General features: G+C 40.7%; 1 long non-coding RNA gene across 1 annotated transcript; it reads left to right on the top strand.

Moving 5' to 3' along the window:
- The first annotated feature begins 14923 nt into the window (after positions 1-14923).
- Positions 14924-36828, top strand: LOC115426662 (uncharacterized). Its single transcript, XR_003936382.1, has 3 exons — positions 14924-14937; positions 27156-27160; positions 36721-36828. It is a non-coding gene; the product is annotated as an uncharacterized LOC115426662 (long non-coding RNA).
- Positions 36829-72089: the final 35261 nt, after the last annotated feature.

Here is a 72089-nt window from a genome sequence, read left to right as displayed (position 1 = left end):
TATGACATCAGCATCCTTCAGTTTCTCCAGGTGTGTTTTCTGTTACAATATGAACTGTGACATTTTGGTTCAGTTGGTACCAGTCCACACTACTGTTTAAATCCCAGCCCTATGTTGTAAACTCCTCCCTGTAACTTACTCACTCATTCCGTTCTCTGCTCAGACTGTGAATGTACAGGCTGTAGCCGACAATATTTAGTGTATTCTATTACTTATGAGATAAATTTCAATTTGAAAGAGTAACAGACTATGAACTGACCTCCCAGTAACATAAACACAACGGAGAAGTGGGTTTAACACAGAAGCTGGAGCCGGCGCTGGAGCCAGGTCAAACCCACCTATAGAAACTCTTCTGTCATCCATCAACGTAGGCCCCGCCCATTAAGTGCAGTTACATTCGCAAGAAAAACTTTTGAAGTATCAAGCAAAAGTTTTTAACTCACAAGCAAAGAAGACTGATTTATGAACAAAATGATCTTTTTTATTGTCACTTACTGTCTTTTGTTCTCAAATCTCTTTTTTAGTTACAAATCTATTCTTTTTAATTAATGAATAAAGAAACAAATGTCTCTCCATAATGAAAGGATTAACTGCTGTTTGACAGGTTCATCTCCATGGTTACAGACACGTCATGTGTGCATTTGATATAAATCCTAGCGTTTGCTGATGGTCATGTGACTCATGATGCTAAATGACAATGTCAAACTCAGATCAGTGTAAATCCAGTCAAATATTTGTGGTTTAATGAATCCTGTCTGTTCCAACAGCGACAGTGTCAGACCTGATTTAGAAGGAGGAGCTGCTGACTGTGTCCATTATTGACTTCCGTCATAGATACCATGGGATAAACCAGTGGAAATGTGTGTTGTGCTTTCATCAGCCTCAGGTTCCGTCTTTAACTGGTCTGTGTTGGATTTATGGATCAGGATCAAACACATACATGTTGTGTTTCCTCTCAACACACACCAGTACATGAAGAGTCTGAAGCACCTTTACTGATCCACTTCCTGTTTGTCACAGCAGCTGCTGATTCCAGCTCTGTGATTGGTTCCATAGTCTGTCCATCAACTGCTGTTACACAATCCACTGACAGAACCTGTTCAACTCAAAATCTGGGTTCAAATGATTCAAATGATCCAAGTACGTCTGTTCAGGCTAAGAAGACAGGCACAGGAAGGGATTACCCAGCATGCCTAGTGCCTACAGTCTAGTCCTGTGGGGTCAGTGCTCTGAGCTGGGGTGGGTCCAGTTGGTTCAGGTCTAGGTTAGTCCAGTTGGTTCAGGTCTAGGTTGGTCCAGTTGGTTCAGGTCTAGGTTGGTCCAGTTGGTTCAGGTCTAGGTTCAACATTATGTGTCATAGAATGAGTTCAGTTGAACCTGAATAAACTGAAGGACCAGGTTCTTCCATCAGTGGGTTTGTCCTTCCATGAAGACACAGGCATGTTCCAAGAGTCCAGACCTGGACCACAGAGTCCAGACCTGGACTACAGAGTCCAGATCTGAACCACAGAGCCCAGACCTGAACCCCAGATTCCAGACCTCAACCCCAGAGACCAGACCTGAACCACAGAGTCCAGACCTGAACCCCAGTGTCCAGACCTGAACCCCAGAGTCCAGAAATGAACCACATAGTCCAGACCTGAACCAAAGAGTCCAGACCTGGACCACAGAGTCCAGACCTGAACCCCAGAGTCCAGACCTGAACCCCAGAGTCCAGACCTGGACCCCAGAGTCCAGACCTGAACCCCACTGAAGGCTTTGCCCAGTGCTCAGACTCCCTCTTCATGGATCCCAGATGTGGGTGAAACCTGAATGTAACAGTGGATGAACATGAACCTGGTGACTTTACAGAAGTTCATGGAAACAAAGACACAGTGAATGTGGGACGTAATCAAAGCTAAAGGCGGTCCAACCAAATACTAGAGTGGGTCAGCCTTTTATTCTGCTCAGTCAGTGGATGAGTTTAAAAACTACAGATCGGTTCTGGTTTAATGTTTTTTTTTTAATTCAACCATCAAACATAAACTGAACAATAATCAGTTTAATTCAGTCTGGGTTGATTTCAGTTCATTCATTAATGATTACTCCAGTTTAACTGATACTGGACCTAAATGTGTCAGTTTCATCTTGTCATTGTTCATCTCCTGCTGTTCAGTCATGTCATGTATTTGTATTTGAACCTTCATCTGTGTCACATGTGCTGGTTTGGTATTTAGACCACGTTTATAAAAGTCAAAGCACAAACACAGTTCAGACAGATTTAGAGCCAACCTGATCAGCCTCAGTTTCCTGTTTCTTCACTAATGTGGACATGTTTTACTTCTAATCACAATATTGTTCTATTTTCATGGCTGTCCTTTGTGTTTTTCCTGCAGGACTCCTGTCTGAAAACAACAACACTTCAACAGGTAAGAAATGCATAAAGGAGGGATGTGAAATGGGTTCAAGCTGAACATCCTGGTTCAGGTGGTTTTCATCTGAACAAACTGGAGCCAATGCAGAGGATTCAGGAATGATGGGTTTACAGAAGCTCCACTGAGCACACTCAGCTCCTGTTCCTGACATTTGAACAAATGTGGCTTTAAAGATCCACAACTGAAGGAAACACTGACAAACAGGACCAGACTGAACCATTCAGTTCACTGACTGAATGAATGATGGATGAACTGAGTCCGTTTAGACACAGAAAATATGTCAGTGGGTAGGGATGGGAATCGAGAACCAGTTCTTTTTAAGAACTGGATCCCAGTATCTCGATTACTTGGAATCGTTTGCCTGCCTGCTTAACGATTCTGCTTATCGATTCCGCCTTCGTTGCGCATGTGCAATGACGTCACGCGTACGCTGCATTGTTTTGGTCAGAACGTAGCCAACATGGAGTTGACGCAGAAATGGTCTAAACTGATGACACCAGGTCCACTGGAACACTGTCAAAGCTTCCATTTCTTCAAAAGGGTGGAATCCCTCCAATATGTTCAAACATTTGTCCACAGCATGTGATTCATTTACAGGAATGTTACGTATTTGATTTGCCAATTAGCAACACTTGTGAATGTAGCGGCAGAGTGAACGCCGGGCACAGTTCTGGTTCTGGTGCACACAGCAAACGTCGTATCCCCTCAAATACAAGTTTCCGAAGGTAGGAGAAAGGAAATGAGGTGCACAACGGGAGGCAGGCAGAGTCAAACAGGTTCCACGTAGTGAAAATGTGGCAATAGAGGAATTAGTAAAGCATCTTTAGTTTCACTTTCACTGCACACCGCCCCCAGTGCCTCTGCCCCCCCCCCCCCCAAACCAGGCCCAGCGTCATCTGTTATTATTATTATTTGTACATACTGTATATGTTATATTTTCTGTTCAGATGAAAATATAAAAGCCCGTTAATGCAAACACACCCGTTTGTACTCTTTTATTCCCTCACCCAATGAGAATCGATAAGAGAATTAATGAGGAATAGGATCGATAAGCAAAATCGATAATGGAATCGGAATCATTAAATTCTTATTGATTCCTATCCCTATCAGTGGGACTGAAAACACTGTTCATACATGGAAACCATATGTGGTCAATAATCCAGTCCATGTGGTCCAGATGGTGTGTTGTGGTTCTGGACTGGACTCTGACTGGTCTGTCTTATTTCTACAGAGTCTGTCCACTTCAGGTTGGTGGGAAGAGCCAGTCGTTGTCATGGTGACCTGGAGATGAAATGGCAGGATGAAAACTGGAAACCAGTGGCAGGGTATTACTGGTACAGGAAGTTAGGAAACAGAGTTTGTGCAGAACTGGACTGTGGATCTGCTGTTTCACTGAGACACAGAAACACTGGTTCACATAAAGATAGTTGGTGGATCCGATCAGAATGGGATGAATCTGCACTGAGTGATGGTTTTGTATCTGAAACACATCTCTCTTCATCCCTGGAGCTCAGTTGTTCAGGTAAGAGCATTAACACTGAACCCTTACCCTTCCACTATCACTATGGGCTCCAGACTCTGTGGACTTTCAGATCCTGGTCGGTCCAAGATTTCAACTCAGATTTAATGTGAACTCACACAAACTGACCAATACAACCAATCAATCAATCAATCAATCAATCAATCAATCAATCAATCAATCAATCAATCAATCAATCAATCAATCAATCAATCAATCAATCAGTCAATCAATCAATCAATCAATAATATCCATGTCCACAAACAAACAGCTGATGAACATCATGTCACACACAGAAGAAACAAACACAAATGCATATGAATGTGAGTCCACTGCAGTCCAGTAAAATCCACTATATAGTCCAAACCCCAGACTCCGGTCTACTCCAGTCCCTTAGAGTCCACTTCAGACTCTAGTTTTATTCCAGTCTTCTTCCATCTGTGTCCACAGACTCTGTCAGACTGGTCCGTGGGTCCAATGTGTGTTCAGGCAGACTGGAGGTCTGGTCTAACCAGTCCAGGTCCTGGTCCTCAGTGTGTGAAGGACACTTGGACCTTCATGGTGCCCAGGTGGTCTGTAGGGAGCTGGGCTGTGGGGCTCCTGGGCTCCTCCAGGGGGCGCTCTATGGAGAAGCGGAGGCTCCTGTGGTGCAGACGTTCCAGTGTGAAGGCCATGAGTCTGCTCTGCTGGACTGTGGAAGCTCAGAGTCACAGACCTGCTCATCTGGAACAGCTGTGGACCTTACCTGCACAGGTGGAGCTTTGACTGACACCAACTTCTATCAGTTCACTCACTTTGATCTCATTTATCTGTCACTTGTATTTGATCAGATCCTGATGATGTCAGACTGGTGGGAGGAGCCAGTCGCTGTAATGGTACAGTGCAGGTGAAATATCATGGAGAATGGAGAGACATGGGATATGATTCTTATTATTATGACCTCTGGACCCTGAAGGTAGCAGATGTCATATGTCGTCGACTGGACTGTGGATCGGCTATTTCTGGGAGAACATCTGGTCCATCTGGTCCTCTGTGGGTCATCAGCCCCATCTGTCTTCTCTCTACATCTACACTGATGGACTGTATCAGACGACATCCTGACTCCAGTGGCTCCGCCCTGTTCCTCACCTGTTCAGGTAAGTCTACTGATGATGGTCCTGATTCTGTCAGAGTTCTTCCATGAGTCCATTCAGGTGTGTTCTATCTGAGCTGTGTCAAACCAAAGCCAGTCAGACCAGGTCCACACATTGGACAGTTGGACTGAAATATCAAAGACATGGAGCTGAATTCAGTTCCAGTCCATGACTCTGCTTTCCAACAGGCTGTTGAACAGCTCAGAAGGACTGAGTCCATTTGTTTGAGCTGGACTTTGTGTTGGTCCATGTGCTCTTTTTCCAGCTCTATGTGGGTCTGCTGGACTCTGAGGATACCATGGAAACATCACAGACACTAAACCATCTCCTTAAATGCAGATGTTTGACATGAGCCACATGTTTCCAGTTGTCCGAGATGAACCAGTGCACAGGTCACTGATCAAACACACAGCATTATGACCACTGACCACTGGGATTCTATGTGTGCATCAAACCACCTGCCTTTGAACAGACCCCACTCACACATACTGAATGTTCAGTCTGACTTCAGAATGACTGTGTCTCCACCAGTGCTGACATTAAACTAACTCTAACCTGTGACTGAGATCCACAGAGTGGACCTGAGGCCTGTTTGAGTCCAGTCTGAATGTAGACAGCGCCCTCTGTTGGAATCCAGTTCAATAACAGCACACACTCACTGTGTCCTTCACCTCCACATTTATGGAGGTAGATTTGTTTCTTTATTATTTAATCAAAAGAAAAGTTGCCTTTACCCAAAAAAAACATTTTCAATCAAAAAAAACATCACTTCAATAAAAAAAACTACAACATTTTAATCAAAGAAAAAAGTCTTTCAATGCAGAATTTGAGACCCAAAAAATTGCATTTGAACACTTTTTTCTTTGATTAAAAAGGTTTTTTTTTTTTTTTTTTTATATATAAGTGCAGTTTTTTTTTTTTTTTGGATTGAAAATAATGTTTTTGGTTAAGGCAACTTTTCTTTTGATGAAATAAAGAAAAACAAATCTACCTCCATAAATGTGGAGGTGAAGGACACAGGTATGAGTGAATGGATGAGGAACGGAGCAGAGTTCAGTTTGTCTGTGCAATCACTTTGTCCTGTTGTTGCCGTGGTTATGTCCAACAGTAACTATTTACAGTTCTGTTCATAAAGTCACTAGTGTGGAATAACTCCAATCATCCTTCGACGTCCAGCGAGACGTATGATATATGTGTGTAAATAAATCCATTCAGTTGAATTTATTGAGCCCAATATCACAACGTAGTTCCAGTCTGTAAGGATGCAGTAGGGTGGGGGCACATCCAGACAGCTGAGGGGGTCCATCCAGTCACAATAGGCTGACCAGGTGTCCCGCTTTGTGGTGGACTGCACAGCATTATGACCATTTTTTCCACATCCCGCAAACTGAGACGATGTCCCTCATTTGATTGGCTCTGTCTGTCCAAAGTGCAGGACAGTCGTCTTCCTCCAAACATGACTTTCATTTGATAGCGGTGACAGCGCGATCACCATTGGCTGTGTCCGCTGTCAATCAACCAACATACACGTGGGGTCAGGAGTCCATCAACCTGTGAGCTCCACCCACTGACACATAAAAAACAAAGGCAAAAGCCCCAGACACCAGCATGCAAATATTGGCAGAAATCATGGAAACTCCGCGCAAAAAAAGAAGATGCAGCTACAGAAAAGAATGGGAAAATATTTATATATGGGTGAAAGAGGTGGGGGATGATTGACAAAGGGTTCTCTGAAAACTGGAGGCGAGTATGACTTGAAACCACACACTGTCTGTATGTGATGTCTGGGTAGATTTGATCCATATTCCCTTTAACTATTTTTAAATTTGCATTTTGAACTGAGAGACTTGAGGAGACAAAATATGCTTTTGTTAAGTATGTGGATATTTATTTATTTATTTATTTTTAAATTCCACAGGATATTTACTTTGTCTTATTCTATTTTTATAACTGTATTAGAATGCAACATGTTTGACTGTTCTGTGTTTGGATGCACAAAGGTTTTTGGTCCAAGTAATGTTAGGTTGTCTGGAAGTGGAAACAGCTGTTCTAATGTTGGCAATTATGCCTTTTTGTTTTATTGCACATTGATGAATTTACCTGTGAGGGTTGAGAATATGTACTCAAAAAAAAAAAAGACGCTGATTTTCTTAAAGTATTTAATTACATTATTTGAAACTTGATGTTTCTTTTATTTAGTATTTACAAGTAGATTTTTTGTTTTGTTTTTACAAGCAAAAAAAGTTGTTGAAACCTGTGCAAAAAAAGCAAAAAATAAATGCCCAGTGCAAAAATAAACATAGTGTGTGCAACCAAATCAAATTGTTGTTAATATTTTTAAGTTCGACAATAAGACGCACATTGTTTAAAAATCTAGACTTTGTTCCAGCATTATGATTGCCTGTCCCACATTGTCCCACACAAACACACTCCTTGTCCCACATGTGGCTTGTAAGCACCTGGTCACCCTAAGTCAGATGAGGGTGAGGAGGTCCATCCAGACGGGTGAGGTTAAGGGAGGTGGTCTGGGCTCACAGATAGTCTATAATAACTCTTCCTTCTAACTGTAATGCTGACAGATGAATGGAAATAGCGGAGGTGGAAGTGTTGTTCTGGGTTAAATAGTGAATGCACCGTTCAACGCAAATATTGAGTTAACAATGGTTTTGCGAACGCAACGAGCCCAGAAATGGACTTCATGTTAAGCCTCTGCGTTCGCTGACCCATCGTTAGCTCACTATTTGCGTTGAATGGTGCAATCACTATTTAACCCAGAAACAAAACCCTGGAGTCCAAAGCGCAGAGCCATACAAGGCGCTTCCTGGAAACACATGGATCTGACACTGTTTATGTTACTTGCATCCCACAAAACTGCATTTTTCCCCTTGGTGTACATTTGAAAAAGCATCTAATGTTGTCTGTGGAATAGAAATGCTGTCATTTGAAGGGTCTGTGTGTATCAATAGGATGGAGATGGGAGATGGATTTTCACTTCATACCTGCACTTTGCCAAATGGGGACTTCCTCGTTCTAAGCAGACATTCCTATGTTAAACATCATTGGTGTAGACAGTTGTCTCCGCTTGGCGGAGGTTTGCGTTCTCTGAACATTTGTTTCTATTGTGTTTCAGACTCGGTGACACATCTGATCATCAGGGTGGTGCTCATCGTCCCGGCTCTGCTCATATTTGATATTTCCCTCTTCTTCTACTATAAGGTACGTTCACATCTTTCCTCAGTGGATCCATTGGACTTCAGACTGAGTCACACACACAGGAGTCTGAACTGGACATGTCTGCTGCAAGGTTGTAATAGTTTTGGATTTTTCATTATAGTTTAGTTTTATTTAGTTTTGACTTTTTTTGTCTCTAATTCAGTTAGTTTTAATTCATTTTTAGAGCAGGTTTGATAGTTTTTATTAGTTTTAATTTTTTTCTAAATGCTTAGTTTTAGATTTTTCATATCTTTTATCTTCTTTGCCGTCGTATTCAAATAAATCCCAGACAGGACTCTGCTGCTTTCTCCCAACTTTAGTCTCCATGTTTCCAGGAAGAGTGGGGACCAGAAGACGACTGTAAACCACAAGTGACGAGAAATGACGGACCGTGAAGTGTCGTATGGTGCAGCTAGCTAAAATTGCTAGAGCGAAATAAATCGATTTCATATCAATCCAACAATGACAAAGACAAAAACGAAGGGAATTTTTCATAATTTTTATATGTTTTAGTTAGTTTTGTAAGCACACAATACACTTTCAGTTAATTAGTTAAACGTTTTTTTCAATTCTAGTTTTCGTCATTTCGTTAGTTTTCATTAATGATAATAACCTTGGTTTGCTGCCATGTTTTTTCCAGGTCTCCGTGAGGCGGATCCGATTGAAGGTGGAGACAAACACAATGAGAGTTCACGAAGAAACATCCCATTTCTAGAGTCCCAGTTGTTCAGTGTGAGTCCAGCTGATATTTGGATCGGATCAAGAGTTTTCACAGCTGAACCAATAAACGCCTTCATTCTGTTCTGATGCTTCATGATCGATCAGCATCTCAGCTTCTGTTCACAGAGTTTATACACATGTAAATACGACTTCATTCTTATAATATTCTGATTTGTTTTTGAAAATACTTTTTACTCAGAGTAGTCCAGAGTTCTTCACTCTATGTATTGATGCTTTTATTAAAACAGTAGAACAACATTTATACTGAAATATGACTTTTTATGTGTAAAAATGAGACTTTGATTCCCTGGGTGTGATCCTAAACCTCCACCAATGGTTCATTGGAGAGTTGAATTGTGGGTAAATCTGGAAGATCTCTAAAGTCACATCCAGATGAGGTTCCATCTCATCAGGTCCAGCATGAACCAGAGTTTTTGATGCTTTGAGTGGACCACAGTTTTCTGTCCTACATTCTTTGTTCAGTCATAGGGCCTGATTTACAAAGATCGCAAATAACAGGCGCTAATGTGCTAGCTCGTGCTAAAAATACACGTGCTATTGACTTGCGTGTCACGGGTGATCAACTAAGATTTCCTGCGCAAATGACAACAGGTGCAAAGTCTTGTAGACCTCCCTAATTAAATGAAGATTTTGCGTGTGCTCCTGGTTGTCGTCATGGAGACAGTCGGCTGTAAAAACTGCTGTGGGATACGTCAGCACTAATGAATATGAGGTTGTTTTTCCACACAGAGGGTGAACAGGTGTTTGTCTGCTGTTGTTTATCAAAACAAATAAACAGCTTCTGTCTGTTTGTCGCTCTGTATGGAGAAGGACAACTTTTAAGTCTGTGGGCAAAAAAACCCCATTTGCTTATATAGAAGGTTCAGGAGTGTGTGTGTGTGTGTGTGTGTGTGCGTGCGTGCGTGCGCAGCACTAGAACCCATACTGTTTGGAGAGAGAGAGAGAGGGAAAGGAGAAAAAGAGAGAGAAAGAAAGAGAGGGAAAGAGAGAGAGAGAAAGACAGAGAGAGAAAGAGAGAGAGGGAAAGAGAGAAAAAGAGAGAGAGAAAGAGAGAGAGAGGGAAAGAGAAAGAGAGAGAAAGAAAAAGAGAGAGAGAAAGAGAGAGAGAGAGAAAGAGAGGGAAAGAGAGAGAGAAAGAGAGAGGGAAAGAGAGGGGGGAAAGAGAGGGAGAGAGAGAAAAATAGAGATAGAAAGAGAGAGAGGGAAAGAGAGAGAGAAAGAGAGAGAGAGGGAACAAGAGAGCGAAAGAGAGAGAGGAAAATAGAGAGAGAGGGAAAGAGAGAAAAAGAGAGAGAAAGAGAAAGAGAGGGAAAGAGAGAGGGGGGAAGAGAGGGAGAGAGAGATAGAAAGAGAGAGAGGGAAAGAGAAAGAGAGAGAAAGAGAGAGAGAGGGAACAAGAGAGTGAAAGAGAGAGAGGAAAATAGAGAGAGAGAGAAAGAGAGAGGGAAAGAGAGAGAGACAGAGAGAGAAAGAGAAAGACGTTCCTCTCAGAAGCTGGGTCCTGGCCTAAAATGGGAGGGGCATATGTCTCTAATTTTTATTTCTTTTTTTCTTCCGCCTTTCCATAAATGTTGATGTGATCAGATCACATTGGTTCTGTGTGTTGCCTTTGGTTGGGCCTATGCCCCGCCTCCTTGCCACAACAAACCTGCCTTTCAGACGCGCTAAATATAGATGCAAAACCAGCCACCGCAACCAGTTTCAGGTTTGGTCAATCACATTGCACGTGCTAAATAAATATTGTCATCTACTCCCCCCAATAATTTTGCGTGTTCTGGCAGAAATGCCCATATTTCATATTCATCATGGCAAACACGCTAAATGGGTTGCATGAGCTATTTTGACCATTTGAGAGACGCAACCCTCGGTGCGTTGAGTTAGTAGATCAGCTTTAACGGGCTTTTGCGTCAACAGTCAAGTTTTGCATGTTTTTACACATGCAGACCTTTAGTAAATCAGGCCCTTAATGTTTATTGTGTTTTGTTTGTGCGGTTCATATTAACTCTGCTGTCTTTGAAGAAACTCCTGATTTGTACTATAGATTGATGCTTCCTGTGTAAATTCCACCATTTGTCCAATTGTGGACTGAATGGAACGCCACAATTTGTCCAACGATGGACCGACCTGCTGAGATTAGATCTGATCAATCTATCACCACTTGGAAATGGAAAAGCTTCTGTTTGTGTTTTATTGGAGTTTTATTTGATCTGTGAGTCAAAAGAAGTCTGTAATAAATTAACCTTATTTCAATAAAAACAGAAGTTGATTGGACGGTTGGTGTTTATTTGACACAGTTTTGACACTGATTTGATCAATGGTCTTGATAACAGACATGTAAGTGTAAATAATACAGAGACTGAAAGGGTCAATGAAATCAAATTCCTTGGAGTAACTTTACACCAGAAGTGAAGTTGGAAGACACATATAAAGCCCATTAAAGACACACCTGTTCAGACTGGTTTTGAAGCCTTAGCACTGACACACTATTAGCTTTGAATCTGTGCTTTTTGTCAGCACTGTGGATTGGGTCCTATTGTTTGATGCATATTTATGATACTTGATGAATCTGTTTCTATCTTATAATTTAATCATGCTTTTAGATGGAAAACACTTTGGGCTTCTGTATGTTGTTGTAAAGTGCAACATAAATAAACTTTGATTTGATTTAAGTTCAAATACCCAAATTAATAGGAATTATTTGTAAAGTCAACTCTTGAACCCATGTCCCTTTTATGTGCTGTATTTCTATCTGTTGTATTTCTATCTGTTGTATTTCTATCTGCTGTATTTCCATCTGTTGTATTTCTATCTGCTGTATGTCTATCTGTTGTATTTCTGCCTGTTGTATTTGTTGTTCTATCTGCTGTATTTCTAGTTGTTGTATATCTATCTGCTGTATTTCTATCTGCTGTATATCTATCTGCTGTATTTCCATCTGCTGTATTTCTGTCTGCTGTATTTCTATCTGTTGTATTTCTATCTGTTGTATATCTATCTGCTGTATTTCCATCTGTTGTATTTCTATCTGATTTATTTCTATCTGCTGTATTTCTATCTGCTGTATTTCATTCTGTTGTATTTCTATCTGTTTAATTTCTATCTGCTGTATTTCTATCTGTTGTATTTCTACCTTTTGTATCTGTTGTTCTATCTGCTGTATTTCTATTTGTTGTATATCTATCTGCTGTATTTCTATCTGTTGTATATCTATCTGCTGTATTTCCATCTGCTGTTTTTCTATCTGTTGTATTTCTATCTGCTGTATTTCTATCTGTTGAATATCTATCTGCTGTATTTCCATCTGATTTATTTCTGTCTGCTGTATTTCTATCTGCTGTATTTCTATCTGTTGTATTTCTCTCTGCTGTATCTGTTGTAGTTCTATCTGCTGTATTTCTGTCTGCTGTATTTCCATCTGTTGTATTTCTATCTGTTTTATTTCTATCTGCTGTATTTCTATCTGTTTTATTTCTATCAGCTCTATTTCTGTTGTATTTCTATCTGCTGTATTTCTATATGTTTTATTTCTATCAGCTGTATTTCTGTTGTATTGCTATCTGTTGTATTTCTATCTGCTGTATTTTTATCTGGTGTATTCCCATCTGTTGTATTTCTTTCTGTTGCATTTCTACCTGTTGTATTTCTATCTGCTGTTTCTGTTGTAGTTCTATCTGCTGTATTTCTATCTGTTGTCTTTCTATCTGCTGTATTTCTATCTATTGTATTTCTATCTGTTTTATTTCTATCTGCTGTATTTCTATCTGCTCTATTTCCATCTGTTGTATTTCTCTCTGCTGTATCTGTTGTAGTTCTATCTGCTGTATTTCTGTCTGCTGTATTTCCATCTGTTGTATTTCTATCTGTTTTATTTCTATCTGCTGTATTTCTATCTGTTTTATTTCTATCAGCTCTATTTCTGTTGTATTTCTATCTGCTGTATTTCTATATGTTTTATTTCTATCAGCTGTATTTCTGTTGTATTGCTATCTGTTGTATTTCTATCTGCTGTATTTTTATCTGGTGTATTCCCATCTGTTGTATTTCTTTCTGTTGCATTTCTACCTGTTGTATTTCTATCTGCTGTTTCTGTTGTAGTTCTATCTGCTGTATTTCTATCTGTTGTCTTTCTATCTGCTGTATTTCTATCTATTGTATTTCTATCTGTTTTATTTCTATCTGCTGTATTTCTATCTGCTCTATTTCCATCTGTTGTATTTCCTTCTGTTGTATTTCTATTTGCTGTATTTCTTTCTGTTGTAGTTCTATCTGTTGTATTTCCATCTGTTGTATTTCTTTCTGTTGTATTTCTATTTGCTGTATTTCTTTCTGTTGTAGTTCTATCTGTTGTATTTCTATGTGCTGTATAACTCTAGTTCTAACCAATTAACCTATTAGTGCATGTCTTTGGAGGAAGCTGGAGTACCCAGAAAGAACCCATGCAAAAATGTGGGAGAACATACAAACTCCACACAGAAAGGACACTGGTTGAAATCAACTGTTCAGACCTATATGACCTGAAACTGAAATTTAAAATTTCATGTAGGATCAGAAGTTCATAGGACTTGCGTGGTCACCTGTTTGGTCTGTCTCAAATGGCTTTTAGCAGGGACTCAACTTGTTGGATTTTGACCAGAGAAACTTCGGACTTGTTTGAGACATAAAGGTCAAGACTTGAGACTGGACATGTGAGTTACACCCACTGTTGCATTTTAACACAAAGATTATTACGAGGAACTACAATTGGCAATATATGAAATGGAACAAGTGTTATAGTTTAACCTGAAATCAAGTGCCAGGCACAACAAAGCCCACCCCTCGCACATATTGTTGCTTATTTTGGCATCGATCCAGCTGATGTCTTCATGTCTATGCCTATGCTGATGCGAGCATAGACATAGACAGCATAGACATATTTGGGCTATTATAAGGATAAAAAATAAAAATGAATAAGTAAATGGGAAAAAAAAGAAAAATCATAAAACATTTGAACTATTTTTCCCAAAATGTAATCACATCTACTCTGGGACAGTGGAAATCTATAAACCCAATTTAGTCTGATTTCAACCAATAGTTTTGCTGGTAAAGTGTTAACAAAGAAACAAACAGAACCAAAAACAGTACCCTGTGCCTCCGCTTTGGGGGGGCAGGGACATGTCTACTGTCTCCATCTGCTGGTGTAGCCTGATAACAGAAGGTGTTGGAGTCCTGGGGCCTCATGTATAAAGCGTGCGTACGAACAAAAACCTGGCGTACGCCCTTTTCCACGCTCACGTTCAGATGTATAAAGAGTGAAATGACCGTGGAAATGTGCGCTTCTTCACGCCAACTCCATAGCTGGCGTACACATGTTTCTAGTGCTTTGGAACCATTGGCGACACTTAGCGGTGACACTGGGAAACTGTTAATAATGTGACAAAGGTCATTCCTCTGATTGATGTGCACATCAGAGATACACAGATGAACAATGAACACACCGACACGTCATCCTACTGCCAGAGCAGCACATCCACCACCAGAACCAGAACCAATTAGACCCTGTATCCATCAATGCCAATCCTGCCCAGGAGGACATTCAGCAACGACTATAAAAAGAGACAAGGACACAGAATTCATTGGTTGATAAATGCATTGAATGTACTGTTCATGTCTGTGAGAACATTTATTAGTCGGTCCAGTCGCTCATTGACTCCGCCGATTGTCCTCATGATGTCCTAATATGACTCGGGTCAGCATGGACCAATGCCGGTGTTCTGGACACCGGTTGGATGGGCATCAGCAGCTGGCTGTTGGACCAGAGGACCGGCTAACACTGGGGAGTCAACAGGAAGCCTCTGTGACAGGAGGATGATACTGGGTCTGACCGTCTTCTGTCTCATTGTTGGAAAATAATAATTTGAATGATTAAACATGAGTCAAAGTCTTTGATTTCGTCTTAGATTTCCTGACATGATCACGCATGAACCATTATCTTGTTTGGCTGTGATCAGACTGTTGTCTGACCCGTAGAATAAACTAATGTGTGACTTACACAAATACTAAATATATATTTACCTTGGGAGTGATCCACGTTAGCCCTGTGAGAACAGTGTCATCCACAATATCGTGGACTTTCTGCTCTAACAGGTTAAGTTCGTCTCTTTTCTTCTTCCACCTGTTTCGTCCTCCGCTTTGTGTCCACCTTGACGTCATCGTCTGATCATGCAGACAGGGGAATACCAGAGGGAATCCCACCTGCAGACCCTGTTTATGCTGATTTGCATATTTAAATGTGGGCGTGGAGAGGGAGGGGTCAGGTACTCCAACATATGCGGTCAATTCCACGCTGATTGAGATGTATAAAGGAAATGTACGTGGATTTGGGCGTACGCTCAGTTTTATTCATCTGGATTTTTTTGTGCGTTCGGACTTCTCTGGATTTGGGCGTACGCCAGGTTTCAGTATGAAATCCACGTAAGTCTTTATACATGAGGCCCCAGGTCTGTTCTGCCAGGGGGCAGAGGCCTGAGGGCATTAGAGTGAATTCACTGGACATAACATGATCAGACTGGTTGGGAACTGCTTTTGCTTTCTGAACCACCTGTTTTTCCTAAAGGAGAGTTCTGTTATCTTTGCTCAACTCCAGGTTTCTTTGAGCAGACTTTGACAATAGTGTTGAGGCAGTTTTTGTCCTTCTGACAAACATAAGTAATGAAGTCTTTACATTTAAATAATAAAATATACTATTCAGAGTGAGTCACAGTGCAATGGACATGAAACGTCACTTCAATTATTATACATTTACTTTCTTCAAATATAAATATTATACAACTGCTTTGTAAAAACATGACTGTTAAGTCCTCCAGTATACAAGCTTTATAACAGCTTGGTAACACCAGTGAAGTAAAAAATGTTAAATAAATGTTGATGTGAAACTGTGCTCTGCTTTTCTTAGAGGGATATCACAATTTGAACCCCTCATGACACGTCAAAATGAAACAAGCAGGTGGTTGTTTTTTTTTTGCCTTTCACAAAGAATGGTTAGTCCAATTTCAGTGGCTCAGATTTGATAAAACAGGTATTTGCTCTAAATGTTAAGCAGTGCAGCCAAAACATGTCCTGGAACAGTAACTGTACTGTGGAGGCACTGATGTTCAAAGTTGAAATGTTAACACACACATGTTCATGAAACACACCCTGTGCCATGACAGGTATGAGCCCTCCACACAGTATTTGAACACCATGCAGCATAGGGGTGGGAATCGAGAACTGGTTCTTTTTGAGAACCGGTTCCCAGTAGCTTGATTCCTTGGAATCGTTTGCCTGCCTGCTTAACGATTCTGCTTATCGATTCCACCTTCGTTGTGCATGCGCGATGACGTCACACGTAGGCTGCATTGTTTTGGTCAGAACGTAGCCAACATGGTGTTGAGGCAGAAACTGATGACACCAGGTCCACTTACTTGGAACACTTGCAAAGCTTCCGTGTCTTCAAAAGGATGGAATCCCTCCAATATCCTCAAACATTTGTCCACAGCATGTGATTCATTTACAGCATGTGATTCATTTTTTGATACACTACTTAGCGGCGCTTGTGAATGTAGTGGAAGAGTGAACGCCGGACCGGTTCCGGTGTGGGCAACAAACATTGTAACTCCTCAAATACAAGTTTCCGAAGGTATGAAGGGAAAGGAAATGAGGTGCACAACAACGGGAGCTGAACCGAGCCGAACCGGTTCCATGTAGTAGAAATGTGGCAATAGAGGAATTAGTAAAGCGTCTTTCGTTTCACTTTCACCGCATGCCCCCCCCCCGAACCAGGCCCAGTGTCGTCTGTTATTATCATTTGTACATACTGTATATGTTATATTTTCTGTGCAGAGATGGAAATATAAAAGACAGTTAATGCAAACACACTCGTTTGTACTGTTTTATTCCCTCACCCAATGAGAATCAATAAGAGAATCAATAAGGAATCGGATAGATAAGCAATATCGATAATGGAATCGGAATCGTTAAATTCTTAACGATTCCCATCCCTAATGCAGCAGCAAACTGAAGAAAAGAACAGTCAGGAAAATGCTCTGATACTATAGTTATACTCCTAATGCAGTAACATACTATAGTACCATAGGTCTGGAGAAATATTGTGATATTTCTGAAATTTTGCCTCATTCTTCCTTCACAGACGTCTTAATGTGTGCATCAGTATGGACTCCATCAGGCCAGTCCACAACCACACCCTGTTCTTCCTCCGCCGGGCCTTTGGAATGTGTGCAGAATGTGGCTTTGGATTGTCCTAAGCTTTAGCTTTTGTTTCCATTGTCATTGATAAAATTGAGTTTTTGTTGTCATTATGCTTCATGCAGATTATTTGCTTATTATATGTATCACTTTATGTGTCTTCTGTCATATATCGGTCTCATACTGTATTAGAATATCCTGTTGCTTTACAAATCACATGTACAACAAAAACCCACTTTGGCACAGTGGTCCAATAATTATTCACAGTTGTGTGTGTGTTGAGTAGATGTATCTGCTTGTAACTGGTCTCCTTTAAATGATAACTGATATGCAGGTCAGGCTGACCGGTCTCACCAGGTGAAGACATCCTGCTGGGTTTGCTTTTCAGTAAATGATGAATCCAACTGAACCTTTTTTGGGTGTTCACGCCTGGTGCACATCCAGTCACACTAACAGTACATTTATATTAATTTGTTGTGTAACTTACTGCCGACCTATGTGTTGTGATGCTACTTTCATTCACACAGAAGAACTAATTTCATATGTTTGATGAGTGATGTCTTTGCTGTGAGTCAGATCAGTGTTCCATGGTCTTAAAATTTTTATTACAGTGAACAGTCTCATTTAAACCTGTCACTAACAATGTAAGTTAATTTTAGGATGAACTTGGAGAACGCTGTAAATGTTAGACTGAACAACAATGAAAACAAGAAAAGCACTCAGAGAGCGCAGACCTACGCCAAGACAGATCTGTGTCCCCCCTATTTGTTCCTTGTGCCATTATCAACATTTCCTGAAAATTTCATCCAAATCCGTCCATAACTTTTTGAGTTATCTTGCTAACAAACAAACAAACAAACAAACACGTACACACACAAACACAAACACACAAAGCAAAGCGATCACAATACCGGAGGTAACAAAAGGCTGTGTCTGTCTGCTACTGTGTCTGTGCAAAATTACAAATACCTCAATGGTGAAATATAATAATGAACATTTTTGCTAAAATCATCGAGGTTAATCGTCATTTCAGATCACTATACATTTCAAACTATGACATATGTTGTACTATATCATGCAGATCAGTAACTTTCAGTGAATTTAGAAAGAGACACAGCTCAGGATTTGCATAATGTTGCATTTCTTAGTTTGCTTAACGCATTTGATTAATGCACACAGCTTTGGTCAGTTATCTACTTATTATTTGGTGTTAATATCAGTGAATTTGTCTATAAAGGTTTTCCAAAATTACAGGCTGACATCGTTAACATGTTACCATTTAAGTGAGTGGAAGTCACCTATGATGGAATGTTCTACTATGTAACTAGTATAATGCTAAACTGTGTGTAAACATGTAGATATTCACTAACCCAGCTCTGGACCACCTTAATTAAAGTTTACCAGAGGCAGCACTGAGCTGAGGACTTAAATAGAGAGGAAGAGCCACCTGACATTCAGACCGAGGAGAAACAACGACACCAGAACTCATCTTCGGTGAGTTTCATTGTCTTCTTTCTGTTTGAGGAAAACAAGGACATGTTTGTACCTTTGTTACATGTTGACTTTTGCAGCTGTGGCTCAGGAGGTAGAGCAGGTCGTCCAATGGCAGTTGGCGGTTGGAATCTTGCTCTGTCCTTGTCATGTGCCGTTGTGTCCTTGGGCAAGACACTTCGCCCACCTTTCCTCCAGGGCTACTCACACTGATGTTTGAATGTGTATAAATGTTTGGTGGTAGGTGGGGAGGCCATTGGCTACACATGTAGTTTACCACCACCAGTGTGTGAATGTGACAGTGACTGAAGAATGGATCCGATGTAAACACTTTGAATATGTCCAATAGAGAAACTCTATACAAATCTGATCCAACATTGTTATTTTAAAAACATGTGTTTCCTGACATGTACAGATTTTCAGATACTTTCCAGCTGAGCCATGCGAGCTTTTCTGATCTTCGCTGTCCTGCTCTTGGCTGTGGCGTGCATTCATGTCACTGAGGCTCGAACAAGTGAGTAACATTTCCATAACTTTGACCTGGTCAGTCACGTACATAGTAAAATACATCAGTGTTCTGGAAAAAAAAAACATCTCTGAATTGAATTGTCATTTAATCACACACACACACACACACACACACACACACACACACACACACACACACTTACATTGGACCTGTTAGTCCAACTCAACACTAAATATAAATATAGATGAACCTAATGCCTTTTCATTCTGCTGTGAAACAGAGGACAAACTTCAATATTCAGTCATGGAATTGAGTTACATCTGAATGAATCTGATCAGTGATTGGTACTGACAGCTGTCAATCATGAATTTAAGCTAGCTGATGACGTCAGTGGGTTGATTTCTGCTGTTGGCTTTTTCACCAGTAGGAGTTTCTGAAGTAAATCCATGATTACTGCGATAGCTGTAGGTCATAAACTCTCATATGTCATGAAAAAGAAGCAGAAAGGACCCTTCATCAACTGGAGGGACGTTCTGATAAGTTAGGTAACTGTGGGTATTCGTTTGCCTGTAGCAGGTAACTGTTAACCCTGTTTATCTGGTTAATACCTTAGACACCTCTATGCTGGTGGTGACTGTACAGCCAGTGTGTCTGTTTGACTCATAAAAATGACGTTTGTAATCGATTATAATTTTTTAATTGAAGTAACATCTATTACCTAAGGTAAAAAGAAAGTAAATAACAGTTATAGTATTTATTGTTTTGAGGTCGTTATTAAAATGATTTTCTGATTTGATGTGACTTTCATTTTAAGTGATAATGCATGTAATTAATAATTATTTATTCAAAATAAACACTGAGGAAATAACAAGGAATGACTCTAATGCAACATTTGTGTCACAGTAATACCCAAACCATGGTGGTGGGGTCGCTTTCAAGATGCCGATGCCCTCCAGATGGACAGGTAATGAATTCACACATACACCTTTTGTTTCCATGAATTTATGAAACTTTACATTGACATTCAATAATTTCCTGGAAACTACATACACCATTAAAACTATACTGTATGATGTGGCATTTTTACATTTTTCGTTTGTCATCTTCAAATGCTCCTAATAAGCGTGGGTCAAACTAAAATGTAAAAGAAATCCACCAGGTATTGAAACTCAAAGATGTTTAATACTCATATATTGCTCATATTTCTGATAAAATTCTGACCAATTCTTTCATGGGAGCGTGAAGTTAGTTCTGTAAACGGAACCAGTTCTGAGTTCCAAAAATGGAACTGGTTATGTTTACGGAGCCAGTTCCGTTTAAGGCTCCAGTTCCGTTTAAGGGTCAAGTTCAGTTTAAGGGTCATGGAACTAAACCGTGCTCCGACCTCCAAGCACCGCTTAGCGCCCTCCAAACCCGGCTCCCGCAGTGAATCGCGAGACCAAGCTGGTCCTCCACGGACCTCGGATCTAGTTCTGAATAATGCTCTCCTTCAGGTCTGAGCCAAAAAGTAATACACATTTGCACTCTTCTGCTGTTTATATTTTCTTTAATGCTGGAGGTCGGAGCACGGTTTAGTTCCATGACCCTTAAACTGAACTGGAGCCTTAAACGGAACTGGAGCCTTAACTTAACTCGGAACCTACTGGTTCCGAGTTCCGAAAACGGAACTGTTTCCGTTTACGGAACCAACTTCACGCTCCCTCCTTTTATTTGGTCTGAATGACATAATTGGCTGAGCCTGGCTGAGCCTTCTGTCAATCATCCATTACTCCCATCCTGCATCTGATCCATTATCGCTGTCCCACATCCAATATGGAAACCTCTGAAACTGACGCTTCACTTGCGCTGCTCCTCCTTTCACTGACCACAGTCTGCTGTCTAGGATGTATAGGGATAGAACTGAAATGCACATGAAGGGAAAAAATGGATTTATTAACAGAAAAAACAACTAAGGGGAACACACAGGAGTCTGATGAATGAAGGATGGAGATGAAGTCCAGTAGTCTGGTGTACTGGACTAAACACACAGCAAATTTGTGGAGTAAAATAATCTGGAATGAGATAAAAAAAGAGTGAAAGAGTTAAATATCTGGAGTTCATTCTGTAAGTTTAACTCCAGCTTGTGTCTTTGATGGTGTCATTTTTCGGGGTACATTTACCAGGTGAGGAAAAGCATGATTGAACACCATACTGGGTGTTAATTTCTGGACAGAGCAAGAGAGAAGACCAGTGTGCTCATGGACGTCATATGAGACGTCGTATAAGTGCCATTTTACTTCTGAAATAAGGCTATTAGGCTGGAAGTAACTTTTTTGTCAGCTTTGTCAGTATCATAATGTGTATACTTCTGTTCGTACCAACTTCCTAACCAGCTGCTAAAATTAGCTCTTACTGCAAACTTAGAATGTTGAACATGCTAATTTTAGCTCCACAGCTTCTTGCATTGTAGTCTGAGGTAATTCATACAATTCATACACGAGTTGAGAGCAAAGCTATTGAACAAATAGTAAGTGTCATGTTGCACTCCTGCGTTGCCATAGACCCCTCCCTCAGACTCATTATCAACTTCACCTGCTGGCACCTGTAGCACATCTGCAGGAGGAGCCCATAGAAGCGGCTCCTCTGCTCTGGTACGGTGCCAGATCATTGCTGCTGCTGTCACTGCTTCATATCTCCATAGACGTTCATCCCATTTCACTTCAGAGCCATAACCTGGACAGCCGGAAAGCACTTCATGCAAGAGCGCTTTATAAGTATCTGTATAGCATGTGTTTGAGCACACTTTTAAAAAAAAGACAAAAAACAAAAACTAGAAGCACTCGGAGAGCGCAGACCTCCGCCAAGGCTGATCAGTGGCCCCCCCACCCCCGATCACCACCAAAATTGAATAATTTCTTCCTTATCCCATTTCCAACAAACCCTGAAAATTTCATCCAAATCTGTCCATAACTTTTTGAGTTATGTTGCACACTAACGGACAGACAGACAAACAAACAAACCCTGGCAAAAACATAACCTCCTTGGCGGAGGTAATTAGTCATTATATGGTGTTTTTTGAGTTTCAGAGTTCACATAAAATGAAATCAAGGTGAGTGTTGTGTTTTAGTCTACATGAGATTAGTTTTTTAACTCCCAGAAGAGTTAAATTTTAACTCCTGAAAAGAGTTAAAAGATCAACTCTCTGAAAAGAGTTACTTTAACCCTGCTCTAGAGTGTATTCCATGGTCTCACATGTACACTTAAATTGAGTTGATTTTAACTTACATGGAGTTTATTCCAAAGACCAGAATTTGCTGTGCAGATAGGTCTGCACAAAGCTCAGCTTTTAGGACGGTGGGACTCATACACGTACATGTACTTGGTGTCACACAGTGTAGGATGATAAATGTATGGACTATGAAACCTCAAATGTCCATGGAAAATTTGCAGAGTCAGCGCGTTCACAGTGCATGCACCATCGCCTGGGCGATGAGGTGCAGTGGAGACAGCGCTGCACAGACCAGACCCTTAAATACAGGGTCTACTGATGAAACAGGAGCCGCAGCAGGTGGATGATGTATCTGATTACTGAGGGAGGGGTCCGTGGACACGCCGAAAGCGGATCGGACCTCTGCCTCCACTTCTACTGCACGCATCAGGTGAGAGGAGGAGAGCGTCAGAGGTCAAGTGGGGGGTAAGCGGGCGGGGCTTTGGAGGGAGGAGGGTTGTTCATGTTGAAATTTTTACTAAGTGCTGTGAGAAATGCCACATCAGTGGGTATAGCATTAAACATCTGTTAACCCTTCAATGTAGTGGCTTGATTTAATAACAGAGCTGAGCTCACACAGGTGACTGAACACATTTTTATAATCTAATTATTAAATCATCTCATACACACACACACACAGGCAGGACAAAAACAATAAATGTACATTCACCTCTCAAAGTGGACACACAGACTCATATTCACTCCTGTTTCTGTTGATTTCAGAGCCTTTGAAGAGCGTTAAATGGAGACTGGATGTTCTCCTTGAAGATGTGATTATCATCAGCTGATTTGTATTGATCATCAACTCTGGATCAGCTGATCAGCTGCAGCTTCATGAAAACAACTGCAATTATCACCCAAATCTGAAATCACACCAATAAACACTTTAGCATGCATCATAACACCTCTGTGTTTTATTTACAAGCAGATGACAAACAAATGTACGACAATATACACTGACTGACCAAAAGAAATGTCTAACACAAAATATTTTGTTGGACGACTTTTACCTCTGATTATAAACACATCCAGTTTGGCATCTTTTGACAATCAATGCTTATGTAGTGTTGTAGTTTACTAGGTAATGATGATGAGAGGTTGATGAAGAAACCTCTGCTGACACCATCTTGATTATATAAAAAGATTTGATTAAACAAAAAACTCCAGCATCACAGGCACCATGGTCTGCCTGGGGAACTATCCAGGCAATATGAGTCCCTGATTCATATGTGATATGCCCTTATATAGGTCTTTTATTTACATCTCTGAACATCTGGTATCACTTATATTGAGTCTAGGAGACCCCCAACATTCCTAAAATGAACTCTTTGATTCAGGACAGATATACATGGCAGCAGGGGCGTAGAATTGCATAGGGACGCTAGGGACACGTCCCTACCAATATCCAGCCACTACTGTGTTGTCCCTACCAATACAACCACTGTCCATAGTGTTTAGTCAATGATTTTGGCACACAAAGGGTTAATAGTCGGTCTTTGCTAGAAGTCCCACCTCTAACATAATAATCACTCTCCGATTGGCTCTGCCGTTTTGCTGTCGTACATGTGATTGGTCATCCCTGCTGTTACTCCATCTACTTGTAAAAGCTACAGTTACCTGCTAGTTGGACAGGAAAAAAAAAAGTTGGCCCTGACAGGAGTCAGTTCGTATCTCCAACTGCTTAACGTAAGTTGTCAACATGGCTGCTGCTGTCACTGCTTCATACCTCCAAAGACGTTCACCCCATTTCACTTCAGAACCATAACCCGGACACCTGGAAAGCACTTCATGCAAGAGCACTTTATAAGCATCTATACAGCATGTGTTTGAGCACACTTTTCAAAAAAACAAAAAAACAACTAGTATAAGTATTACATGGTGTTTTTTGAGAGTTGCAGAGTTCACATAAAATGAATTCCCAGTGAGAGTTGTATTTTAGTCTACATGAGATTAGTTTTTGTAACTCCCAGAAGAGATAAATTTTAATTCCTGAAAAGAGTTAAAAAAATCAACTCTCTGAAAAGAGTTACTTTAACCCTGCTCTAGAGTGTATTCCATGGTCTCACATGTACACTTTGTTAGGACTGATGGTACGAGAACCGGACCCAGATGCAAGACCCTCAGACGGAAATACAATTAAAGGGGATTTATTGAATACAGTCAGAGTTAATAATTCACACAGGAAAGTAATGGATCTTTCTTCAGTGTGGCTGTGGTGGGGAACCGTCTTGGTTTCGGATTCCAGGAGAACCACTTTACAGCCCTGGTCGGGAGCACACGAGGGGAACCCGACTAGGAAGAAACACAGAAGAGTCAGGGGACAGACCAGTCATACACGGGAGGACAATCACTCAGAGCAAACGTACATGGGGATAGGCAGGCTCACGTACCGATAGTCCAGGCAGGGTCGAAACCAGGATAGGGCACCGAGGCGGATGAACAGACAGGGGTCAGGCGAATTCTCGGGTGTGATAGACGAACCAGGTCGAAGACAGACGAGCAGGCAGACGAGGGACAGGCAGAGACGGTGGTCAAAGGGCAAAACGGGTCACAACAGGATGGCGAACAAACAGGATCCAAAAAACGCTGGTAAGTTAACACACCAAAAGGAGGAAAACGAACTGGCAATGAACAGGGGAGAACACAGGGTTTAAATACACAAGAGGGCGGGAAGACAATTGGAAACAGGTGGAGACAATCAGGGAGGAGTCAGGTAATCAGGGAAAAGGTGAACACAAAAAGGAAGTAAAGACACCAGACAAGACACATGAGGGAAACTTAACAAAATAAAACAGGAAACGACACACAAGACAGACAAAACAAGTAGAAGTCCGGGGACTGATATGACAGTACCCCCCCCTCAAGGGACGGCTCCAGACGGACCAGGAACCTCAGGATGGCGGTGATGAAAATCCCTGATGAGGTCCGGGTCCAGGATGAAGGACGCAGGGACCCAGGATCGCTCTTCTGGTACGTATCCCTCCCAATCCACCAGGTACTGGAATCCACGTCCACGGCGACGGGCCGCCAGGAGCCAGCGCACGGAGTAAACTGGTTCACCATCAATGATCCGGGGCGGTTTTGGGGCTGGGTGGGGGGTACCAGCTGGCTTTCCTTCGCAGGTTTGACTTGACTGACATGAAAAGTGGGGTGGATCTTCATGGGTTTTTGGCAGCTTTAGCGGACGAAACAGGGTTAATAACTTTTGAGATGGGAAATGGGCCAACAAACCTGGGAGTCAGCTTACGGCTTTCCACCTCAATGGCAGATGACGCGTGGACAGCCACACCCGCTGATCCTGGCTGATAAGCCGGTGCAGGGTCCTGCGGCGGTCCGCCATAGTCTTATAATAGCCGGCGGACTTCAACAGGGCCTGCCTGGCCCGCATCCAAGTCCTCCTGCAGCGCCTAATGAGGACCTGGGCCGACGGAACGCTGACCTCCTTCTCGGAAGAAGAAAACAGGGGCGGCTGATATCCGTGGACCACATGGAACGGGGACAGTCCAGAGGAGGCGCAGGGAAGGGTATTGTGGGCGACCTCCACCCACATCAGCTGGCGGCTCCACGAGGCCGGGTTCTGAGACGCCAACACCCGCAGGCCGGCTTCCAACACCTGGTTGACCCGTTCCGTTTGCCCATTAGTCTGAGGATGATATCCAGATGACAGACTGACAGATGCCCCAGTGAGGGCACAAAAAGCCCGCCAGAAGCGGGCGACAAACTGCGGTCCCCTATCGGAGACCACGTCTTTAGGAAAACCATGAATTCTGCACACATTGTACAAAACGGCCTCCGCCGTCGCCTTAGCGGTAGGGAGTTTAGGCATGGGCTACAAAATGGACCATTTTAGAAAATCTGTCCACAATAGTGAGTACGGTGGTATTACCGCCGAGAGGGGCAGTCCAGTCACGAAGTCCAGGGAGATGTCAGACCATGTCCTCTTGGAACTGGTAGAGGACGCAACTGACCGGCTGGAGCTGAGTGGGATGATTTACATGAGGCACAGACGGGACACGCAGCCACATACTCCGCCACCTCCTTTACCATGCTAGGCCACCAGAACCGCTGTTTTATGAAAAACATGGTGCGCTGAACCCCTGGGTGGCATGTCATCCTGGAGGTGTGAGCCCAGTGAATCACCTGTGGGCGGAGAGAAACAGGGACAAAGAGCCGGTCCGGCGGAACCCCCTCCGGGACGTCACAGTCTTTAAGGGCCTCCATCACAGACCTCTCAATATCCCACAGAAAAGCCCCCACCCACACAGGAATCTGGCAGAATAGTTTCAGGTTCAAGGACAGAATCAGTAGGAGAAAAACATTCTGGACAGGGCGTCAGGTTGCCATTCTTAGAGCCTGGGCCGATAGACAGAAAAAATTAAACGGGTGAAAAAAAGAGCCACCTGGCCTGTCTGGAGTTTAGACGCTTGGCGGAGCGCAGATATTCCAGTTCTTATGGTCAGTCCAAACCAAGAACGGGACCTCCGTTCCCTCCAACCAGTGCCTCCATTCCTCTAGCGCCACCTTGATGGCTAACAGCTCCCGATTCCCGATGTCGTAGTTCCTTCAGCCTTAGACAGCCTCCGTGACAGGAAAGCACATGGGTGGAGCTTATTGTCATTTGGAGATCTTTGTGAGATGACAGCCCCCACCCCACATCAGAAGCATCCACCTCCACCACAAACTGCAGGGCCGGATCAGGGACGGACAGGATTGGTGCTGACGTGAAAGCCGTTTTAAGGCGACCAAACGCCTCCTCGGCTTCGGGGCTCCAACTGAAAACAGTCTTAGGGGAGGTGAGACAGTGCAAGGGGGCAGCCGCATTGCTGAAACCCCAAATGAACTTCCGATAAAAATTAGCAAACCCCAAAAATCTCTGTACCTCTTTGCGAGATGTGGGTGTGGGCCAGTCCCTGACGGCGCTGACCTTCTCCGGGTCCATCTGGACACTCCCCTCGCCGATGATGAAACCAAGAAAGGAGACGGAGGACCGGTGGAATTCACACTTCTCAGCTTTAACGTACAGCTGGTTTTCGAGCAGTTTCTGCAGGACCTGACGGACATGCTGGATATGTGACTTCTCATCGGGGGAGAAAATCAAAATGTCATCCAGATAGACAAACACGAACAGGTTAAGCATTTCACGGAGGACGTCATTTACTAGGGCCTGAAAGACAGCAGGAGCATTAGTCAAACCAAAAGGCATCACTAAATATTCATAATGCCCACTAGGGGTGTTAAATGCCGTCTTCCATTCATCTCCCTCTCTGATTCTCACCAGATGATATGCATTTCTGAGGTCCAGTTTAGTAAAAATCCGGGCTCCATGCAGGAGCTCGAAGGCAGATGACATCAGGGGTAACGGGTATCGATTACGGACAGTAATCTCATTGAGACCTCTGTAATCAATACAGGGTCTCAGAGTCTTGTCTTTCTTATCTACAAAGAAAAAACCTGCTCCTGCAGGTGACGAGGACGGTCTAATCAACCCTGCGGCCAGTGACTCATCTATATACTTCTGCATGGCGGCCGTCTCAGGGCCCGACAGGGAGTATAACCTCCCTCTCGGGGGACAGGTTCCAGGACGGAGGTCTATGGCGCAGTCGTAGGGTCTGTGTGGGGGTAGAGATGTAGCCCGGGTCTTACTAAATACCTGTTTCAGGTCATGATACTGTTCTGGTACTTTACTGAGAGCCGGGAAATCCGCCTCATCCACCTTAAAGGACTGAACTGAGGCCACCGTGGTGAATGGAAACTGGGATTGGGGCTCAGACTGAATAACCCCTACTAAACAAGAGGCGCACCCCTCCCCCCATGCCTGGACCTTCCCTGTGCTCCAGTCCATACAGGGATTGTGACGCTGGAGCCAGGGGAAACCTAAAATAAGGGGATGAGCCTCAGACTGATATACATGAAGGACAGAGATTCTGAGTGACCATCAGAGAACCGGACAGTCACAGGTTGAGTGCGCTGGGTAATACGACAAATTAACCTGTCATCTAGGGCCTTAGCCTCCAGTGGTCTTTCAAGGGGCTTCAGACCGAGTCCCAGCTTCAGGGCGAGGTTGATGTCCATTAGATTGGCGTCCGGAAACCTGAGTCTATTAACACGGGGTGCTGAAATGACAAGGGAGGCAGAACTGAGAAGGATCATAGGTTGCAGGCGAGAAGAATCGGATACACATACAGTTCGGCTGACTAATCTGTCCTCACCTGAGGCTGACTTGTTTTTGCTGGGACAGTTAGCCACCCGATGCCCATCCTGACCACAGTAGAGACAGAGCCCTGCCACCAGACGGCGCCGATGTTCCTCCGCCGAGAGACGAGTGCGACCCAGCTGCATGACCTCCTCCTTAGGCCCGTCACCTGCCTCAGTTACTGGGAACGGGAGTCCTGACGCCGGATAGCCTTCAGCCGCCTGGGATAACGGACGGGTCCGTGACGGTTCTGCGTTCCAGAAGGTCATCTGGTCGGAGATCTGGATGGCCGCCTCGATGACCTCCTCCAGGGTTCTTAATTCCTGGCAGAGCGCCATCTCACGTCCGATGGCTCGAGTGAGACCCGACCGAAAAGCAGTTATAAGAGCTTTCTCGTTCCACTCGGACTCAACCGCCAGAGAACGGAACTCACACACATATTGTCTGATGGGTCGCTCCCCCTGCCTAAGCCTCATAAGCAGTAGAGCAGCCTGCTCACCCCGAACGGGTGATCATACACACGTTTTAGTTCAGCACATAATCTAGAATAGGAGCGGGCCACTGGGGATTCCTGTTCCAATAAGGCATTGAAATAACTTAGGGGGGGACCCTCCAATAAACTAGCCACGTACGCTATCTTAGCAGAGTCATTAGAAAAGCGCTTTGGCTGAGCCTCAATAATTAACTGAATCTGAGTAAAGAAATTTCTGCAAGTTTCTGGGTTACCTGAGTACTTATTTGGCGGAGGGATATTAGGTTCGTCCGGAGACTCGTGCGGATGAAACAGAAGGTACAGGGCTCAGCCGGCGGGGCAGGCACCTGAACCTGAGTGAGGGAGGACTGGGCGATCTGGACAGAGAGCTGGTTCATCTTGTCGAGGATAGATTGTAACACCTGCTCGTGCCCCCCTAGACGGTGCTCCTGCGCCCGAATTGCCTCCCGGACCTGGTCAAGGTCTGCTGGGTCCATATCTGGCCAGTTCGTACTGTTAGGACTGATGGTACGAGAACCGGACCCAGATGCAAGACCCTCAGACGGAAATACAATTAAAGGGGATTTATTGAATACAGTCAGAGTTAATAATTCACACAGGAAAGTAATGGATCTTTCTTCTAGTGTGGCTGTGGTGGGGAACCGTCTTGGTTTCGGATTCCAGGAGAACCACTTTACAGCCCTGGTCGGGAGCACACGAGGGGAACCCGACTAGGAAGAAACACAGAAGAGTCAGGGACAGACCAGGTCATACACGGGAGGACAATCACTCAGGCAAACGTACATGGGGATAGGCAGGCTCACGTACCGATAGTCCAGGCAGGGGTCGAACCAGGATAGGGCACCGAGGCGGATGAACAGACAGGGGTCAGGCGAATTCTCAGGTGTTGATAGACGAACCAGGTCGAAGACAGACGAGCAGGCAGACGAGGGACAGGCAGAGACGGTGGTCAAAGGGCAAAACGGGTCACAACAGGATGGAGAACAAACAGGATCCAAAAAACGCTGGTAAGTTAACACACCAAAAGGAGGAAAACGAACTGGCAATGAACAGGGGAGAACACAGGGTTTAAATACACAACGAGGGCGGGAAGGACATTGGACACAGGTGGAGACAATCAGGGAGGTAGTCAGGTAATCAGGGAAAAGGTGAACACAAAAAGGAAGTAAAGACACCAGACAAGACACATGAGGGAAACTAACAAAATAAAACAGGAAACGACACACAAGACAGACAAAACAAGTAGAAGTCCGGGGACTGATATGACACACTTAAATCGAGTTGATTTTAACTCGCATGGAGTTTTTCCAAAGACCAGAATTTGCTGTGTATGTTTCTGTTGGTTTCTATATGTTTACTGCTGGTTGGCTGGTTTATAAATGTTTCTGATTTATTTCTGTTTCTATGTAGTTTACTGCTAGTTGGCTGTTTGATACGTTCTATGGGGTTTACTGCTGGCTGCTTCTTGCATCTCCTCTTCGTGCTGCCTCCCCCATGTATGTGTGTGTATGTGTTTGTGTGCATGTGTGTGTTTCTTAAGGGTGTGTATCTCGCCTAGGGTTCCAAAATGGCTAGAATTGACTGACTATGATTGTTTGCTTGTTTGATCAGCTCAACATGACGTGAAATTATGATCGCAAATGCAAAAAAAAATCACTTTCAGGAGTGCTGCCTTGGAGCACTTTTGTGTCCCCACCAATGTCAGAGTCAACCTACTCCCTTGTGTGGCACACTCATGAACTCATTGAACCATATTATATAGGGCAATTCAGATATTACAATGTCACAGTAACTGTAACTACATTCTTTCTGTTCATAGTTACATTAATGTTTCTCTCAGATCACATGTTAATTTCTACTAACGTTTCAGAATAACATGTTAACTGACTACAAGCTGCAACAGATGTAGAAACGTTTGGAGTAGAATATGAGGTAGTAAAAAGGTGCCATTGGGGTTAAAAAGGCTGGCAGGAGGCCTAACATAGCTATACAGACAGGACAAACAGATGGACTCTCTCCCATTATCAGATGTATCTGGTGTCCATGCTCATTAAAGTGCATATATTACACATCAACACTAATGATGCACATATTCATTGATAATTGTTAAACCGATGTCATTGAAACAAGTATGATTTCCCAGATTGCAATTACCTTTGGGCCGGATCCACATTAAAGCCTTTACATCCGTTTATAGCTCACAGCCGTTTTCTGACTTTGGACCAAATCTGCATCGGATCCGTCTTTCAGCTCTCTCTAGCAGTTCTGTAATTGTGCTGGTTTACGGATTCGGCCCAGAACAGTCTCCCATCACACAACCAAGACTGATTTTCAAAGTAGTAATACTGATCTGGACCAGAATTGTAATACGAATCTGGGTCAACATGATTCTTGTGTATATTCCAGATGTGATTGAACGGAACTGGGCCAGAGCCGGACCATTTCTGTAGAAGATCCGTTTTGCGGAGCAGTACCTGTTTTGGCCCGATGTGCATTTGGACACTGGGCCAGATCCGCCAAATGGTTTCGGGCCGAGTCGGGGTACGATTCTGTTCCAGATCCGTCCCAGTATCTCTTTGCCATCTGGGCAATCACAGTAAAGCTTTAAAGCCCATGTTAGTTCAATATCTAAAGTGTTCAGATGCAAATCTGTGGCCACTGCGCCTCATTTGACTTTTACACAATTTTTAAAGGCTCTCCTGACTATTCAAATGAAATATTCTATTAAGATGAAAAGCACAAAGGCTATAGAAAAGTATTATATTTTCCTTTGTTGGACTGGGGTGGGGGTGGTCAGCGAACGGACCGGGGGGGGTGGGGGGGGGGTGGCACGACCAGTCAGCTGTCACCCCCTCCATCAGCAGCAGCATCATCATCATTAGCTTATTGGATCTGATGTATCTGTTTGAGCTGCTTCAACCCGACCCCCAAATAAAGTGACATTTTTTTAACCCACCCCAGCCCCACCCACAGGTCCACAGGTTACCCCCATCAATGATCTGGGATCTGTGATCATTGATGATCAATAATGACAATTGCGGCCACGTCCCCAAATCGTTTTATCCCTTGGAAGTATGTAACCAATTTTAGAAATATAAAAGTGAATTACAGTGTAATAGCTGATTGGACTAATTAAAAGATCTGGACCAGAATCAGAAGAAACTAAATTCGGAAGGAGCCACTGTACTGAGCAACAATAATGAGGCAAATGCAGGAGTAACAGTTGAGTAGCCACTCTTATAATTTTTACAGTGGATAAAGTAAATTGTATGGGTTGTACAGAATACAAAAATAATAATCCAAACTGACAGAAAAAAGAGGAAAAAATATTGTGTGCACACTTGAAACAAAAATTGTCTGTTGGGGCCCTTAAAATAAAATAGGAGTTTTTGCAGGTTTTCTTGTTGTGAAGTTATTGCAAGTTCACCTGATTTCAAAAGTCCTTGCAGTTTGATGTGTGTAATATGTATGTGAATGAGTGGGTACGTGGATATCTCCTCGGTGCTGATCTTTCTTCAGGGTGGTTGGCTCGCCATCTATCACAGTAGGAAGTTTGTCCTGAACCGCAAACTCTTCCGTCCTCCAAAAAAAAAAAACCTGACCTGTAGACAGGTCACACAATTTACATTCAACACCGTCCATTCTCTGATGCATCATTAGGGATATCAATGTCAAAAGATGTACACCATAACATCTAATTCTGACATAAATCTTCATCTCTATTCAAATCTTAAATCTCTATTTCAGTTGTACAACATTCAGTCTTAAGTGTATCATTTATGAGAACTAAACGTTAAAGTGCTCACACATTCACCTATTCATATGAACAGTGTTTCAATAATACTTATGGTAAGTACCATTAACATTCAAAATATCATTATCATAAACATATCAGAACCATGTGGAAAAAAACATAACAGTACACATTTTGAGTTAGACACAGAGGTATTAAAGAAGTGTGCTTAATGTACTCTTACACTATAGGCCTATTCATGTCAGAGAACTGCACCAAAAATTACCCTCTAGTTACCTTAAACTCAGTTGAAATAACATAACTGTTTCCAATAATTTCCGTAATACAAAATAAAATATTCTTTCACATTCATCATAACATGCCAAATTACTCTTTTTTTTCCTTTAAATTGGCATTAGGAAAATTAAACACTTCCCCTTTAATTACATACACATCAGCATAAAATAATAAACACAATGTGCATATAGAGTATTTCACCATTATTCACTTCAGTTCGTTCTTATAACATAGTAGCACTACTGTTTTCTTTCAACATCCACAAAACCAAGAGGAAAATCGCACCATAACAGCTAAAAAGACACATTCTCACCGTTGCTCTCTGTGTATCAAGGCGGAGCCCGCCGATGTCGGAACCTCGCAGCGGCTCTCTGGATGAAAGGTAAGCAGTTAGCCTGTTAGGCACGAGCTAGCATTAGCATGGACGACGACGGTAAGCGCCAACAAGTTTTTTTTCCCCGCCGGATAATTGACTCGTCTTACCGACGTAACTCTCTCCTTCGTTCAGTCACTCAGCTCTGGACCTTCTGTGGGTGAGTACTCCGACTCTCTCTTTTCTCTTTTTCACAGGTAAATCTAGGTTTTTTCTCCCCGCTTTTCTCTTCCTCTTAGCAGGCAGGCTACCCCTCTCTCCTCTGGCTGAGATCGGAAAAGGAACGGAAGAGCAATGCACCTGCACTTTGCCTCTGAGTCGACAGGCTGAGCGTGGCCTGCGTAGCCTCTGATTGGCTGCTGAAAAACTAGGTACCCCTCGTGGAACCATGCGAACTGAGTGGTGCATTCAAATACAATAGGACAATCGACACTTTGCCGATGCAAAATAAATAAAGATACAGAAAATAAACAGTCTCTCCTTTTATTGTACTTTAATAACTGTGTGTGTTTTACACCTGGCTACAAGTAACTCAATGGAAATGTGACATTCCTGCCAGTCCGCTGAAATGCCGTTCCATGGAACTCAGCCGAAAGCGCCGAAACTGTGTGAGAGCGGGATTTGGTTCCGTCTCAGGACAGGTACACGGACCTGGCCCACATCAGTGTTACAGGTTTACGCCAGAAGCACCGGAATTTAATGGAATGGAACAAGTAAAAAAAATCACGGGGGTGTATGTCCTCTGATATATCTGAACCTTTTGGAATTAAAAATAGTAAAGAAATGCATTTAAATATAAAAAGCATCATAACTGAATAATTAATTATAAGTAATCATATTTTTGAATAAAGGAATGAGAAAAAAAAATCTATTAGTTGTTTCATTAAGTCTACCCCATTCAGTGAAGTTGACTGGTCCAGTTTATCCGGCTCCACTGTCATCCGGATGCCGATGCATGGACACACTCCACATTACAGGTGAGTACTCTGATTTTTTGTTCTGATTTGCAGTATTTGGTTCAAAGTATGTCAAACTAGTATGATGATTGGTGTAACAGTTTTTTCCAAACATAACTCTGTTCACCTCAGTCAGTTGTTTGTCTGAATAGTCGGTTGTTACAGTCTGGAAAGGGGAAAAGCTGCCGTGACTGTGTCTGATGAAAATAATGATTAAATAATGTAAATAAATTGAACAATGATTGAAAATAAAAATTATAGTAATGTTGTGTTGTGAGTTTTGAGGTGCATATGGATGCCAAAGCTAGTTAAGAGGTGAACTTCAGTCACACATTACACGGTAATGTGGTGCCAAAGTTACTATTAGCATCCGTTATATTAGCTAACATGCTATGCTAAGCTATATGATGGTCATATAACAGGCTGCAGACGAACAGTCTAAAACTGTGAAAGTAAAAAAAGCTTAACGTAGATTAATGTCTGAAAACTATGATGTATCGTCACCAAATTTTGTGTGAACATATCTAATCATGTCAACTCTCACCTCTCCTAAAATCAAAACGAAAACCCTGATATTATGGATGTTGTCATGATAAGCTTTATCAGGTGCACACACACGCACACACACACACAACACAGACACACACACACACACAGACAAACAGACAGACAGTTTATTAAATAAATTTGTTGATGATTGATCACAGTTTTTGGACATTAAGGGCCGGATCTATGAAGATCATAATTTGCGTTTAGTAATTTGCTTGCACAATTTTGTGTGTGGGGCTGGACCGCGGTTTGTGGGTGATTTACTCAGATTGCTTGCGCAAATACAACAGTTGCAAAAGTCTTGAAGACCGCCCTATTTAAATGAGGGTTTTGTGTACGCTACTGGAGACAATACGCTGTAGAAACTGCTGTGGGATACACCAGCACTAATGGTTACAGTGCGCTGAATGATCCAGACGCACGGAAATGTAATGTTGGAGGAGTCTAGTCATAGAAGGTAATTGCATGACTCATTGATTCATTCATTTTTCATTTTAAAGGTGTGTGTGTGTGTGGGTGGGGGGGTTGGATTGAATATACTGTATTTACATTTTCTCCTCCCAGCACACGCACAATTGCGTTTCAATATTACATATTCATTCAATCTGTTCTGTCATGTTATGCCGCTCTTCCCACTCTCACATACTCACAGGCAGCTATGGGCTTACCTGAAAAATTGTTTGAAAAAAATATTCACTCTGTTTGGTTCTATTTTACATTATAGGTGCTGTGAGAAAATGCGGCTCCACCAGATCCGCCACCATTGGAGTCAGCAGCTATAAGATGGTTTGGATGGAGCGGACGTCAGGAGAGGGAGAGAGGCGTCAACACTGAGCCAGGCATGAAGTTTTCGCTTTGAGGCCTTTCCAGTCAGTTTGACAGTCAGTTCAGTTTTTTTCCCAATTTACTGTGTTCTATCAGTTGTTGAAATTTTTTCATACATGTGTTTGTTAATATGGCCTAGCGTTAAATAAAACTGTTTCATCTATATGCACTGGTTCTTGATTGAAGATCTAGTCGTACAGACAAACATGACTCAGACTAAAAAGTAAGCCAAGTTAAACAGATACATAGACTGCATCCTTGATTCAGCTTCAAACAGTCATTTGCGTATAGATATTTTTGGTCTTAATTTTTCCACAGTCAGGTATTAGCCCCTGCAAATTCATGACCTGTCTAGACTGGTCTGATCTTGGTATTTTACATATAGCCTAAACAACGACTACAGCATTAGGCCAGTTAATGATGATGGGTATGGTAATAATAACACAACAATAATAATTCTGTACATAACCCAGAGAGCACAGAGATGCTGGTGTAAGCAATGTTTCTGTGCTGCCGATTTATAGAATGATTATTCATGCGGACTGACAGGATGTAATACTGAGTGCTTTTATTGTGAAGGCAGGAAGTGTGTTATGTGTGTAAAAACGCAGGTTGTTCATGCTGGTGTTGAAGACAGGGCTGTGAAGAAATAAAGTGTCTCCAAAGTTAAAACTGTTATCCTTTTTACACATCATGCCGTCAGGGCTCATCTTCCAGACGCTCGGTTACACTGGGACGGATCTGGAACAGAATGCACCCTGACACGGCCCGAAACCGTTTGGCGGATCTGGCCCGGTGTCCAAATGCACATCGAGCCAAAACAGGTACTGCTCCACAAAACGAATCTTCTACAGGGCTAACGGGTCTGGCACCAATCTGGCAAACGGGTCTGAAACACATCTGGAATGCGGGAGACTCCGGCACAATGGAGCTGGGCCAGAGCTGGGCCGCTTCTGTAGAAGATTCGTTTTGCAGAGCAGTACCAGTTTTGGCCCGATGTGCGTTTGGACACTGGGCCAAATCCGCCAAACGGTTTTCGGGCCGAATCGGTCAGCGATTGTGTTCCAGAGCCGTCCCAGTGTCTTTTTGCTATCTGGGTTAGTAAATATGTTTTCATTTTTCTTTGTTCTAGTGGTGGAACTGTACATATTACTGTGTGTAGATAGTAGAAAGGCAGACACTTCAACAACAGAGCTTATTCTGTAGGATACTGATGACAGAAACCAACATTATTACACAGTGTTAGTTAATTAGAGCTGCTTTTGGTTCCAGTCTATTTAAGTTTGGATGGCATGCTGGGGGAAACATGTTAAAAACATACACAGCTAACTAACGTTAGCTGTATCTGTCCTTTACCATTATGAGATACATTCCTCTGCCGTGAGCGCAGTACAGTGACTCGGAAATCTAACCTGAGACTAAGAACTGGTATCATCCAGACTTTAGTCTGCTTTTAGATCAGCACCTGTGTATGGGGACACTCCATTTAGAACAGAATGGTACAGATCGTGTGCATTAAACTCCAGTAGACTGGAGGATTTTGCCAGATCCGTAAACACATCAGGAGGGAGAAGAGTCGGTAGCTAGCCTGCTATGGCTAGCTTCTTCAAATAGCATTCTTTCTGCCGTACGTAAGGTTAGTCACTTCGCAGGACAACTCCAAAACTTTATTTTCAGTGCTGGTAGCCATAATCCATCGCTCATTCGTTTGTTTGTTGTGTTGCTTTTGTCATCCACCATGGTGCTGCACCCCTAGTCACGTGATAACTGGAATGTCGTTGCAAAGGGTCAATACAATGCATCCCAGTGACCTAAGTAAAGGAGCGTAGCCCATCCTGTGACATGTGTGTTTGTAGCGACTGTTCTGTGTGTGGCTTTTGCTAAGACTTGTGCTTTGCCCCTGCAGCTACATCGCCCTGGTGCGGACAAGGAAGTGGCTGCTTGGCTAGAGGGTCGCTGATCCAACAGGGACCCTGGAAACGCCTCCTCCTCTGCAACCGCTCCCGCAGGACTTGCCACTTGTGCCACTTGGAGCTACTGCCGCCACCGTGGGACTGTGCAGTGGCAGAAACTGACTGGGAGGACACCACAGGCCCCCAAACTGAGTTTTTTTTTTTTTTAAGTTGTTCACTTTTTATTGAGACCGCCACTTGGTTATTTTAATAAATCCTTTTTAACTTTACTGTTGCGTTAACCTGGTTTGTCACAATGGAGATAGAAACTGGAAACTAAAGAAACTTGGTTCACAACAACACTAATGAAAATATTAGTTTATCATGTGGGTCCCCACCTGGAACAGTGAGTTGGCCTCCAGAGTAGTCTTCCATAGCCTCATCAAGTTCTGGATGAACTCTCTTAGTGTACTTTTGATGTTATACAGCTCTAGACTTATCTACACTACTTACCTGAAAGGGCTTTTAGTTCATACAATCCATCTAGAGCACTATGCTCTCAACATGCAGGCTTACTGCTGGTCCTGAGAATCTCCAAAAGTAGGGCCAAACCACGACAGACCCTGGCTTGTGGACTTGTTGCCAGTGACTTTCTGGATGGTCCTTTATGATATATCTGGTCCAGAGTGCACACTTCGTGCGTTTACATGACAACTTTTATTCCTGGTTTAATCTGATTAAAGGTTAGATCCTATTTCAGATGCCCATGTAAACACCTTATTCCAGCTGAAAAAGAAGTTTGGGTTAAATTTAAACCCAAATAAAGTCACTGGTTTAATCCCCTTTTAATTCCAAACTAAATTATTCCTTGGACATGTAAACCCTTTATTCCATTTGGACTTTATTCCTGCCATTCTGCACATGCTCGTTGTCTTGTCCCGTCATGATGACGCACACATTCTGCGCTGGCAGAAGAATATTCAGTGCAGTCTAGTCAACCCAAACCATTCCAGTGGGCTATTCTGATGGGATCTACCAGCCTGGAAAACCCTGAAGGAATAGTTCACCACTTGTTTTTTATTAATTCATTTGTCATGCACTAATGAGTTCGTGAAGTGGGTAAATCAGTTTGCACTGCAGTGCACCGATTGCCTTGTTCTCGCAGCCCTTCCGTTAGTTTTGCTTAGCCTAGTTTAGCATAATCGCTTCATTCCTATGGTCAGATGTAGCCAGGCTTTTATAGGTGATTCGTATGAGTGATTTTGTGAAATTCACTTCTCCCTAATCATTACTTTAGTCCGGTGGGGTCAATATGATCACAAATTGAGGCTCAAATCATGGCGATGTGACTTACTGCAGTAATAAAATCTGGGCAAATAAAAACTAATGCAAAGCTTAAACGGTAAAGCAAAGCTAATTTAGCGCATGCATCCCTTCCAACAAAAAGATTTTCTGACTTCTGTCAACACAACAGTCCCAAGATTGTATGAGTGCAGTAAGTCGCGGATCTAAACAAATAATTAGGGAGAATCGGATTTCAGAAAATCACTTACAAAAGACTACAAATCACCTTTAAAAAACTGGCTAAGTGTGACCATGGAAATGCAGTGACTATGCTAAGCTAAGCTAACAGAAGGGCTGCCAGAACAAGGCAACGTGAGCACTGCAGTGCAAACCCCTTTGCTCACTTATCTACCTCATTAATACCTCATGTAAACCTTTATTTGGGTTTAACATTTCCAAGTAAACAGAAGAGAAAATACTTTAGTTCCAAGTTAATTTCTTCTGGAAAAATAAATCAGATTTAAAAAAACATCATGTAACTGTACCCACTGTCCATTTCTACCAGAACAGACCTGACATCTGTCTGTAATTTCCTATTGCCGAGGTTGATAGAGGTTCTCCACAGTAATCCTGACCCATGTGATTCTATCAACTCTAGATGACTGATGGTTCTTGATGTGTGTTTTCATTTTGTCCTAAACTGTAGAAGCTGAAATAACAGAGTCCCTTCCTGCTTTTTTGAACAAACATAGTTTTAAGCATTTTGACATTTTGTACACTTTTCAATAAACTTGTGATCCTGATCCTAAAGGAATAGACCTTTTCTGGATGATATCAGTCACTCATTATTGTTTACTCATTTGTAACACATGTCTAGCCCTGTATTGCCACCACTCTAAGTTATTGCAGCCTGAATGTGAGAAATGTAAGCATACTTGCCAGTGAAATAAGTTAACAGATAAAATATAAAATATGTTGCACTGATAAAGAGGATAGCTACAATGAAATCCAAGTTAAATAAAATGTTTAGTATAATTTCTTTCTCTTTAGTTTTCATTTTCCATACTGTCTCAATGATTTCTGATTCGGAATTGTACCAAAAATGTTAAGTTGTAAGGTCAACCAGTGTAACATGTGAGTCTGAAGCACTGATTATTGTAAAAAAAAAAAAAAAAAAAAAAAAAAGTGGGATTAAATACTGTGGACCAACCTGTGACATTTGGAGAACACGATGGCCATTGATGTAGACCACAGGTGTCAAACATGCGGCCCGGGGGCCAAATCTGGCCCACCAAAGGGTCCAATCCGGCCCATGGGATGAATTTGTGAAATGCAAAACTTACACTGAAGATATAAACGATCAATGGTGTAAAAATCATTTTAATTCAGGTTCCACATAAAGACCAAGTAGATCTCAAATGGGTCAGACCAGTAAAGTAGTATCATAATAACCTATAAATAATGACAACTGCAGATTTATCTTTGTTTTAGTGTAAAAAAGTAAAATTGCATGAAAATATGTACATTAACAAAATATCCTTTTACAAAAAAAAGTAAATAACCTGAAAAAATATGAAAAAAACTAAAATGTCTTAAGAGAAGTAAATGCAATTTTAACAATATTCTGCCTCTTAGTAAATATTTTGTGTGATGGTAATGTAAGTTGTAACACTCATGTGTAAATGATAAACTGAGGCAGAATGTTGTTAAAAATGCACTTGTTTTCCTTAAGACATTTCAAGTTGTTCATGTTTTTCAGATTTTTAAGGAAACGTTGTAGATGTAAACATTATAATGTAATTTTACTTTTTTCACTGTTATTATTTTACTGGTCTAGCCCACTTGAGATCATATTGGGGTGAATGTGGTCCCTGAACTAAAATGAGTTTGACACCACTGATGTAGACAACACAGACATTTTCTTCCTAAGACCCCCCCCCCCCCCCCCCCATTATAAAAAAAAAGAGTAAACCAACCCTTTGAACAGGAAAACTTGCCCACTGACTCCATCCACATGTATGTCACTGCTGTTCTGTCAAAGCCCAGCAGATGGCACTATAACCCTGTTTATGTTCTATTCTGTCTCTGTGTTTTCCTCGTCTTTAAAACCAAGGACATAAATATGTTAAGTAAAATTTCTCAATGCTTTAATCTGGCAGAAATCATCAGACTGCATTTGTAATTGTTGGACCTCAGCTGGAGAGAAGGGCTGACTTCATGGACCTCTTGCGATTTTAATTGAAGATCCTGGACCAGACAGATGTTTCAGACTTCTGCAATACTGAAACTACAACATTCTGAACCTTCATACCACCAAAAAAAAAAAAAAAAAAAAATGCATCTTGCATCTTTCCCTCAGTGCCCTCTGACTGTGTTGTTTAATGCAGGATATAAACATGGACAATGCTTTAAAAATGCGACTTCATGATCAAAGTTAGAACAGAAATATGCCTAAATATAGACTAAAGCTACACAATAGTCACACTCACAACTCTATCTGTTCTTATTTGACAGTACAGTATTATTTGAATCAGCACAGTCGTATCAAAATACAAAATCTATGCAAAATGAGCACAAAACTATGAATTCTGTATATAAATCTACCAGCCCACATGTGGTTGTTCTTAATTTTACTCTGTTAATTTAAACATCATCTGTCTAAACTGATAATTACATGTGGTGTATGATGAAAATGACCTCTGTTTTCACTTTGGAGCTGTTTAGACCTATGTGGCTTGAAATTGATATTCAAAATTTCATGTAGGGTCAGAATTTCATAGGACTTGCCTGGTCACCTGTTTAGTCTGAGAAATAACTTGAGCTGTCTTGCGTGGCTTTCAGCGGGGACTCAACTTGTTGGATTTTGACCAGAGAAACTTCGGACTTGTTTGAGACATAAAGGTCAAGACTTGAGACTGGACATGTGTGAGTTACACCCACTGTTGCATTTTAACATGAGGATTATTACGAGGAACAACAATCAGCAATACATGAAATGGAACAAGTGTTATAGTTTAACCTGAAATCAAAAATACAAAGACATGTCTACTGTCTCCATCTGCTGGTGTAGCCTGATAGCAGAAGGTGTTGGAGTGTTGGTCTGTTCTGCCAGGGGGCAGAGGCCTGAGGGCATTAGAGTGAATTCACTGGACATAACATGATCAGACTGGTTGGGAACTGCTTTTGCTTTCTGAACCACCTGTTTTTCCCAAAGGAGAGTTCCGTTATCTTTGCTCAACTCCAGGTTTCTTTGAGCAGACTTTGACAATAGTGTTGAGGCAGTTTTTGTCCTTCTGACAAACATAAGTAATGAAGTCTTTACATTTAAATAATAAAATATACTATTCAGAGTGAGTCACAGTGCAATGAACATGAAACGTCACTTCAATTATTATACATTTACTTTCTTTATACATTATACAACTGCTTTGTAAAAACATGACTGTTAAGTCTTCCAGTACACAAGCTTTATTTTCACTGGTAACACCAATGAAGGAAAAGAAGTTAAATAAATGTTGATGTGAAACTGTGCTTTGTGCTTTTTGTCACAATTTGAACCCCTCGTGGCAGAGGTGATTTCTCAAAGACTGTAAGGGAAGCTCAGCTTCGACTAAAATTAAGAAAATTAAATGGCTAAATATGCACGGTTGATTTGACATTTCAATAACTACAAATGTGTTAGAACACGTTCATCTCAAAAACGAGTTTGTTCAGAATCAGTGTTATCACAAATCAACGGACTCGATGTTGTTCACTTCTCATACATTCCCGTTGTGCTGTTTTCTCATACGATCTATGGTCAGTGCATTTGTTCATAGACGCTCAGCGTCCATGCACTTCAATGGGACTGAGTGGAACAGTTTTTTTTCATTGCCTCAAAACTGGACAGTAATAGACTCTATGCACAGCCTCACTACTTCCTGAACTTCAGGTGGCTCCTTTATTTCCTGTCTTTCATTATTGGACACACTGATTAATCCAGGTGCGCCTGCTACTTCTTGTTGTGACTACTGATTAATTAGACACACCTGAATTAATCAGTGTGTCCAGTAATGAAAGACAGGAAATAAAGGAGCCACCTGAAGTTCAGGAAGTAGTGAGGCTGTGCACAGAGCCCATTGGATAAATGCCACCATGTTGCCCCGCCCCCGGACACTTGGCGTCTCTGGGGGTGAATGGAGCTGTGGGCGGACCTCGACTGGGCTGGACGCTGAGCTTCCACATGCTGATTGGAGGATCAGTCAAAAGGCTGAATCCTGTTTGATTGACAGCTATATTGACAGGAGATATACTCCTGCACTTGACAGAGTTCAGTTTAATACCGTCGCGCATTCTGCTGTGAAATCGAGAGAGAAACCACTACGAAATTACTTGTTCATTTCTTGCACTGTAAATAAAACACACTCGTTGTACTTCCTTGTTTCAATTTAACACAATTTCAATGTTTTCTTGTTTACTTGGTACGATAAGGTCATTGACCATTTTCTTAAAAACGGACAGAGGGCCAGATTTATGTTTAAATAACTTGACAATTTTTTTTGATGTAAGCCGACAATGAGCTTCCCCTCTCTGAAAGACGAGCAGCTGTCACTTCCTCATGACACGTCAAAATGAAAAAAAATGTTGGTGGTTTTATTTGCCTTCACAAAGAATGGTTAGTCTAATTTCAGTGGCTCAGATTTCATAAAACAGGCATTTGCTCTAAATGTTAAACAGCACAACCAAAACATGTCCTGGAACAGTAACTGCACTGTGGAAGCACTGACGTTCAAAGTTGAAATGTTAACAAACACATGTTCATGAAACACCCTGTGCCATGACAGGTATGAGCCCTCCACACAGTATTTGAACACCATGCAGCAGCAAACTGAAGAAAACAACAGTCAGGAAAATGCTCTGATACTATAGTTCTACTCCTAATGCAGTAACATACTATAGTACCATAGGTCTGGAGAAATATTGTGATATTTGTGAAATTTTGCCTCATTCTTCCTTCACAGACGTCTTAATGTGTGCATCAGTATGGACTCCATCAGGCCAGTCCACAACCACACCCTGTTCTTCCTCCGCCGGGCCTTTGGAATGTGTGCAGAATGTGGCTTTGGATTGTCCTAAGCTTTAGCTTTTGTTTCCATTGTCATTAATAAAATTGAGTTTTTGTTGTCATTATGCTTCATGCAGATTATTTGTTTATTACATGTATCACTTTATGTGTCTTCTGTCATATATCGGTCTCATACTGTATTAGAATATCCTGTTGCTTTACAAATCACATGTACAACAAAAACCCACTTTGGCACAGTGGTCCAATAATTATTCACAGAGTGTTTTGTGTGTTGAGTAGATGTATCTGCTTGTAACTGGTCTCCTTTAAATGATAACTGATATGCAGGTCAGGCAGACCGGTCTCACCAGGTGAAGACATCCTGCTGGGTTTGCTTTTCAGTAAATGATTTAATCCACCTGAACCTGTTTTGGGTGTTCACGCCTGGTGCACATCCAGTCACACTAACAGTACATTTATATTAATTTGTTGTGTAACTTACTGCCGACCTATGTGTTGTGATGCTACTTTCATTCACACAGGAGAACTAATTTTATATGTTTGATGAGTGATGTCTCTGCTGAGTGTCAGATCAGTGTTCCACGGTCTTAAAATGATCCAAAAATGTTACAGTGAAGTGTCTCTTTTAAACCTGTCACTAACAATGTAAGTTAGTTTTGGGATGAACTTGGAGAATGCTGTAAATGTTAGACTGAACAACAATGAAAACAAAAGGCTGTGTCTGTCTGCTGCTGAGTCTGTGCAAAATTACAAATACCTCAATAGTGAAATGTAATAACTTAACATTTTTGCTAAAATCATCCAAGTTAACTATCCTTTTAGATTACTATACACAAGTTATATTCCACCTTTGACATATGTTGTATGATATCATTCACATCAGTAATATTCAGTAAATTTGAGCACAGCTCAGAATTTGTATAATGTTGCATTTCTTAGTTTGCTTAACACATTTGATTAATGCACACAGCTTTGGTCAGTTATCTATTTTTTATTTGGTGTTAATATCAGTGAATTTGTTTGTAAAGGTTTTCCAAAATTACAAGCTGACATTGTTAACATGTTACCATTTAAGTGACTGGAAGTCGCCTATGATAGAATGTTCTACTATGTAACTAGTATAATGCCAAACTGTGTGTAAACATGTAGTTATTCACTGACCAGCTCTGGACCACCTTAATTAAAGTTTACCAGAGGCAGCACTGAGCTGAGGACTTAAATAGAGAGGAAGAGCCACCTGACATTCAGACCGAGGTGAAACAACGACACCAGAACTCATCTTTGGTGAGTTTCATCATCAGTTATCTGTTTATGATTTCGTGTTAATATCAGTGAATTTGAGTATCTGTCTATCTGTCTTTCTTTCAGTCTTTCAAAAGCATAAAATATGAAAATAAAATATAAAATTTATAATATGCTGCACTGACACCATGTACAATAAAATACAAGTAAAAATATCTTCTCATATTGCTTCTTTTTCTTTCATTTGCATTTTCCTCACTTCCTCAATGATTTCTGATTTGGAACTGTACCAGAGAAAGTTAAGTTATTAGGTTAACTGGTGTAACGTGAGTCTGAAGAGCTGCTTTTTGCTCAAAAGTAGGATTAAATACCATGGACCAACCAGTGACTTTTAGAGAACACGATGTCCACAGATGAGGAGAATACAGACCTTCCTAAGACCGCTGTTTGTGTTTTTATAAACTTGTAGTAGGATGTGTTTGTTTACAAGTGTTCCCCCATTATAAAGTATTTTTACTTGTGTTTCCCCACCTTTCAAACTGAAAAAATCGCCCAATGACTCCATTCGCTCTTATATCACTGTTGTACTTTTAAAGCCCAGTAGATGGCAGTATAATCCTATTTATGTACGACTATGTCCCTGTGTTTGTCTCTTCTTTTTTTACTTCGAACATTATAAGAAGAAATGTGTGAGGTGTTTGTTGGTAATGCTTTAAACTGGCAAAAAAACTGAATGAAGAACTTTACTGTACTGCTTTGTTCACAACACAAATTGTTAATCTAACATAAAACACATATTTTAATCTCTCACTGCGCTACTGTGTGTTGTCTTATAATTTCCTATCTCATGGTAATTGTCATAACATGCAACTAACATGTGATCTCAGTGGAACATTGGACCCAGTGATGCCACATAATGTGCTGAATAGAAGCTCATCCATCTCTAATAACGAGCTTCTACTGCTGCATATTGCAACAGCAGCATGTTGCAGTGTAGGTGTTGCACTGGTTCCCATGCATAAATGAAAATAAATGTATAAAAGTCAGTGATTAGCACTGAATGGGGGACTTTGCTGTGCACACCTGAACACTGCAACCGGTGATGCAATGAGCCACTAAGACAGGTCTTAGTATACACACATATACGAGCATATACACACAAATTGGGAAGGAACCAGGTATTGTGAGTCATCAGCGAAGCTTTGCAGAAAAACTGGACTCGGAGAGTGAGGGAGCGAGAGACAGATGGGTTTGAGAGAGAGAAAGAGAGAGAGAGAGAGAGAGAGTGCACAAGGAGGAGGAGGTGGAGAGGAGGGAAAAGGAGGGGAAGAAAGTGGGGAGGAGGAGGAGCGGTGAGTAGAAAGTGGGAGGGACAGGGAGGGGATGGGGGGTGCGAGAAGAAAACAGACGGAGAGATAGAAAGTGTCACCGAGGGGCGAGTTAAATGACATTAATGATGCGTTGGTGTGAAGTGGCTGTGAATCTCAACAGTCTCCCTCTCTCTACTTGTTACCATGGTTGCTGCTGCTGACATTCTGATCGCAGAGCACACATAATGAAGTCAGGTGTGTGTGTGTGTGTGTGTGTGTAGGGGAGTGAGAATATGGATGTGTTAAGAGGAGTGGATACGGTGCTGCCAGTCCCACCAGTGGACACTCTCAGTAACTGCAATGAAAAATTCCCCAATGACTAAGAAGCATTTTCCTCATAGGCCTGCTGACAGAATACCTACTGTAGTCAGGTATAAACAGTTTAAATAGTGATTAGCAGTTTTTAGTGAACACGGATGTTTTGTACACATTACATCTATGGTGTTGAGAGACTGGATAAAAGAAGGAGAGGTGACATCATCAATCAGCTTGTCTCATAGACCAGTGGTCCCCAACCCCGAGTCCCTGGCCCGGTACCAGCCCGTGGATCATTTGGTACCGATCTGCAAAGAAAAAAAATGTGGTTAATATTAAAGCAATTTTTTCCATTAGTCTTGCGTAGGCCTGTAACGGTACACAAAATTTTCGGTTCAGTACGTTTTCGGTTTTCAAAGCCACGGTTTGTTTTGTTTCGGTTCGGTACGGGGAGAAAGAAAACCCCTCAAAATGTCTATTAATGCATTTATGAATTTTTTTTTATTTTTTATTTTTCCCCCAATTTTTGGAGACAATAGAATATAGAAAAAGAGGAATAATATAGTTCTGCTGCTACAAATCAAATAGAAAATAAAATAAATTATTAATATTACGAAATGTATCTTAAACATTAGTATTGCACTTTTCCCTGAAAGGTAGTTTCAAACAAACAAGAAAAATCTAATCACAGTTCTGTCAGTTCACATTCTGCAGAAAAATAACAAAAAAAAATTCCACATGAAGTGCAACATTAACAAGAGGGTAAACTGGTGTTCTGTTGAAACAAACTGAAGAGAAATATTGACAACACAATGAACCAAATTATTTATTTTAGGACAGAGAACAAACTGTTTAGGCCACTGTGTGTATTTGTGTGTGCCTGTGTGCATGGGGGATTTTTATTTTTTTTTCTGTCGTAGCTGGGGGGTAGGGGGGGCGCAGTTATATACCTGGGGGTGTGGTCCACAACTAACGTAATGAACGCTGTCGTGAAACGAAAGTGAAACTTTACATACTTTCAACGTTCTATTTATTCCTCTATTATACAGCGTGCGTGACAGACAGACAGACAGACAAAGCTAGTGTCAGTGTTTTAGAACTACCGTAGTTCCTAGGGGCCAAACAACGTCCGTCTTAATAACGTCTCTTTCCTTGTTGCTGTCTTTCACCTGAACCTGAACTGATCCAAACTGGACTGTAATGATGGTGGAGGGTCTTCAGTCTCTTCCTTCCAGGTTCACATCATATTTGTTGTTTTTTTAACCTTATATCAGCTGCTATTTCATATTTTGGGTCAATGTGTGCTCCTTTATTAAGTCCGTGTGAAACTTGTGTGGATTTAAAGTTCCGCATCGAACGACGTCTTTCGTTCCTTTTTCTTTTTCTCAACATACTGTGCCGTTTCGGTACAGGCTGTGTACCGAACCGAACAGGTGTGTACCGAAACAGTTCAGTTTGGTACGTGTACAGGCCTAGTCTTGTGGAGATTTTATTTTGAAAAGCCACCGTTTCCACCCTTGCCTCATAACTGCTCATGATTCAGTTGTAACACAAGTTAAAGAAATGAGCCAAAAACAAAATTCCCTGGAGAACTTTTTCAGGAAGAAACAAGGAAATGATGAGGCTGCAGAAGGGTCACAGACTGCCTTCAGACAGAAAGCTGCATTTACAAGGAAGTCACGATTCCTGCCTAAGTTACAGGTTCATCACAACTGGTGACACACAAGACACACAAAACTGTTCAGACACATCAATCCATTTTTGAGACAACTTCAAACCTCTGTGCATTCTGGATTCAAGTCAAAGCAGAATATGTGGATATTCAAGCCCTGAAAGTCCTTCTGTTTCCAACCTCTTATCTTTGTGGGGCTGGTTTTCTGCGACGAGTATACAGAACACAACTGGACTGTGTGTCTCCCATCAGCCCCAGATGGGACTGTCTAGTTGCAGGGAAACAAGTCCAGGGTTCCACTGATTCTGCATTAGGGTGAGTTGATATTCTACTGTAGAATCATTGGAATTGCCTGATATACAGTGTAAGTGTTTCAGATCACATGCTCTGAACTGACAAAGGTTTTTGGAACCCCCGCACCTCTACCCGGTCCACGGAAAATGTTCATGCATGAAACCGGTCCGTAGTACAAAAAAGGTTGGGGACCACTGTTATAGACTATTTATAATTAGTGCACAGAAAAGCCATTTGGCTATCGCTATGTTGGCATAGTGGAGCCAGAAGTGACTACATGACTAAAATGGCAGAGCTACGGGAGCGTGAAGGTCAGAGGTGTTCAAATCCTGAGCACTACCTTACTGACTTGATACAACTATAAACTTAGAAAAGTAAAGGCATTTTTATTTGACCTGAGATCAGTTAATAAAGAAAATAAAATAAAGACAGACCAAAATATCACTTGCTACAGCACAGGTGTCAAACATATGGCCTGGGGGCCAAATCTGGCCCGCCAAACGATCCAATCTGGCCTGCAGTATGAAAGTGCAAAAATTCACCTGAACAGTCAAGGTTGTCCAAATCATTTTGGTTCAGGTTCCACACACAGACCAATGTGGTCTCCAGTAAAAATAATAACACAATAACCCATAAATAATGACAACTACACATTTTCTTCGTGAAAAATTATGTGGAAAAAATGTAAGTGAAAAAAATGAGATTACACTGTGAAAATATTAACATTTACAAAACTATTCTTTCACAATAAAATGTGAATAAATACATAAATAAAAACAAAGATGAACAACCCGAAATGTGCAATTTGAACAATATTCTGCCTGTTCCTGAATGTTTTGTTCATTTATGGATCCACTGTGATCTGTAGTTATGTTAATAATAAGAGATGGAATATTGTAGAAATTGTTCAAATTTTAGTTCCAAGCTCCAAAAGTTTAACAATATTCTGCCCGTTACCAAATGTTTATGCAACACTGTGTGTAAATGTAAATGTACATGTAGAAATAATAAGTCGAGGCACAATATTGTTAAAATTGCACTAATTTTTCAAATGAAATTTCTGTTTTTTCAGGTTAGTCACATCTTTTTTGTAAAATGTAAATATTTTCATAGTTTAATTGGGGGTTTTTTGTACTTAAACAAAAAGAAAAACTTGGATTTGTCATCATTTATAGGTTATTAAGTCATTATTTTACTGGTCTGGCCCGCTTGAGATCAAATGGGCTTAATATGGCCCCTGAACCAAAATGAGTTTGACACCCCTGTGCTAGAGGATTCAAATAAAACTGATAAGTCTGAAATGAGTTCTGTAATGTCGCATTTCCACCACGTGGAACCAGCTCGACTTGACTTGGCTCGACTCGACTCTGGTATCAAGTCCTATTCTTGGAGACCGTTTCCATTACAGGATACTACAGACTTTACAGTACCTGGACGTCATACTGATGCGGCGCGTTACTTTGTGTCGTCTGCTCAGAGTTGCTGATAAACTTGTTCGTTGTGTGTTGGCTTGTCAAGCTCATGCTGAATTTTTACGTCGGCCACCAAAGACTGAATCTCCTCCGACCATGGTGTAGTTTTGCGGGCTGTCATCGTGTGAATTAACCTACCACTATATTTACTGTAAATTTCTGCATCTGCTTTTTGTAAAACGGCCTGTCACAGAGACTCTCTGACCAATCAGTGTTCTGCAGTGTATACACGTCACATTTTAGTGTCTGGTCCCCAGTCTTGGAACCTCGGCAGAGGTGATACCAGAAAACTAGTACCGGGTACTAGATTCCAGGTCCTTTTTACCTCCGCCAGGAGGTATTGTGATCACTTTGCTTTGTGTGCGTGCGTGTGTGCGTATTTGTTTGTTTGTCAGCAAGATAACTCAAAAAGTTATGGATGGATTTTCGTGAAATTTTCAGGAAATGTTGACACTGGCACAAGGAAGAAATGATTACATTTTGGTGGTGATCGGGGGGGGGGCAGATCTCTCTTGGCAGAGGTCTGCGCTCTCTGAGTACTTTTCTTGTTCGTAATGGAAACGCAAAAAGGCCGAGTCGAGTCAAGCCGGTTCCACGTAGTGGAAACTCAGTGTAAGTCTGCAGGAGCCAGGGCTTTTTAGAGCCCACTCCAGTGGCCATCAGTGGTATTACAGCTTTGAGATACTTGAGCATTGGCTTTACTGTGGACCCAAGTGGCTTTGGCCATCGGAAATCTAAGTCTGGCATTTGGTTGTTGCCATTTTAATTAATTCAAATTAGAAATGATCATATGACCATATGACAAAAGGTTGGAAAATGCGAGTTTTGATGGTGAGCTAATGCTAATGACTGTCAGTAACTTACTGACAGAGTAAAATGGTGATACGCATGTAACTGCAATTGCATCCATTGAGCAGTGTTCAGCTTGAATACCACAGAAATAACAGTGTTATGCAATTTCATGTTGGCACCTGTTCAGTCTGTCATGTATCTTAAATTACCATCACATATTCATTTCAGTAGGTTATAACACAGTATTCTGTTTTATGTACTTGTTAGCCAATGGCTATTTGGACACTCAGACACAGCTGCGTATAGGCTACCTCCTTTGTCTATCTAGTGACTGAAATACATGTCACATATTTATTTCAGCATAACACTAAGTACAAATGCTGTTTTGTGTAATGCCTGGTACTTTGAGTCTTGTCCTGTATCTACATTTTTCACTTACTAAGTTAACAAATACCTACACTACCCGTACACATCTTAACATCTGAATGTTTCATAGATGACATCATTAAACTTTCTGTAGATGTCTACGCAGCTTTAACATGATCAGATTTGTAATGATTTTCACTTTTTTTATGCTTTTTCACCTCCTGCTCCAACAACAAAGTAAAATATGTTGATGTAACAGTCTGTTTGTGTTGATGATGTATATCACATGAGATTCGAGTTGCAGTCCACGGAGCCATTGTTCAACTTGTAAAACTATATTTTAAGTAGACAAACATTATATGTGTAGCTGAAGGCACAACTGAAATGGAATTTAAAAAAAAGTCTCCATTGACAACCGTTCATGTTTTTTCCATTTAGGTCCCGTGGGGCATATAGGGTAGGACTTCTCTCTGTTTCACTGGCATTCACAGAACTCCTGGAAACCTAATTGCTGGTTACATATGTTTGTGGAACTCTATTTCTGTAATTGCTAGGATCACTATAATCACAGCCCAATCAAGTCTATAATGTTTCAATTAAGGCAGAATTAAAATGTCATATGAGCCCTAGCATCCCCCAGTCAGCAACTTTTGACAGAAAAGAATGTCTGCAGGTAATAATAATAATACTACCAAGGGGAAGAAGCAGGAGTAGGTACATCACCTTTGACCTTTTACCAGCTTTTGACCTGTAGAATTAGATCCCATGTGCTGTAGATACACAGTTTAAATACACAGATTACCTTAAACATTTTTTTAAGAAAAACAACTTAATCAGAAACCCCTATTTTCTGCTTTTATCATAAAGCTGGATCCTCACTTGTTAAATGTCACACACATACGACCACCCACTCCCACACAGACAGCACACATTAACAAACCTTCACACAAAAATACCACACAGAGGCTGAAAGAAGTACATAACAATAAGTACCAAATCAATGGCCATATGAATTAATGTCAGTTACCCTGGCAACCAGAGCCACTGAAATATGATACAAAGAAAGTGAGGGATGAGAAAATGGAGAGACAGTGGGGGAGACTGAGGAGGAACAACAGACCCAGTGTGTCTCCGCTGTAGTGTCACCCACTCTCTGTATGTGTGAGCTCAATTGAGTAAAACCGCTGGTAAATGGAATGCTTCAGTTTTCAGATTTCATTGGTGCTTGGCAGTGGTTGCTATGCTGTTTCTGCAGATGGCAGATCACTTTTCAATCTAACAATAGCCATCCATCCTTCTATTTTTGCTGTGAGCAGGTGATGCCTCATCCTTGGGATATGTACAATAAAATGTTTTCATTTTACTTCACCAAAATGTTCACAGGAGAAACACTTGAACAGCTGCAACAGTTTTAGGGAGACAAAAGTTTTTGCAGAAGTACAGACATGACACATTTGAGCTTTTCTTTTTTCTTTTTTATCTTAAAGATGCAGAAGACTCTCGTCACCAGTTTTTCATCAAGTCTGTAAAACCCCAGTCATAGCCTAAGTATCATGAATCCGTAAGTCTTTCCATGATTACTCACTTGAATCTCTTCCCTCATGGGGAACAATTTTGAAGCATGCTCCACCATAAACAAACCATGTGTTTACAAACAGAGCTGGTAGGGAAATTGGGCACCTTTGGAATTTTGTCGTGACGTGCATCATGGGAAGCTTAACTCAAGCCGCTGCTGCCAGGTGGAACTCCACTTGCTCCGCTTCCCTCCAGCCATTTCCACGTTTCAGCTGTTTCCGTGTTGTGTTTGTTTTAGCCATATGATATCACATGGTTTCACTGCCACTGCTGCTGCCAGGTGGCTTCGCGAACCTCAGCTTCCCACAGCGTAAGTCATGACAAAATTCCAAAGATGCCTGAGTTCCCTACTGGCCCTGTTTGTAAACAAATGGTTTGTTTATGGTGGAGTACACTTCGAAATTGTTCACTGTGAGGTGAGTAATCACAGAAAGACTTATGGATTCATGATACTTAGGATACTTAGGTACTTAGGATACTTAGGCTATGACTGAGGTTTTACAGATTTAATGAAAAATTGGTGAAGAAAGTCTCCTGAAGCTTCAAGTATGTAGTATGATAAGGATTAAGGTGGAGACTATGCACTGGCGCATCTTTGAACATTTGTTAATTTGTTCTGACATATGTAGGATACCAACAGGTCCTCAAAGTCTAGAAAGGCATTAAAGGGTCAATATGTAAAAGCTAAGCCTAAGCTAATGCTAGCGTCTTGCTGCTGTAGGCCATAGACTGTATATAATTTCTGGTTAATTTCAGTTTCTGAAGTGTCATTTCAACGTTGTACTAGTTTGCAACATGTTTTCTTTTGGATGCAGAAATGACCATATTTGGACAAAAGGGTGGACCTATGGGAGCCTGAGTCAGAAGGGCACTAATACCAAAAGGTATCTTATTTATTCAGTAAATGATAGTGATGAACGAACGGATACTGAAATATCGATATCTGCAATACCAGATCATTACATTCTAGAATCGATTAACAAATAAATACTTTTGACACTTTGGTCATTTGAGTTAATTTCTCTCAGGAACACAGTGGAAAGTAACTAAACTATTGGGCTCTAGTCCAAATGATATGTGATTGGTGAGAATTAGGTCTTCTTCCGCCTGGGTAAGTGTGTACTGCGTCACACTTCTCAGTCAGTCCTTCAGCCCTAAGCAAACTAGCAGTGAGATACCTGGGAATGACTGCGACCTCTGTACCAGCAGAGAGTCTTTTCAAAGGCAGGAGAGGCTCAGAGCAAAAAACAGAACAGACTAAAGGGAAAAACAGTAAATATGCTATTGTTCCTTAACAAAAACTTGTGAATGAGGGAAAGTGTCAATGATGGATGCTTTTGTTGAAGTTACATGTTTAATATTTTCATTTTCATCTTAACACGTTGATGTAACGAAAATTAATATGCAAGTTTTCATTTTTGTAATAGTTCTTAATAATTAAACAATAATTACTCTCATGTCTCATGTATTCTTTATGAAGTTATGATTTGAAATACACATTTTTTTGTTTTACATTTTCCAGACATTAAATGCATTTGTACAAAGTATCAGCATTGGATTGGTATTGCTCATACCAGCCTGAATGTTACTCCGTATCAGATCAGAAAGGAAATCCGTTGTATGGAACATCACTGGTAAACGGTGAACTTCATCAAGTATGGAGTAATTTTATTCTAATAGTAGAAATAGTTGAATCTGTTTACCACAACGACAGTAGAGCTGTCTGTCAGGAAAAACAAACAAACAAACAAACAAACAAACAAACAAAAAAACGTTTAACTAAATATGCCAAAACTCGGCAAGTCTGACTTGGCAGGTGAATGGTGGTGGGCAAGACACTTCACCCACTTTGCCTCTGGTTTTGATATCACACTGGTGCATGAATGTGAATCAGCGTTTGGTGGTTGGAGAGGTTGTTGTGGGGATTGGCACCCACATTACCGTCACTCTGCCCCATTGCAGCTGTGGCTACATAAGCAGTTTAGCACCACCAGTGTATGACTGCAGAGTGAATGAATAATGAATTCAACATAAAGCACTTAGAGTGCCTACAAAGAGCACGATATAAATCCAATACATTATTATTACCATACAGACTAGCAAAATCCACACTTGAGATGGAAGAGATGAAAGCCTCAATTCAACCTGAGACCTTCTGAATGATGGACCACCAAATCACTTACTAGAGCATCATCATGAAAGAGATCAGTCCAGAATGACTCCTGGAAAAAAATAGACTTTGTATTTTTTGAGAGAAGTTCAATGTAAATCTTTGGAAGCCAGAGCATTTTGGAGCTTTCCCCAGTGGCCATTAACATTAAGATACGTACATGATCTTTGCTTTAGGGACATTATTTTTATGTATAGGAATAATGCAGTGTTGTCATTGGAGTTTTTAATGCTTACTGTGAAGTTGTTGAATCATTGCTAAAGTTGAGTTTTTTTTGCTCAGACAACTCTTTATGTTAGGCTGAACAGGACAAAACCTCCTAGCTAAATGCATGTCTTGTTGTGAACTGGTTCATTGTTGATGTTTGCTAACTTTAATTCTAGGAGAACAGCAGTGAGTGTAGCCTAGTACAAGAGAGGAACTGGAGAACATGTGAGCGAGTGTAAAAATAGCACTAGGTCTTGATGTAGGAATCAGTCTACAGGCTGTTATCAACAACGTAGGAAACCAAAACTTTTGCTAGTGTAGAAATGGTACAAGCTGGAGGTAACAAACAGCCGCTTCCTGTCCAAAAACTCCATGGATGGATGTAGGGCTTTTAAAATATGAAAAATACGTTGTAAAGTCTATTGTATATGTAACCGAGCATGAGGGGGGTACAAGCCCACGTAAAAAAAAGTCTAAAAAAAAGCCAGAGACAAGAAAAATGATCATTCATAAGTTTATTTATAAATGCTTATATCATCAGACAAAATGACCTTTATTAAAAACTAAACCCTAAAAATGGTAAAAAGAATAAAACCACAAAAAAACACAACACAATAAAAGGTTCCAATAATGTAAAATGCTAGGGACTGGCTGGGCGTGGGTGCACACGGCGAGAGGCACAATTAAATGGGGGCAGATTACTCACTACACACTCTGTGCAACACACACACACACACACACACACACACACACACACAAGAAAACTACGAGGACAACAAAAGCATGCAAAGGTGAGTAAGGATGTGCAAAATACCACACACAGGGAGTGATGGGGCGGCAGTGAGGAACTCTATCACCGGACCCTCCACCGGCTTGGGCAACCGCGCTCAGACCAGAACCTGCAGCAAAAGGGACACAAGTTAAAATCCATACAAAGGAGAAAAAAAAAGGTTCAACACGCACAAAAAAAAGGCACTGCACGGTGAACAACCAACTACATAAATCACCGGAACATAATACATAAACGTAGCCCAAACAAACAAAACAAAAACAAGAACCAACACGGAAACGCTAGACCCAAATCATAATAATGAGACCCAAATAAAAACAGCAATGGCCGGGCTCCTAAGAAAAACAAAGAAACAGGTACGCGTGGCCCACAGGCGTCCTTCCATCTGCCGCAGCGATCCAGGCTGGTGTCTACTGGGTGTCCATCTTAACGCAGCACCAGTCACATCAGCAGTAGGGTTAAAAACACAAAATGGCAGCTTACCTGTGCCCTGTCTGCCCGCATCTATATACTCTGTCTAAATGACTGGAATTCGGAAGCTAACGCAAACCGGGGCGGACCTGGTACAGGAGCTGCCAAGGGACAATCTACCTCCCGCTACATATAAAATGAGTTACTTGGACTAATGTTACAGAGATCAAGATATCAGAACAAGATGCAGTGTCGGTTCATTAAGGATAGGCTCTTCAACCAAGAGTTCAGGAACATAACTTAAAGCAATACTTAAACTGGAGCAGTGCAATCAAATAGGCAGTGCACACACAACATTAACCTAGCCTAAGTGTGAGTCTGTTATGTTCTGACGCCCCCCCCCACCCCACCCCTTTGTCTTTTGTGGGGTTTTTTGGTTATACTTTTTACTTTATTCTTTTGGGTTATTATTGCTCTCTGTTATTTTTGCATTGATAATATTTTTGTATAATATTCGTGTGTTTTTTTATAGGTAGCCAACTGGTTTTCCTGCCGGTGCAAAGCCTATAAATTGGACGGGCTCCACCTCCGACACCACTCCAGATCGCGCACGCCCAGATGCGCACACCAGGTGGTTTGCATCGCTGATCTGAAGCGGCATGTGGGCTGCGCTGTAGCTTTTTGGTTAGCAGTTGCTTTTTGTTTTACCAGGTGAGTCTGGATGTCCTGTTTTTGTTTTTTCTTTTGACAGGCTTTAGTTGTGGGGTTGTGTTTATTAGGGTAGGGGTAGCAGAATGTGGCCAGGTCTGACGGTCCTGTACAGGGATGGTCTGAGCCACATACCGTCCTTTTGTTAAGTTTGCCAGCTCACCTTGGTCCTTGTTTTTCCTTTGAAACTTTGTTTTTTTTGTTTTGTTTAGAGCATGAGACGGGGTTAAGAATAGGATAAATCTATACTTACCTTTAAGAAAAGTTAAAGAACTTTGTAAACTGAATCCTTTTGCCCCCTGTGTCCTATGTTAAATATGTTGCAACCTTCGGGTCATAACACTCTTCACTGGCCTCACAATTCAGTCCAATTATGTTTCACCTCTAAATGATTCTACCCATCTTTATGGTCGCATCCTCAGTTTTCTATAACACTGCACCCTCCATGGTAACAGAGATACTTTGTCTGAACAAAACCCTAAATACCTCAGGAAAATGTAATCATTTCATCATATTACAAGTTACCCCACAGTTCAATGCATGACAGCAGCATAGTGATGTATTGACTCACTGCATTGATGCAGAAGTCTGCATTGTGGTGCATCTTAGAATCGAGAAATTTCCTTACCTCTTCAACCTGGTCAACAGACGCTTGCCAGCCCTAATCTACTCGTCTACTTCAACTGCATAGAACTGTGTAATGCTGCTGATGTGTCATGTTTCATTTTATCAGTTTCTACAGAGACAATTTGACAATAGTTAAATCAAGCTTTTATGAAGACAAAAAGGTCACCTAATTTTAGTATCGGTAAACCGTATAACTTGCCTTCAGCTGAGGGAACCATCATGTGTTCATGAATGTTTGCATTAAATATGAATCTCTCTAATTAATTATTTGCTGCGACACTAAGGGAAGAGATACTGGTGTGGCCAAATACTACTTCCTGTTACCTGTACGGCAGTTTCCCAGATGCATAGAGCTAAACAGATTTCCAGTATGGATTGTGTTGTGACAGTGCTTTTTAACATCCATCCATCCATCCATCCATCCATCTTCTAAAGCACTTTATCCTCAAGAGGGTCGCGGGTGTAGCTGACATTATATAATGGGCTACTGAAACCATGATCTGTTCCATCATTCAGATGCATGATGTTGACATGATATATAAATTTTTGCTACTTGAAGCTAAATTTCCAAAGGCTTTAAGACAAAATTAGCTTATATGTGCTCTGTAGTGGGTGGTGAGAGGAGTGGAATCTACAAATACTCCTTCACTTTGCTCTGATGTCAGTGGATCTCTAGAAATACACCTGGTGTTTCCATCATTTGGAGATTTGTGACTTTTCTCAGAAAGTTGCTAATTATTCACTTAACAGAGTGTTAATTTACATTTTATGTGCCTCATTAAATGTATTGCTAATTCTAAATTAAAGGTCCTATTAGGTAGCAATTAATAAGAGACTGTGACATTTCCTGACAAATATTCCATGGGTTTAAATGCAGTTCAGATAGTAAAGGCCTCCTGACTTCTTTAATGGCTTAATGTTGATTCCTTTAACTTTTCATCCACACTTTACTTTACAAAAGTAGTTTGTTTTTCTATTCATTTAGTGAGCATGTCTTATTGAGATAAAGAATATTCTGAACTGAGGGTGTCATGTTAACATCATACTCCATTTGGATATTATTATTTAGGCTTTTGGGTAAATGGATTGAAGCTACTCTGGTCCAACAGAACAAAGGCCATCTGTCATACCATGACAACTAAGAAGAAAAATAAAAATACAAATAATGAAAGTATCTTGCAGTCTTTGAAAGTCTCTTGCCAGGAAATAGACAGGTTCCAACATGCCAATATGACAGCTGACGAATTCATTAAATGCCCAATATAGAGTCCAAAACACATCACAGTGTCCAAGTAAGCACATAAAGACATATTATGTGCAGCAAACAGTAAACATCATGTACTGTTTTGTGTCCATTTGACTTTAATCCTATAACACCAAATGTATCGCATTTGATACACAAGTTTTGAAGCTCTCTGCATGATCAGTGTGATTTACAGTTAGTTAGATACATGCAATACACAGATAATCCACCAGGGGGGAGGAATTCGTTCACCAGAGGTCTTTCCAGTGACACTACAAGACTGTCGTTAATGAGGAAGGAGGCAGAACTTTTCCAGTTTTGAAAAGGATTTACCAATTTGTTAGACATGTTTGTGTTATATTATGTTTTTGTTTGTTCAAGAATAATAATATTTGAGAGCCGAAGTGTCAAATATGATACAAAATTGAAACTCATATATGGAAAATGATATTTGAAAAAACAGTTTTTTGGTTGTTTAGAAGGACCAATAAAGGCTCCAGTATCAAAGAACTGGAATTTTCTGTCAATTATTCAGTGGTTCAGGCTTTACAGGGTTAACCAATAATGCCTCAGTGTTGCTTGTTTCTGCTCTAGTCATGTGATCCACACACAGAACAAACTTTTTACACAAAACATTATTTCCAAACCAAACAATTTTTACAGGTATGTTTTTTAATTCACCTTTCACCAGTTTTACTGCTTTGAATACTATTTGTTACCCTTTTAATCCATTATAAATGACCTTATAAATAAAAAAGAAGACATGTAAACTGTGTGTCATGGTGCCCTCATGCTTTGCCACAGACCCCTCCCTCAGACTAATTAATGATTATCACCTGCTAGCCCTGCTCCTGGAGCAGATCTCAATCAGGGCCCCATAAAAGGGGCTCCTCTGCTCCAGGGTAGGGCTGGATCATTACTGCTGCCACTGCTTTCACTACTGCTGTTTCTTACCTCCATAGACTCACCTGGACTGTTCATCTGATTTTACCATGCCGGGCACTCGGCCTTTTCCTCTCCCCTCAGGTTTTTGTTTGCACCTTTGTACTTAGTTTTCTGTTTAATAAATCAGTTTACTGCCTTCAGTACCATGCATTTGAGTCCATTCATTCACCCTGTTATGATACTGTGAGTTTGGATTAAAAGTTTTATCTGCATATTTTACAGATATGTTGCAACACACAGCTCCTGGATCTTCCCTGAATGAGATGGATGATCCAAAGAAATGTCCAGATTTTTAGTTAGGAGAAACAACCGACTTGTAAACATTAAACAATGAATATCAACAAGTTCTTGGAGATGAATGATTTTTTTTCAACATTGGTATTTGACAGAATGAAAGAAGGAGGCTACGTTCACATAGTGGAACATTTGGCAAATGTTGACAATTGGTAGTTGAACATATTCTGTTTAATTGTGTTATGCATAGGGATATTAGTGGAAGATTTCATTTTCAGTGATTCTTGTTTACCTTTATCAAAGTGCAGAAGCATCAATTTTTTGTCTAAAAAAACTAATAGCTATAGACCACTTCAGAGCCTACGTCACCACAGTTGCAGACGCAATCTGGTGGCAGAAAAGTACTGCATATCAATGGAGGTAAATGGAAAGGTCGGAGAGAATAGAGAGAAAAGAGGAGGAAAAATGTCTTGTTGTGCTGTAGGTTGTCACAATAGAGATGCTAAAAAAAAAAGCAGCCTTCACTTTTACTGAATACCATCGTTAAAGGTGCCGTTTGAGGCACAGACACTTATGGTTGAAGCCATTAAATGGATGGACTGGACTGATGAAATATTCTGGAATTCTGGGCTCTGCAGTGCCTATTTCATATCACTATGTGCATTAAACATCACTTACCTAGCCATGCAAGTGCAATTGGTCTGTCAGTACATAGCAGTTGGTCGACTTGATGATCACCCACGTCTTGTAAAGCTGTGTTTTATGTCCTTATTATTGCTGACTAGGCAGCACGTCGGTCCTCAACACACGAAAACCATCAGACAAATCTATCCTGGACTTGACTGCAAAGTACAAAGTTACTTTTCTTTTGTGTAAATGCTGGGTTTTTCCAACAACATATAAAAATGTCTGGCCACTGTAGCTTTGTAGCTTTCGTTGGCTCTGTGACCCACAGAGTCGACAGTGAGTATGGATCAGGAAACCTCACCCCACTGCTAATGGTCAACTTATCTTTAAGACACCTTGTCTCTCATTGACAAACTATTAAAATAATTAGAGAGGGCCTCTGTATCTCCCATTACCCTGTTTCTCTCCTGATTTTCACACTCCTGACACCAGCTTCAATGTACTGTTGACACCACAACTGTCACTTTCTGCCACCAGTTAGGCCCCGCCCATAAAATACATCATCACTGTTTACCAACATCAAAATGGTCTATACATAAATTAAATATTTCAGCCATTCTACAGCATCATAATTTTCGTAACTTCATGATACATCTTGCAATTCTGAAGACAGCTGACAGCAGGTCACCCATGTACTTTTTGATATTCTTGCTCCATTGTTTTTCAGTTGGTTTTGTTTGGACTCAGACAAGGCCATTTTCTGTATCAGTACACTCCCATCACAGTGTTCAGCCTGTATTTGACATTTAAGCACTTCATATCCATGTATCATGTGACTTGGTTTCAGTAACCTGTCTGCCTTTAAAGGTCTGCCTGTGATGTCACTCCTCAGTTATTGATTTGTCTCTGCCTGTGCAGAACGGACGGCAGAGACTGCAGTGTACCTGGGCCTGCTGGGCCAGCAGAAAACCCTGTGTTCAAATATAGTTTTGGACAAGACAGGTGCCATCAATTACACTAATGCCACTGAGCTGAAGTTGGTTCCATTCCTATCCGGCCCTCTGTGTGTTCATCCAATGGCATCTGGCACATTACGCACCCAGCTGTGTGTATGTGTGAGTCTACGGGTGTGTGTGTTCAGATGTCTGTATATTTAGGCAGTAAACCTTGTTGCCTCATTAACTCACATACCTTCTTATTGCCACAATGTGTAATGACTTAGGTGTGTGTGTGGCGTTGAATACTGATCATGACTAGGTTTTGTAGATTCATAAAATATTTGTTATGACTTTTACACTCAAATGAATTTGATTTAATTGTTCTGTCCTGCCCCATAAAGCAGATTCATTACCCCAGAGGGCAGTTTCCATGTGTCCACAACACTGGTCTGTTCAGATTCACAGCACAGTGATGTTGTCCTTGACCCATTTTGTTTGGTTTTGTCAATTTCTTCATAGAATATGCAATGATTTTGAAAAATGGTAAGGTTCAAGGTTTGGGTGAACTCGACAAAAATATCACCGTGGTAAGAATTTTCATACGAGTCAACAACTATAAGTATCATATAAAGGTAAACCCATTTGCTCCCCATGATGTGTGGGTTTCTTCCAGTTCCTCTGGTTTCCACTACAATCACAAACATTTTCCTCAGGTAGGGCACAGGTTTGCATGAAATTTTCCCTCATTTTGTCAAACTGTTCAGACATTATAAACATAATGGAGACAGACACACCTTATAGAAATAGGTTACAGGCATATCTAAAAATAAGAAAATAAAAACATAATTTCTTTCATATTTAAAGGATGTGTTTCAGTCCTGACAGTTGAAGAACCCAGGGGGTCATCCCAGACTTAAATTGTTTGCAAAAAACTAGGGCTGTCAAAATTAACATATTAATGCAGATTAGTCCATCATCATGATTAATCTGATGAACAATTTTAATGCAATTTACCCATCTGCAGCGTAGAATGACTCTGAACATCTCTGGCAATGCATTTCGGGCAGTTTGTCCAAGTAAAGTTACTGCCACTCATGAACAAATGGGCTGTTGATCCAGTAGTGACAGGGAGCAGAACCAACCCATGAAGATGGAAGATGCTAAACAGCACGTTGGCCCTCTGGATAGAAATATGAGGACAAAAAAGTTGACCGACAAAAAGTATTATACACACTCCACAGGAAGGAGTTTTCTTTTCACTGAAGCACTTTCAGCTTAAAATATCACACTAATGTAAAGCAATACGTTAGTCGGGGATTCTGCCAGCACTTCAGCTAATGCATGGCCCAGCTTGCGACAAACACGTTAAGTATATTCCCTTCTTTCTTGAGTGTGTTTCCTCATGCAAAATGAAATGCGATTAATATTGCTTAAAAATGAATGATATTTAATTGTGATTACTTAAATTAATCCACAGCAACCCTGTGATTAATCTGATTAAAAATTTCAATCGTTTCACAGCACTACAACAAAATGTCAAAGTAGAAGATATGATTGAGCTGTGTTTTGTATTGTAATGTGTTATTTTCAACCTGAGTTCTTCAAAATGATGTAACAAGATGATTATTTGTAGGTTTAAAATCTTCTTTATGACAAAAACCACAAATACAGAGCTAACACCGCAGTACAGTTATGAAATGTAACAAATTCAAAAAAATGTTTGGACAGTAAATTATTCATTGCCACAAGGAACTGAAGAGACCAAGTGATGAGGTGTTTCAGGTGAAACTGTCCAATTCAACCTGCAAAGAAATGCATGCAACAACATGGGGTCTTCACTGTCACTAACATACAAAACATGTCACTAACATATAATACTTGTGAGCTGAGTGTGGTGTGAAGTTGAGTTTGTTGCCATCATGGGTGTATTCAGGCAGATAAACTCACCGGGTGTGAAGACGACGACAAAGATGCAAATGCCCAAGGGAACGCCGCAGGCATGAGAATGTTTTGTTTTTTTTTTCTTTTTTAAATAGCAGCTTGAAATGTGGATCTGCAGTGGATTTTTCTTTGTGGATAAAAGGCTAAAATTCAAGCAGGACTCAGGCAGTCTTAGTGCTACAATTTATTTCAGCAAAATATTTAACTTTGAAACCCAGCTTTGTAATATTTATGTGAACTGAAATGTCACAGAGAAGCAGTTCAGTGAAATAAAAGTCTTCATCACTGATCAAATTTGGTATTTAGTTACTGATATCCAGGGTCCAGGCAAAAGTCATGGGTTTATAATAATAATAATAATAATAATAATAATAATAATAATAATAATAATAATGGGACCCTAGTGAGGACCAAGAGATGTATACAAATGTTTTTTATGAATCCCATGTACTCAAAATACATCATTCACAAATTTGAAGACCTATCTACAGTCGCAGAAAAATTGTTAGACCATCAACAGTCATCAAAAACAATCGCACACTAACTCCTGTGTGTATCATGTGACTAAAACACACAGAAAACAAAACATGGAATGCCTAAAAGCACTGTTTTTGGCGGTACAATGCCATAGCTATTGATGTAAGAACTTAAGTGATTTTAGTTATTATCAGGAAAACCATGAAAAATGGATAGATATCAGCTCTTAAATTAAACTATTTTGAGCTATTTTTGTTATCATTAAATTTGAGCAAAAATGTACCTTTAGTTGTACCAGGCATTAAAGTGAACAAGAAATTGAAGAAAACAAGGGTGGTCTAATAATTTTTTTCCCACATATTAGGTATGGGTACCGGTGCTAAAAGGGTGCTAAATAATTAAAGATTGGAGTATAAATAAGCTCAGGTTTTACTGGTTTTCCTAATTGCTCTGGAAGAAGAACAGTAGGTCTCTATTATAGCAACATAAAAGTTTTTGGTTAACTTTTCTTACCAACTACATTTTGTGAATCCTCAAATGTGATGCATTTTTGTGATTTTCAGTCCAGATGAGAGACCTGGGTTTGGGTCTCTGAGGGTCTGAGTCAGCTCTCTGTTCCTGCAGCTCAAAGACATAAACATCCTACAGACAGTGGCTAGTGTTCACCGAGAACTAAATGAGAAAGTGGTCTCTTCACTCTTTGACACAGAGCAACAAGACTAGGGATGTAACGATATGAAAATTTCATATTGTGGTTATTGTGACCAAAATTATCACAGTTATCATTATTATCGCAGTATTATTGAAATTGTGCCCAAAATTTTCAAAAAGTACTAATACACACACTGATATAATTTAACCAAGTTGTATTTAAATAAATAAATAAATAAATAAAATAACTGGCACAATGCACTTTCTCTTGGCAGAAACAGTGTAACCCTTTATTAACCCTTAGGGGTCTAAGCCTATTTTGGCTGTTTTTCAGTCCTTTTGATTTTGCCTTTATATACTATATAAACAAATGTTTACTATACTCATGTTTGGTGTCTTTTTTTTTCAGCACGACTTCATCTATATCATTTGTCAATTATGTTTTCACTTTAACCTACTATATCAACATAAAAAGACAAAAGACACACAACAAATATAAAATCCGATTTGAAAAATGTATATAATTTATTGCATAAATAACACAAAGATGCTTAACAAACCTTTTCAAAGACTTCAAAAGTGAATATTGTTTCCAAATATTAACCAGATAAAATTAAAATTGTAATAAATTAAAACTATACTCAAATTTTTGACATAGAAGCAGATCTTTACATAGGCGTTTTCTCCGGAAAAGTGCGGTAATTAAACACGGTGTAGCCGCATGACGGTGGAGTGAGTGAACAGACTCAAAAACAGAATTATAAATTATATTATCTTCCTCTCCGTGTCAAACCAAATTCCTGAACAACCATGCTGATTGGTTGGTTAGCAGGTCAGTGCTGGGACATCCTCTGCAAATGACATTTACGAAGACAGATGATCTTAAGGAATGAGCCTAATGGACTCGGTTTTGACACTAAGCTGACCTTTTGCCTCTCAACATCTGTGTCCCATCATTCTTGCTTATCCCGAGGTGAAGATGAACCCAGAAACGAACAAAGGACTGAATGATAAAATCCTTATATGTGCCATGTTAATAATGTATTACATTATGTGTTAATGTTGATTAACTCAGCATGTTAACTCTTTTATGCACGTAAGACTTAAGCCATTTGCCTGACCTGTGGTTTCACATATGTGTGTCCTGATCATGTTCACGGTGAATTATGTGAAAGTAAGAGTATCACTGCTTATAGCGTGTCTGAATAATCATGCTATTATTTTACTGATGCTTAAGTGAGGTTACAGGTGATGTATAAAGTTTAAGTGATCTTATTTAAGGATCTTATTTAAGGATGCAAAGTTTTCTTACAAGGCTGCCCACAGTCCTCTCCCCCTTTGTCTTCCCAAGAGGGAAGAGAAACGTGATACTGAGATATGCAAACGACTCGTTACTTATTCACGAGGAGGCGTTTTCCCGCCGAAAACAGACAAAGAAGGCAACGCCCCAAGGCATCGATGACTCATAAATATTCATGAGGAAGGCGTGCCGGGTTGGTTTGTGGACAGAACTATAAAGGTGAATGAAACCAACTTTTCAAGGGAGCTTTTCCACCCTCACTGCTCTCACCTACGCAAAGAGCTTTCTCCACCTCTTCCGAGCTCTCACCTACATAGAGAGTCCTGTCCATCTTCTGGGCCCTCACCTACGCAAAGAGTCTTTTCCATCTCCAGAGTCTTTCCCATCTCCCGGGCTCTCACCTAAGAGCAGAGAGCTTTCTCCAAGGAGTCTTGACCATCTCCTTGGCTCTCAGAGCTGTTCTATCTTCTAAGCTCTCCAAAGAGCTTTACCATCTTCGCTGTTCTCCACTTCTCCTGGCGAGCTTTCCAGAACCAGCCGCCAGAGCCAGCTGTGAACCTCCTCCAGCCAGCAGAACTTCCGAACTCCAGACCTTCAGGGCTCCAGCGCAAGCACGTCGCTTCACAGCCTGTTCCTGCTTCGAACTACGTCAGAAGACTTCATCCATCCGCCGTCAAGGCCGTGCCAGTTGCTGCATCCGCACCGCAACAACTTGTAAGAAAACTTGCTCCTGATTTATCTGAGTTGGTGTTATTCCAATTTAAGTAGGTGTAACAAGAATAGGATACCAAATTATTTATTAATTGAGTGTTGATTTATTGATTAATTTAATTATAGATTTATAACCAAACTTAAACTTAAATCAACTCAAAACAATAATTTGGAAATCTTGCATAGGTTGATAGTTCGTTGACTGCACAGATGAACCCATGTGTGAATAATAGTACACAAAGCACAACTGAGGCAATGGATTTATATACATATAAATACTTTATTAACTAAACTAAGACACACTAATAACATAAAGACAAGAGACAAATACAACCAAAGGAGCAGGAGATTATGGACAGGAGAATATGTAGATTAAGCTGGCAGACAGCTATATTCAAGAGATTATAATGTTAGTGAGGTTACGTCGAGGTAAACCTACTTAACTTGGAATAACACCAACTCAGATAAATCAGGAGCAAGTTTTCTTACAAGTTGTTGCGGTGCGGATGCAGCAACTGGCACGGCCTTGACGGCGGATGGATGAAGTCTTCTGACGTAGTTCGAAGCAGGAACAGGCTGTGAAGCGACGTGCTTGCGCTGGAGGCCTGAAGGTCTGGAGTTCTGAAGTTCTGCTGGCTGGAGGAGGTTCACAGCTGGCTCTGGCGGCTGGTTCTGGAAAGCTCACCAGGAGAAGATGGAGAACAGCGAAGATGATAAAGCTCTTTGGAGAGCTTAGAGGATAGAACAGCTCTGAGAGCCAAGGAGATGGTCAAGACTCCTTGGAGAAAGCTCTTTGCGTAGGTGAGAGCTCAGAAGAGGTGGAGATAGCTCTTCTCTTTGCGTAGGTGAGAGCAGCAAGGGTGGAAAAAGCTCTGCTGAAAAGTTGGTTTCATTCACTTTTATAGTTTGTCCAAAAACCAGCTTGCCACGCCTTCCTCGTGCATATAGATGAGTTATCGATGCCTTGGGGCATTGCCTTCTTTGTCTGTTTTCGGCGGGAAAACGCCTCCTTTTGCCGGTCATTAACATATTTCAGAGTATCATCTCTCTCTCCCCCCCTTAGGAGAGGGAGAGAGGACCTCATGCAGACTTGTAAGAAAACTTCTCCCAACCTTAAATAAGATCCTGAAATAAGATCCTTAAACTTTGTACATCACCTGTAACCTCACTTAAGCATCAGTAAAATAATAGCATGATTATTCAGACATGCTATAAGCAGTGATACTCTTACTTTCACATAATTTACCGTGAACATGATCAGGACACACATATGTGAAACCACAGGTCAGGCAAATGGCTTAAGTATTACATGCATAAAAGAGTTAACGTGCTGAGTTAATCAACATTAACACATAATGTAATACATTATTAACATGGCACATATAGGGATTTTATCACTCAGTCCTTTGTTCGTTTCTGGGTTCATCTTCACCTCTGGATGAGCACATAATGAAACACAGATGTTGAGAGGACAACAGTCACTAAGTGTAAGCAAGTTCCATTAGGCTCATTCCTTAAGATCATCTGTCTTCGTAAATGTCATTTGCAAAGGATGTCCGGGCATTGACCTGCTAAACAACCAATCAGCATGGTTGTTCAGGAATTTGGTTTGACACGGAGAGGAAGATAATATAATTTATAATTCTGTTTTTGAGTCTGTTCACTCACTCCACCGTCATCCGGCTACATAGGTTTACCTCAACGTAACCTCACTAACATTATAATATCTTGAATATAGCTATCTGCCAACTTAATTTACATAGTCTCCTGTCCATAATCTCCTGCTCCTTTTGTTGTATTTGTCTCTTGTCTTTATGTTATTTGTGTGTCTTAGTTTAGTTAATAAATTATTTATATGTATATAAATCCATTGTTTCAGTTGTGCTTTGTGTAGTATTTATTCACACATGGGTTCACTGTGCAGTCCACGAACTATCAACCTATGCAAGATTTCCAAATTATTGTTTTGGGTTGATTTAAGTTAAGCTTAGTTATAAATCTATAATTAAATTAATCAATAAATCAACACTCAATTAATCAATAAATTGGTATCCTATTCTTGCTACAACGGTTATCATGATAATTAGAATTTAAACGGTAATACTAACCATTGGCAATTTTACAGCGGTTTATTGTTATACCGGTAATCGTTACATCCCTAAACAAAACTTCTACATATTCAAGCGAAAATATGTGGGATCTGTTGCAACACCCAGAGAAAGTATATACAGACGGAGAAATTCACAGTCAGATGTTTAGCTTGTACTTCGTCTGTTTCCACCTGTTTATGTTTTGCAAATGTAACTAGCAGTCTAAGGTAAAATACAAACATGTGTTAATGGTTTGAAGTGGCCTGTAGCCCCACTGATTATTTCACTATGGGTTAAATGTGAAATGACTAGATCATCTGATTTCATGGTCACAGATTCAGAAAGGAGGATTTAGAGAATGTGGAGGCTGCAGGAAAACCACCACTGCTTTTAAAGAAATGCATTTAGTTTTATCTTTAAAAATTACAAATGAAAGATAGTTTTCCATTGCAGTAAATAATAATTTAGGATATTTGTTAATAATAATAATAATAATAATAATACATTGGTTTTATATAGCGCTTTTCTAAGTATTCAAAGATGCTTATTTGTTGGCCTTCAGTGGTCTGATCACTTGGGCAGGTAGGTCATGTGGTTTATGTGGCATCTTCCGGTAAAATCACAAACACATGAAATTGGCTGCATGAACAAACATGATCTACAGCTCAAACCTGTTTCATTTAGTCACAGCATTTGTCTATTTTAGTACATGTTTGTGGTGGTGAAAAACTGAAAAAGAAAGAAAAAAATCAAATAATCTCTACTTAAAACAATTCAATCACTTACTTTTATTTTGTACTGCATTTTTTAATAATATATGACGTGTATTGTAATAATAAACAATACAGCGGAACCATGCAGTATGAGTTTAATTTGACCGTACTCATTTTGCGATTTACTCATTTTTCAAATCAATTTTACCCACTGAAATTAATTGAAATATAATTGTTCCATTCCAGCCCCCCAACAGAAAAAGTGCAGTTAAAAGGAAAATTATAAAATTAATAAATAAATGAATTCATTAATTACCTATACAAACAAATAAACTAGTTTTATTAACTTATTTACCTTAAAGACAATTTGTTCTGTTTGCCCATTTGATATGTGTGTTTATGTGGATGTATTTGTGGGGATGCCACCTGGTTGGGGTGGGGGGCAAGTCCACAACTTTGTGAAGCTGTTAAAAAAAAAAAAAAAGATGAGACAATTTTTGCATGAGGAAGATGGTGGAGTGGGGAGGAGGGTTATTCTGTGGAAGGAGAATCTCCTTCTAGTAAGACGTCAGGTAGAAGGATTTCTGGCATTTTCATTCTCTCTTCACTTAACACAACTAATTAGCACAAAAATGCACACAACAAAGAAAAATGACTTGAACAAACCAACCTAGATGTGGACTCAATGAGATGAACACATGAAATGAGCTTGCGGAGGCTGCACCTGCTCATATGCAAATTTCTACTCGTATTTCAAGACAAAAATTCTCCAGAGCTGTGGCTCGTGAAGCAAATTTGTCATACTACGGTGCACTCGTAATGTGAGGTTCTGCTGTATGTAATGTTACGCATAACGAGAACACCCTGAGTTAACAGAGAGAGGTGAAAAAGCAGTTTCATGACACCAGATATCAGCATTATTAAAGTTAGATTTAGTGGAGCAGGTACTGTTACCCACACAGAAATGAATAACAGCTAATAATATGCAGGATGGCTGCTGGCCAGGGTCTACAAACTTTGATCGCACCACAAATATTGAACTTCTATTCAAACACGCAACATGCTGCCAAAAGTATTGTTATGCAAGTGTCATTACAGTAATACAGTGTCTCACCTTGAACCTGCAGCTCATCAGTCGTCCACTTCTGTCTGCCTCTAGTGTTTCTGTCTCTGTTCTTTTAATGGGTGGTGTGCAGATATATATGCATGCTTTTGCAGTGTGTCACTAGGTACACATCAATCAATTCCACATAAGTGTGTTAAACACACAGTGGAGTTTTATAAGGTTGAACCAGTACATGTCCCTCAATAATAATAATAATAATGAACTTATTTATACAGCACCTTTCTACAATAAGATTTACAAAGTGTTTTACAAGGCAACGAGACACCAGAAATAATGAAAAAGATCCCCATAAAACATAGAAAAATTAAATATGGAATGAGTAACAATGCTAAGTGCATGGATCGGAGGAAAGCTAGACTGTAGAAGTGTACAGAAAGAAGCAATTTTAACTAGAAAAGCACTTGAAGAGCACAGACCTCAGCCAAGGCAGATCAGTCCCCCCCCCTCCATCACCACCAATATTTAATCATTTGTTCCTTGTGCTAGTATCAACATTTCTTGAAAATTTCATCAAAATCCTTCCATAACTTTTCGAGTTATCTTATCAGAAAGACAAACAAAAAATCCCCCCCCCCCCCCACGAAAACCACCAAAATTTATCAGACAAACAAACAAACAAACTTAAAACTTAAAAACTTAACCTCCACCATTCCTTGGCGGAGGTAATGAAGACATCCTGTAGCCTTAGCTATCCTGATGATCTGTCACCTCCATTATTTTCGCATTTATTTTTATGCACAGTTGACCAATTTCAACAGGATAAAATAAACTTAGCTTTGCTTTTTTGGTTATTCAACAAAATTAATCAAATTACTGAATAGAAACAAAAAATCCTCTAAAAAACAAATGTATCTACAGTTTCACAGACGTCTGTTTTTCATTTTCAGTCTTGGGAAAATTTTGGCCTAATATGTCCAATATGACCAAACAAATTGAAAAATGCTGTCTGATTTGGCCACTGCACCAGGCATCTTTTTCAGCCAAGGGCTCATCTTCAGGTTTTGTTTGACACACACATGGTCTTGAGGAGATGTC

The sequence above is a fragment of the Sphaeramia orbicularis genome, chromosome 10, assembly GCF_902148855.1.
Source record: "Sphaeramia orbicularis chromosome 10, fSphaOr1.1, whole genome shotgun sequence".
Lineage (NCBI taxonomy): Eukaryota > Metazoa > Chordata > Actinopteri > Kurtiformes > Apogonidae > Sphaeramia > Sphaeramia orbicularis.
The sequence above is the reverse complement of the archived record's forward strand: the minus strand, read 5'-3'. Positions and strand labels throughout refer to the sequence as shown.